General features: G+C 36.5%; 1 protein-coding gene across 1 annotated transcript; it reads left to right on the forward strand.

Annotated features, from left to right (window-relative positions):
* The first annotated feature begins 45,569 nt into the window (after positions 1-45,569).
* Positions 45,570-47,162, forward strand: LOC145982126 (uncharacterized). The gene has a single exon (XM_083115693.1). It carries the CDS (start codon positions 45,570-45,572, stop codon positions 47,160-47,162), a length of 1,593 nt encoding a protein of 530 aa, XP_082971819.1.
* Positions 47,163-72,089: the final 24,927 nt, after the last annotated feature.

Below are 72,089 nucleotides of genomic sequence, written 5' to 3' on the forward strand. Positions count from 1 at the left end.
CCATAATAGTACCAAAATAAACGACAACTTGAAAACAATGTAAAAAACATGAAAAGAGTAAATTCCATTTACTCTTCATACCAAAACCTCCAATATTAAGGTAATTAAAACCTTGTTAATTAATTAAAGGAGCATCTTCATGGTAACATGAGAAAAACACTAAATATTATTAAGTATTAATTCATGAGTAACAATGGAAGAATAATACTACTGTCTTGTATGTAAATTTGAATTAACGTTTGTATTAAATTGTTGACCGATATTAAATTGATAATGTTGAAGGAGTCAATGAAATTGTGCACGAGTAAGAACGATAAATAATTATAGTGTCTGATAAGTATTTGATTGTTGTATTCCAATTCTTGGTGAAACTTGTTATTGTTCTGTTATTTGCATTTAAATGACACTTACCAGTAAGAAAATAAAATTTTTGAAACTTTCCTGTTGATATGATTTTACCAAAAAATGAACCTAAGTTAAATATCATGGCATATTGCAAACTCAAAGTACGTATTCAAATTAGAGGCGTTTAGATTAGAAGTAGTTGTTGGTAATGTTGATGTGTTTACTATTACTTGCTAGTTTGTAATTGTACATTGATGCTCATATTGAATGATAAAAAAGCAATTTAATTGGAAACCTACTGTTACCATATTAATTAGGTTCTGAGAATTGCACACATGATCGTGATGCACAAAAGCATAGAAGTGACTCTTAACCTAGAGTCAATTACTTCTTAAATCAAACTTGTGCTTGTTATGTGGACATCCTTGCTCACAGCATATAGCACTTCCACTAAATTTACGAGATCCACATACGAGGTGTGGCTAGAAAAACTGGACTATTGCTACAAAATATTTTATTGGTTATATTGTACAATGTGAAAATTATCCCCTTAAAAGTAGCCCCCTGAACTATCGATACCCTGCTCCATATGAATCTTCCATTGCTGGAGGCAGTGCTGGAAATTATTTTCTGAAACCATGTTCATGACCTCCGTCGCTTTTGTTTTTACAGATTCTATGGTCGTAAATCTGGTTCCTGTCAGTGTTGATTTGACCTTTGGGAATAAAAAGAAGTTGCACGGAGTAAGACTTCTCATATGAGCTTCTAAGGTAATGTAGGACAAAGCACCTGCAGCATATTTTGTGTAGCATCCACTAATGTATATTCTATGGACATAAGAGCATTATAAATACTCTCTTGCAAATATCAGAAATGAAAAAAATATCTACTAGAATATTTTAGAGCAGATACCTGATGTTTGGAAATGTCCCATTTGTAAATTGTATCTTCAGGGTTTTGAGGACTTGTCATCTACCAGTGAAAATTCTCACAAAAAAGAATCATTAGGCAACAGGATGAAGTTCCAGGATGCTATTTATGGTCTACTTAATTTTAAATTGTTGGAATATTCCAGGGTAAGCTCATCCTCATCAGTGCTGGATCTACAAATCTTGCCCCCCCCAAATGTTAGCAAAGGTCCCCCTTTGCCTACCTACCTTACAAGGGCCTACAGGGTGATTCAAAAGTTCCTCAACACCCTCTATGAAAAGTAATGGATTTAGGCTGGGTACAATTGGTCATGATAGAAACAGGTTAAACTATTTGGCAATGGGAATGGTTCATTGAAGATCATGAAGACTACAGTATTCCCATGCTTTTCCCTCTATTCTCGCACACATTCATTCATAATATACCATGAGTTTTTCTTAATTCATTGTCGGATTGAAAAAGAAAATACTGAAATAGTAAACGCACAAGCACAAGAAATAGTTCCACACTATTGAATTGTTTTTTTAAGTCCACTTTATGCACAGAAAGGCTAATCGGGACTGGACTTACAGTTTAAAGTATGATCCAAACCACTGTGCCAGGTGCCTCCACCAGGTATCGAACCTGCAACCCCTGGTGACAACGTTACCACTACCCCATCAGAGAGACCTCCATATTATTGATTTTGCCCATTTCAGAGCAGAATCCTGCATAATTTCCGACCTGTTGTGTGCGAAGTTTATGTGTGCAAAAGTTATACATTGGGCCCCTTATAGGTGGGGGCCAAATGAGAAATGGAGGGGCCCTGGCACCCTGCCCCTCCCACCCAAGGTTTCAGCGCCTGTGGTGATGTGATATATATATATGACAATGTTTTTTCACACCTGGAAAATGATACATTTGTTACAATCATGCAGTCATAACTTTTTCCTGATTAAAGGTAGGTTGAAAAAACCTTCACCGCTGCATTTCTCGTAAAATTCTAGCCTGATTTGATTCTAGTCTGACTGCCATGTGGGAGAACCAGAACGGGTGATCTAAGGTCAGAATTTTTCCGGCTTTGTCCCTGCATAAATCGACTCCATGGCCCGACCAGCCTTAAAAAGGCAGCCGGAGTGTAGTGCTGATCACATCACCTACAAGATGTCCTAGATCAAAAATATGTGGGGCCCTACCCCCACATACCCTAAATGTGCTTTCAGCCACGATGTTATATGCACAGGGAACTTTAAATTCACCTTTACCTGTATATATTGTATTCGTTTCTGTACCCCTGAGTAACTACGTTTATTTTTTTACATACACATATACGAAAACACTACTATGTTGATGACTGAGGGCCCCCTAAAAGCTTACTTGTCTCCGGGCCTCCCCCCCTGCACTGTGGCTTGTAGATCTGGCACTGATCCTCATGTAAATAATATTGTTGGGATTTTGTTTTTTCTATTTTTCATATAAATCATGTTCTCTCGAAGAACAAATGTTTACTATGAGTGAAACTACAGAAGTCTCGTTACACATACAACACCAACTTCCAAACAATGATATGTAGCTGTCTGTATTTTATTTTTGGTGGCATTCTGGGATCCCATCATTAAAGTTTGTTCAGTGCTTACCATTCGTCCTCATCATGCACTGTAAGATCTAGGACTCTGCTGGTTAGGTTGAATTTTTCAAATGCATCTGTTACATGTTGTTTATCCTTTCTGCTGTCTCCATAGCGCTCTTCTCTAACAATTAACTCTTGTGATCAACTATGATATTTAACTTATACTTATTGAAAAGTAAGAAAAATTTGTGGAACATGAATATGACATAAACTGATGGTAACTGAAAATGAACTTATACAGAACTTGTGTGTGTTTTTGTGTGTGTGTGTGTAGAATACTTGCTTTGTAGCAAGTTTGTCAATTTTGATATAGTTTTAATTTTCTTGATTACAAATATCCTAATAGCAAGTATCCTAATCGTAATAACTCTGATGCACATGATGCAATACCTAATTTTATTATAAAAATCTGTGTATAATATTTTGTATATCAGCTTACTGACATATGCAATCATTCACTCTAAACCAGTCAATTTCCTGACAAACTGAAAATCAAATTTGGGTTCATTTAATACAAAATAATAAATGGAGCATTGCACTCATTTTATCAAAAATACACAATGCCAGATGTGAAAGCAAATAAATACATGGTACCTTGTTAGATATCACAAATAAATAAATTAATAAATAAACAATCTACATATGAATAATAGAAATTGCAAATGTCTGTTTCAAATCTTATCTTACACACTCAGTAAAATCCAGCCAAAACAAATACCAAAGAGTACCTGCAGTGCTCTATATTAGGACGTATACTGTTTCTCATGTATATAAAAACTGTTCTGGGCCATATGAAACTGGCAGGCATGAAATGTACAGTATGAAACCATGAAGAACATAAGAAGAATCAAATGAATATCAATAATTCCACTCAAAGAATAAAAGCAGGGGCAATCATATCTGCCTACTCTGTAAATTCCTACATTGCAATGAGTATATGCATAGACACTCAATATCTCTTCTACATTTTTGTCCACATTCACAAAGTGCATACTAATACAAGTGTGTTAGCTAATTGTCATTGAATTTTATTATCAAGACAAAACTAAAGAAATGGGAGAAACAACATAAAATAATAAGAATACACAAATTTGACAAGAAATACGATTTGAGGAGCCTAATCATATCTAAGAAAAGCACAAAACATAAGGTAAATCCATGCACATAAGGAGCGAAAAAATATAAGTTTAGAGCTTGATGCAAAAATGTACAAGAACTTTTAACCCCTTGGAAAAAAAAAATTGTTTGACCCTTACTCTGGAAACAAGCTTGGGATGGGTCATTTCCCAGACTCTTGAAAAATGTGAAATCGAGGTTCCATCCTTTTGCATTAAACAATTGTAGGTCATTTACCATCAAATTCTTATAAATAATTTCTTCAAAATGTTGTGATTAGGTGGATATTTCATATTAGAAGATGCAAAGATAGCAAAAAAAAAAAAAAGTCTGGAGTCTTTAAAACATGAATAAGGAAAGGAGGAACAAATTATGTGGCTGAATTCTTTATTATAGTCTATAGATTATGGTGAAAAGTAAAAGCAGTGGTAATATCGTCAGAACTGCAAATTATAGGTATTAATCATGGACATTGTCTGGAACTTTTAATTTTAAACTTCGAACGAAAATATACTTCTGAAACTACATATACTTGCTCTTCAATTATGAAATATTCCTTTGCACATTATTTCAGTTACAAGAGCATTATCATGCTGATTACATGATGCTGAGTACATCAACACATACACAAAGTTAAAATACAATATTGAAATATGTGGTACACAACTTTGAATTCCTATTTTAAATCAGCATTTTGAAAATACTAAAAATTGCGGTGGTCCTGTAGATCACAATGGCGATCCACTCATCTATATTTGCATGCTACTGCCGTTTGGTAACAATGTTGACTTTTGCTCACAGTGTACTTCCCTGGAACAGTCCAGCAACTCTGTTTTTTTAGAATTTATTTGAAAAAGATCCATTGCAGGTTTTTTTAGAGAGCTCACATTTCAGTGTATCATAATAGAGATCTGCATGACTATTGACAGGAGCATTTTCGAACACAATATTTGCATGTAGTTCCTAGAGGCATATATGTCTAAAAATCTGTTATACATGTATGAAGTGAGTCTGTTCCAACCATAAGAAACCTGTTTGTGAATCTTACGTTGAAAAAGAATAATGAAAGTAAGATTCCAAGATACATTGTATGTATTTCTTGTATTGTTTCATCACATTCAAATGTAATTTAAAAAATTTAGTAATTCCTTCCTCCTTTAATGTTTTGAGTGAAATATCTTATAATGTCTTGTTAGGTGAACCACAATACCTTAGAAAGGACATTCCCAATATAAAACCAGATAAATGTTGACCAATAATTTATAAAAACTATAATATTCGATGAATCACAAAAATGATGGATTTGGTGTTTTAAGTCCACTTTATGCACAGTAAGGCTAATCGGGACTGGACCTGCAGTTTCAAGTGGGTTCAGAACCACTGGGCAATGTGCCTCCACTGGGTATCGAATCCGGGACCCCTTGATTACAAACCAACGTTGCTACCACTGCAGCATCAAGGAGGCCCTAAATCACAATAATGAACTGCACAACCAAATACATTTCTTTTACTGCATGACCACTCTTAAAATGAAAAACAGTAAAGGATCTTAATCATTATCAACAGTAAAGCCAAGTGGTATGTTAGGATATAATTGTGTGGTCACCTTCAAGTGTTCAATTTTACATGTTTTTAGCATTTATCACTTATATGTGAATATTTTGGAGGTATGTTTGCATACTCCTTCATTTACATCAAAAGAACACTTCATTTTTGTAATAGCATTCTAATAATAACTTTGGTAATTTCTATGTACCAAAAATTTAAATTTGGTATTTACATTCAACAAAGACTAGAGTTCATTGTTTTATTATCATCATTGTTGATTATTTCAAAATACAATGAATGCATGGCAACTAATACTAATAATGCTTGAGTTTTGATTGCTGATTACGTAAATTACAATCTACCATTTACATTAACTAGCCTGAAACGATTGAGTAACATGTGGGAAACATGAATGGAGGATGTGGTATGTTTAGTTTGACTTCTTCTGAATGTTATTTTGTTCCTGCTTGCTACGGAAGTGGGAAAATAATTATTTTTAGTGTTTGGCATTAGTTTGTGTCTTACTTATCTCATGAAAAGAGTTGTATTTCCTTGTTTCTAATGACATGCTTAAACATAACAACATTGAAAACACAGGATTTTGTACTAAATTTGTTTCTGTAAACTAGAATAGTTGTTTACATGTGAACATTAACAACCATATTTCAGTGGATTTGAATGCCATAATGCAGTGATAATGCTGATTTAATTACGTTGCAGATGTATAAAGTGAAGCATTTTGAGATAGAACCAAGGAAGTGTGAGGAAACATTATTGAGTTTAACACTAGCAGGATGGTGATTTCCTACATACATATTAGGATGAACCAGTCATTTCGACGGGTACGGTTTTTCCATGCAATATTTTTCACTGCTTTTATTCTGAGTGTGAAACGATGCCTGTGTATATCCATTTCTTTTATTTTCACATCATTATAACCATTCGTTACAAATTCTGCCTCCTACAGTGGCTAATGGAGGGGCACATAAGGAAGACATCATCTGGTCAGAAGGACTGTGTTATTCATAGTCAGTTAATCATGGAAGACTTTGAATTAACATTGTCAAAATTAAATTTATATACATGTAAATCACCTGTCAACATAATGTTGTGTATGTGTATTCAAGTATTTATTTCATTTATTCATTTATTTATTTATGACTATTATATTTACTTACTTATGGTGTATTTCTATATATTTTTGAGTTTTTGTGTATATAGGAACATTTTCCTTGCCATTTACATTGCATATGCTATATTCCTTGGTGGGACTTTTGAAAAATATAACTATGTTATTCTATTAAAAAAATTGAATACTGAACACTCACTTGGAAAGGAGGAAACACTGACCCTCGTGGCATAGTCATTAGCACCTCACACTATGATGTCAAGGGTCCCGGTTTGAATCATGGCCTGGAAATGGATGTTTGTGAGTGTCTATTCATCAATTTCATCATGTCATCACTTATCCCCATCTTTGCAATTAGCCAAAAATGGAACAAAAGCGAAGTGAAATTAACAAAATCAATCAATAAAAATTAATAAAGGAAGATACATCAATCTGCGAACCCTGACATATATTGTATTCATTTGGCATGTCTTCATCTGAAGAATAATAGTGGACAAGATCGTAAATTGTATATAATGAACATCTATTCCGACAATGCCATTATCTACTTTTCACTCATCATATTTACAAACATTGTTCTCTCCCTCAGACTCGACATCTGACAAATCATGGAAATAATGAGGTAGCTACATCACGATACAGTAAGCCACGTTCATGCTACATATTGGACACTGCACTGAGTCAAACAAAGCAAGCGAATAGAGGTTGCCAATATTTTACTCTAGATAATTCGTTGACCAATCTGAACTAACATTCAGCTTGAAAATACATCTGTTAGGCGAACAACAATGAACAAATATCAACTAAGGTTCACTCAAACTTAGAACATGCTATTGCTAACAGATATATCTACAAAAGAGCAGTACACGTCAAAATGATGGGTGATAATACTTATAGTAGTAATCCAACATAGCAGCCTTCATGAGTGAGATAGCAGTTTTAACTTTTGACACAAGTGTAGAGCATTAATATTTTCTTTAAAGTCACAGAAAATAAAATCTGTGATATAAAATTAACATTGTCAAAATAAAAATAATAATAGGGTGACCCATCAAAATGATGGGTCCCACCCTTCTAGTTATAATAATAGAAACACCTAAGCAAATACCATAACTGAGTCAGAAAAATAATGAAAACTTGCATAAGACTATTGATCTTAAGAAAATAATAATAATTAATGTCCACATTGAATACCTTAGACAAGGTGTGCTATTCAACAATTTTGAGAATGTTCTCAATTAATGTTCCTTTGCTGCATAAGATTTCATACTAGACTATCATATTAGGCTATTAAATTCTCAAATTATGCAAACAAAATTAAAATTTGAAACATTTTAATTGGTTCCATTATGTTAAGATCCTTGAAAGTGTGTGAAATGACACATTGCATACTTGTGCTAATTCATGAAATATTCACAAATGTCATATCCCAAATTATGGTTTATTGATTGATTTGCTTTATTTTACTTTGCTTTTGTGCCACTTTTGGCTAATTTGCGAAGATGGAGATGAGGGATGACATTGATGAATGGACACTCACAAACATTCATGCCTAGGCTGGGATTCGAACCTGGAACTCCTGGCATAATAGCATTATGTGCTAATGACTCTGCCATGGAGGCCGGCCATAAATTATGGGAACACAAACACTCTCTCTATTCTAATGCCATGGTATATGTTTTCATCTGAAATTATTACCACTGTCTCTGTCACCAAGTAATCTTTTCTCACTGGATATCTCCAAAAAGGTTAAAGAAAGGACACCAGACAAAAACAAGAATGAAAGTTCAGTACATGAGTCAAGAAAAGTGTAGATTATGTCTTCAACATCCAGTATGAAAGTGGGATGTGGCAAATCCTCTCAGGTGGGGGAGAAAGAGTGTCATACAAGATGAAGTGAAGGAGACAGTAAGAAGCAAATCCAGCCAATTCAAAAGGAAGAAAAATAGAAACAAGTAACTTTTCAACAAGAAGTAAGTGAGAATGGATGAAAGGGAGCTTCCAAGGAAAAGAAAAGATGCAAAAGAAACTCACTCTACAATGGAAAATAGTGGATGAAAGAAGTGAGAGGTCAATAGTAAAACTAAGATAGGAGGTAACTAATTATTAAATAAAAAGCAGTAATACCCTATATTTAGAAGAAGATGAAGGAGAATGAAAGTCTTGCAGTGAGTAGTGGGTGAGGTAAAATAAAAAAAGCAGTCAGAAGAAGATAGGATGCAATGGAAGCCAGTATATATTTCAAGTTGGAGATAATAAGAAGAGGCACGTTCTCCTAGGAGATAGCGTATAATGGAGTAGGAGGTCAGGTCTTTCAGAAAATGTAAGGAATATTTGAGGAAGGAGAATGCTCTGAATGTAAGAATTGAGATAAAAGAAACACGTTATTCAAGGAGAAAGAGAGAGATATGGGACCACATATCCCCAAAGGAGATGCCAGGAATGTCTTAGAAATAGAAGTAGGAGAGGTAAGAGAAGCCCACTGCTCCAAAGAGTAGGAAATTAGAGGGGAGGAAATAATTCCTCCAAGGAGACTAGATAGAAAGCAAGTCCCCCTCAAAGACAGGAGAATAAAGAAAAAAAAAGATATAGGAAGGGGCGAGTTCTCCAGGGGAGAAAGTGAATCTACTGAAAAGTAAAGATTACATTGGGGAATATGAATTCTTCAAAGTAAAGGATAGGAAATTAGAAGAGTATTGTTTCGAAATAGAAGCAGTCATTTGCTTGAGCTAGGAGCCATAGAGAAAGAATCAAGCATTCCAAAAGAAGTGAAACAGATAGACACAAGGCTTCAACTGAGAAGGAAGGCAATAGGTGTAGTAGTGCTCTCCAAAGAGAACTAATGGATGAAAGGATGAGGCATGTTTTTCAAGAAAAAGGGAGGAAGATGGGCTGAAGCAGGTCCTTCAAGGAGTGAGGTGAACAATAAAAGGAACAAAGTCCATGGAGGAGGGAGGGGGACAGGTGGAAGATATTCTTCCATGTGAAGGGGGATTTAAGAGGAATCAATCTTCCAAAAAGAAGGGAAACACAAAGAGATATGATCCCACAAAAGAGAAGGAAGAGGAATATCAATGAAGGAAATAGAAGTGATGTATGTAAAGCTGTGTTCAGCAAAGGGAAAGGGTTATTCGTACTTTGGAAAGAACAATCATCAGGTAGATGGAAGGTATTAGATAGTCATGTCCTGCTAGGAGAAGATAGGTCTTTTAGAGCAGAAGAAGGTAGGTTGGAAGAAGCAAGTCCTTGAATGAAAATGGATGCAAATACCTAAAAGTAGAGTAAGAGAGGATACAAAAGGAATCAGGTAAGCAAGTTCTCCAAGGATAGGAAGAATTAAAAGAATTACAATTTCCAAAACAAGAGATGGCATAGGAGGAAACAAAGGGTTAATTATATCCTACAAAGATAGGAATGGAGAGAATAAAGGATTCACATCCTTCAGGTAGAACTGAGGAAGGTAGAAAGTAATACGAGGGTCACTATTTATATTTTGAGCGTTGGCAACACTGATTGAAGTTAGGCGCGATTTGACGTTTGCACGGAATCGTCTGGCATTATTGACCATAACGTACTTCAAATGTTTTGCCAATAGCTTCATTTGTGTTGTTTATGTTGCCTTGGAGATTGCACGGCAACAGTAAAATGGAATTAACTCGTGAACATTTTCGTGCGATGATTTTTTACGATTTTCGATGTGGATTATCAAGACAAGAGTGCATCGATCAACTTACTTCCACATTTGGCGATGAAGCCCTATCCTTTGCCACTGTGAAACGCTGGTATAACGAATTTAATCGTGGCCGCCATTCGCTCACCGACGAGATTCGCGAAGGTCGTCCAAAATCAGTTGTTGTTCAAGAAAACAGTGATGCTGTGCAAAACCTAATACTGCAAGATCGTCATGTGACATACTGTGAGATTGAGGTAACCATAGGCATTAGTTCCTCCAGCATATATAAAATATTACATGATCATTTAGCTGTGAGAAAGGTATGTTCTCGTTGGATCCCACACAATTTGACAAAAAGTCAAAAAGACGCTCGCGTCAATTGGTGCAAACAAATGCTCAATAAATACAATCGTGGTGCTTCAAAAGACGTATATAAGATTGTAACAGGTGACGAATCATGGATATATGCATATGAGCCGGAACGTAAACAGCAGTCGACTGTATGGGTGTTTCAAGATGAACCCAATCCAACAAAAGTTGTTCGCGCTCGAAGCACATCGAAACAAATGGTCGCCTGTTTTTTCGGGAAAACTGGTCATGTGGCAACTGTGCCTTTAGAGGAACGTAGAACGGTCAACTCTGAATGGTACACACCAATTTGTTTGCCAGAGGTCTTCGGTCAAATACAGAAAACAAACAAACGCCGTCGGATCATTCTTCATCAAGACAATGCCAACTGTCACACATCTCGTCTAACAACCGACTTTATGAACAGTCAAAAAATCGAATTGATGGGTCATCCACCATACAGTCCTGATTTGGCACCCAATGACTTCTTCTTGTTCCCGAATGTCAAGAATAAATTGCGAGGACAACGATTTTCGTCGGCGGAAGATGCCGTTGATGCGTTCAAAAACCATATTATGGAGGTGTCTCAAGAAGATTGGAAAAACTGCTTTGACAAATGGTTCGAACAAATGCAAGAGTGTATTGACCATAAAGGAGAATACTTCGAAAAACAATAAAGCAGTTTTCAATGCCAAATTCCTGTTTTTTCATTGTTTGGCTCAAAATATAAATAGTGACCCTCGTAACATTCTTCCAGCTGAAGTGGAGGCCTTAGAAAGAAACAAGGGTGACAGTTGGAGTTAGGTCTTCCAAAAAGAAGGACGGGATGTAGAAGAAGGTCTTTCCTTAGGATAAATGGAGAAAGAATTGAGGAAGCAAGTGCTCCAAGAAAAAAGGGGAATATAGGAGGAAAGAAGCCCTTCTAAATAACATAAAGTATATATTGTAAAAGAAGCATGAGATAAACAAGCAAATTTTCCAATGTAGGAGAGACAAAGGGGAAAACCAATTTTCAATGTAGAAAGGAATATAAAAGAGAGCATGTCCTTTTAGTTAAAGGGAGTGATATAAGAGGAAGTGTTAGGAGGGAGAAAACTCCTCTGAAGGGAAGGTGATAAGATGGGAGGAAGTGATTTCTAAAACAAGCACGAACTGTTATGTGAGGATACTGTTCTAAAAGGAGATGGAAGGGAGGTTAGGCAGAAGTACGTACTCCAAACAAGGGGATTGGATGTAAGGAGAGGGGAAGTGAAGAGATAAGTGAAGGCGAAATCACCTGGCTGATTATATTGCCTAAGAAAAACTCTTCAATATTTGCCACCAGGAAAGCTTGAAGAATTATTTGAGAGGGGGAATTGTTAATAGGGAAAGGTATTTGATAGTAGGCGAGATGTGGAGGGGAATAATTATGGTCATTACTTACCTGAAAATGACCTTCTGGCTCAGTTAATGAAGACTGCCTGCTTCAGCTGTGATACCTTGTTGATCTTGCTTATTCAAATTCTGATGCACAAACTTTCCTCAAGTTTCTCCTCACAGACCACTTAAACTTCTGCAAGAAAGAAAATAATGAATGTTTGAATAAAATATTATGCAGGAAGTTCATCATAAATTACTCTCAAATCAACATGTGCACAATTTTTTATATGCTATTTTTCAATTAAAATATTTGTACCTTAAATATTAGGGAGTTACTGATCAATTGTTTTTAGTCTTGTTGGGACATGTTTTGTAATTTCATTTGTGAATAAAGTTGACTTCAAACAAATTTGGCTTAAAATCAATCTTAAAGGGAATTATATTGTCTACCCTTACAACACCAGAGTACTTGAGAAAGGAGGAGCGTGTTACTTGAAAGAAATTACATTTCCTCATATGCATACTTTGCACACACCATTAGGTGGACATAATGTAAACATACATCAATGTGAAACATAAAATGCAACAACTTATTGTGAATAAATGTTTGGTTACACCAACACATATTTCCAACACTGATTGATTGATAACACTACCCTGCAATATTCGGGTCACTAAAAAGTGCTTGGAATCTGAGGGCTGATTCTTATGTTTTCTGATGCGCTGATTCCAAATATGTCCTCCATTTTTCTCTATCACGTAAGGATTTTCCACAAAAGTGAGTCAAAGATCCAGGGAAAGTGGCAATCTTATGTCAAATAAATGTAATCTAAAGTACAAAACAGCTGCAGAATATTTTTTTTAAAGATTGTCTGTAGGCTATAAAATAATAATTTTATTTATTATTATAATATTACCTAATTATTTATTATCATAATTAAAATATCATTGCCGTCATTTATCATCATTTACAGGTCCTACTGCTGCATTTTTGTGTTTCTGTGGAAACTTCTTCTTTCACTTTGTCCTTGTGGGTGGATTGCAAAAGATCTCTATGAAGCATCTGACATGTTTGTGTTCCACCTACCCTGTTACCTACATTCCATCTCCTTAATATGTTGATGAAATTTCTCCCTCTGCTCATCGCTTACGGGAGGCACTCAGATTCTGTAGTCCAAATGAGAATTCAAAAAGTGCAATTTCAAACTCATGCAACAACCCAAATCTCGGAATTTTGTAACCACCACTACTCGGTGATGGAGTGGGTATCACACCGTGCTAGGATGCAAGAGGTCCTAGGTTTGAATCCTGGCTGGGCATGGATTTTCTTTAAGCATGTCCTTTCATCAATTTCATTACACCAAACTTAATATGAAGTGGAGGAAGCAGGACATTACTAGGATCAACCAGACTTTCTTCTATTACATTTCTACTCCCAGGTTGCAATGAATCACTAGGTAGACACACTTCTTGGAACAAGTCCTAATGGCCCTAATCCAGCTATCTCAGGAGTACTTGGTGTAATCTTCCTTTTGTCCAAGAATTTTGAAATAATTTTTATATCACCACATTTTGCCATCCATGTTTATTGTATTTCAGTTTTGTGAGAATCAAAGATAGGTTCTTGGAGCTTTCCTCCAGATACACAGAATGATCAACTGGAACCGATGCATACATACTACCATTATGGATAAACACTGCTGTGAGACTTCTCTTGGTGGAGTCTATGAATAGTCACCAATTCTTAACCTCATATTGTATTTCAACCTCTCCATCAACCCAGGAGCATTGCAACAGTGTAATAGGCTTCCTCCTTTGGTAAAGTATGGAATGGAATCTGCTTCTCTCTTTCTGAACCGTGAGAAAGAGGTGCTCTGAGCCAATACATTCTTTTCTTTTCCTTTAGACGAAAACCTAGGAATTCTGTAGATTCCTTTGAAAGACTAGTTCCTTGATCGGTTTAGTAGTCATACGAGAGAGGTTGAAGAAAATCATGGAGTGTTTAATGTTGCACACAAATAACATCTTATTTTCTGTTTGGAGTATTTAATTCTGTTAAATACACAGTGTAATATAACGTTGTGTTGTAATTTCATTATTCTTAATTGCATCATTTCTGATTATTTCTACCAGTTTCTCAACCTAATTTAAGAAACTGCAGTGCTGCCAGCTAGTGAGCAGGTTTGTAGAATAGTTGCTTACAGTGCCTGTAGAAAAGGTGAAGGTGATGAACAAAGATGATTTTGTGACAAAGCCTTACATGATGGGACTTTTCTGATACTTTTTCTGAAATCACTACCCAAAACTCTAAAGGAATCAGCTATTAGTTTCATTGCATGGTAGTGTAATGCTTTATTTAATATTTAACACCCATAACCATGCATTTAGTTATTTTTATCAATCACACACAATGATAATTATAATAATAATACTACTAATAATAATGATAATAATAATTATAATAATAATAATAACCCATGGTGTGTTAGCCAATAAGGGCCAGTATCTACAACCAACTGCAGGTCTCTCCCCCACCCACAGTGGTTTCAGAGAGACATGTTGTCAACACAACGAAACCCCAGTTTTGTTGGAGGTTTTTTATGACTGGGTTATGCCTCTCCTTCTTAGATCCCCAATATCCTCATGATGGTGGATGGCCATTAGTCGCATAGTCAGGCTGAAGTATCAGGAGAAAAGTTGTAACATATCCCCCAGGAGACTTTAACCTCCGCACATCCGACATTTGGAGTCCAGAGTTTGCACCTTAGATGGGGTGACCATAATATTTTGACCCAAAACAGGACGCCTCAAGGAAATTAGTTTATTCCATACTGAATAATCGGCAATAATAAAAATATTATTATTATATTAGTTTAAGTATGGACCACATAAATGATACACTATAAGCAACAAATGAAATGTGATCACCCATTATGAAAAGGATAATTGTAAGCTCATCATAACTTACATAGTATTTCTCCTCTCTTCTGATCAGCTTTGATGTTAGGCCTACTATGCTGAAGTTGAAGATGCCAAAATTGTTCATAATCTCCCCCCCTCCTTCCCAACTCTCAGTAAATTGTAGTCTTACCAACAAGATAGACTTCATTGTTGAGACATGTATTTTCATCTGTACACATATTGTTCAGGATTAACCCTAGAACACTACCGTATGTAAAATTTATGTATACTTTGCACTCAAATCCCTCCCCTACATCCCACCTCACACCCACTCACCCCTCCACCTAGCAGTGCCTCAGGCATTCTGTCAGACACAAGGCAGCACCGTGGTAAGGACGGTGCAAGTATTGAACGTCTTTAGTTTGTTTGTTATGTTGGACTCTCTACGTCAATAATATGTAGCGCTAGTAATAGAAGAAATAATTGTGCACGTAATTTTGACGTGCCTCTATTCATAACGCTATTTGTATTCACGTAAGAATTGCATGCCGCTAGTAATACACGTAGTGGAAATGTGTGAAAGACTACTGATAAAATTTACGAACTTTTGGTAAGTTGTGACGAACAAGATCTGGAGGAAGAGAATGAAGAAGATATTTTGGAAGTTGAGGAAACCGACTTCAGTGATTACGATAGCGACAATGACCCAGAGTATGTTCCTGATGAAACTGACTTAGTTCAAGGAATATGTGAAAAGATACAAGAAGCTGAGGTTTGTGAAGAAACATCAAAGACTCAAGGCAGGGTGCACAAGAGGAGGCAGACCTCAGAAGACTAAGCATAGAACATCATCGGCCAAATCAAAATAGAGGAAAATATCTGAGAAAGCTGTCACACCTGATGACGACACAACTCCGGTGAACCCTCTAGTCATTCCTGGTACAGACATTCTAAAAGGCAAATATGACTTTATGTGTACATGTAAGAGTGACTCAAGTCATGGCAAGACTGATGCAAAATATCTTGTACATATTAGACTTGGACCAACCCCACCTGCACGAAATGTCAAATGGCCAGAAGAATGTTTCAAGCTATTTTTTAGTGACAATTTAATGCAAGAATTATTGAGGATCAGGCACATACATGAAGTGTACTACGTAAAATTTTCAGTGAAAAATGCAGGCTCGACCAGGACTTGAACCCGGGTCTCTGGCATACCATGCCCTTGCTCTAACTACTGATCTACCAAGCCAGCCTGGCCTCGCCTGATTCTTCGCTGTCACTGATTTACCTGCATGGAATTGTCTCTGCCAGTTCTACCACAACGGGATCTGTTGCCTTTGAAACACGGTAGACTTTGACGCTGCCTGATTCCTCCCAGCATAGAGATGTTAATTATTGAAGATTAGACACATGCAGGAGATGTACTACATAGAAATTTTCAGCACTGTCGCTGTTTTACCTGCATGGAAACATCTCTGCCAGTGCTACCGCAACGGGATTTGTTGCCTTTGAAACACAGGCCGGCTTTTGATGAGATGTACCAACGAATGAATGCTGGAAAAAAAAACTAAGTGATGGCCCCTCTCATTTTTCTATAACATGATCAACATTGCGGCAATCAATGGATTCATTATTCACGTTCACAACTTCTACAACAATCAGGGCAGCTCAGAAAAGAGACCAGTTCATGCTTCACCTCCATGAGAACTTGACCAAGATCTGGCAGGAGCAAAGGCTAATAATTCCATGACTCTCACAGGGGTTGAGAAAGTCAATTTTGCAAGTGCTGGGGAAGGAAGAGACAAGTAAAATAGCAGCCACGTCACAAGGGAACAGAAAGTATTGTAGTTTCTTCAACTACAAGAAAAGGAGGATGACAACTCCTGTGGGAAGGCAATTTGTGGTGAGCATCAAAAGAAAAAGTGCCCCGACTGTGGATAATTCCAGAAATGCACTATTTTCTTCTAAGGTGTTTTCTTATTCCTTGTTAACAGTGTTATAATTATTAGCATCATTTGTTTTTCATTGCGTACTTTCCCATTAATTCGTAATGTACGTACAAGCTTGTCAACTAGTACATTTTTTTTCATATATTCTGTGTTTAATAAAGCCATGTTTATATATTTTATAAGAATAAAGTCTCCAAAATGTAGAAAATAAACAAAATAATATTAAAAAATATTCATCACTTTGATTTTATAAACTAAAGTTTATGTTGAAAATCATTCGCTCGCTGCATGTACATAATATTTACGTAGTGCTAGTTATACTGTAATATTGGAACACAATTGTGTTCTACGGTTAAGTGGAATGTATTAAGCAGTGAAGAACCACCACTTTCAGAAAAACGTCATAGTTATGTGGTCCACTTCAACTTACTAAAAATCTGTACCCATTTACTCAACAAATAAACCTTATTTTCTTTCCAGGCTTTTTGATGTGTTTCGATTGCTCTTGCAAATTGCCACTAATCGAACAATATTTTTCTGTCTCCTGAACTTGAAAATATATTAGCATTCTATAATTTATTGGGAATTGTCATGTGAGTTTTGTCGAGACACAGGAATTTAAATTCTTGGTGGAAGCTTACTTTGAAACTAAATACTTATAATCTAGAAATAATGTAATCCACGTAAAACAATAACAACCACAATGCGAGCTAACCTAAATAGTAGACTGATGTCTACTCGAATCTTTCGATGACAATGTAGCATTTTGATTGTCTTGCGCAATTAGCCAAAAGTAATGCTAAATAAAAAAAAAAAAATACATGAAGTACTTGAAGTAGTGTAAATAGCTAAAAAAATCCACCAACTTTTTTTTTAACATGAAATGTTCCAAATTTAGATTTAGTTTTAAAATTAACTTCCAGACTTTCATTAAGAGGGACATACTGAGGGTTTTTAAAACATGGATTGAACAACTGAGACACATCTCCTAAATTTGACTGTCTAACACTAACACATACTAACACTATGGAAAGTATTTTATATTCAAGTTTCATTGCTATTCTAAAATAATCTTCATATCTATTAATCTGATGATTCTCATATATATTTTTACTCATTTAATTACAATTCTGCTTGTGTAAATTTCATCGTTAGTGTGAAAATTAATAACTATAGTTTGAAAGGTAACATTATGTAATTCTTGAGTAATCTCCACAATCACGCAAACATGTACACATACAGGGTTCAGCATTAGAAACCAGCCCACCTCATATAACTTGGTCTGAAACAAATCTTTCTCCTAAATTAATGTGCTTCAGAAACAAGAACAGAGGCAGATACAGTGGGAGGACTGATGTCACGTGGCCAGGTGGGAAGATTAGTGGAATGGGATGGGATGGGTGTATGAAGAAGAAATAATAAGGTGGGCTGGTTTCCTTGCCCAACCCTGTATACGGGCAAATTTAGCTACTATGTGCCCTGAGGCAGAAGAAGAATTGGTCTCCCACCTGTTTTGAAATGAGTATAGTACACCATCAATGAACGTATCACTCTTGATAATACTTTTGTGCAATATTATCAATATATGCATATTGAACACACCAAATACTAGTCAGGTAGAGCATGCTTTCTTTCCTGCAATGTTTGTCGATTACATTTTCATAGACCCTGTGTTCGAATCCTGGGGTAGGCAGGGGTGTTCTCTGTGAGTGTCTGTTCATTACTTTTACCTTATCATCACTCATCTTCATCTTCATAATTAGTGAAAAATGGGAGGAAGTGAAGTAAAAAGGAACCAAATCAACAATCAATCAACATTTGCATACTCTAATCTCTATGTAATATTAGCATCCATGGAATGGGCATTAAGACTTGTAACTCGATCTTTCAACAGAGATGATTGTAGATAATTCTTAATAATATAACCCTCTAATACATATCAAACCAGACAAAGTTTGCTCTGTCCATTCTCTAAACAGCACATCTATTTTTGAATTCTTTCTTACCATCTCAGATTTCTTGCATTGTTTTGGCTTCTTGCTAGTTTTTGGGATTGAGAACCACTACTTCTCTTCTTCCAAATATTACTCATTTTTTGATGAATGCAAACCGAAAAAAAACAGAACCACAGAACTGCACTCTTTCAATGTTACAAATTAAACTAAAGATTTCATTGTTGCTTCAACTTTATCAAAACTTCATTGTCAGCAGTAAAGAAGGTCAGGTTCATGTTTACAGTTGCACTGTTGTCCAACAAAGTAAAATATTTGTGATTAAAATTTAAACTGCCCAGTTACTTCCTTCAAAATGTATATGAGTTACTGTTAATGTTACAGTCATTTTAAAGAGTAACTCAGTTACAATTTCTGATAATTCAATTGTAACTGTATGTAACTTAAACAGTTACTTTCTGCTGAAAATTTTGTTGCAAACAAATTGCACACAAGCAATGATCATGAATATATAAGTTACCTTTACTTGAATGATCATATTTCCATTTCATGTTGTAATTCATATTATGTACTATACAATCACAAGAGGTTGCCTGTGCATTAGTGTATTTTGTGCTAGACGCTGTTGGCAGATTGAAAAAACTCCGCTTTCACTAGGCAACAAATTTTACCTTTTGCTCCTGATATGAAAAGTCAATTCTTATAGGTTTTTAGTTGCTGAATGAGAAAATAACAATGAAAATTTTAAATTGACTACAGTTTATGAGGGATATGTAAAGGTTTCTGATATAGTATAGCAAAATATATATGTTGTCCCACCCTCCAGGGAATGCCACCTCAGCTTAGCACTAACCATGTGAGCGGAGGGGTTTGCGTGCTTTGCCAGCAGTAGATTTTCTACCAGCAGGATCACCCATGTGAGCCAGACTAAGGCATCCTGCAGTGACCCATCTTACCTATTATATCCTATCCTAATATTCCTACCCAGTCCCAAACGCCGGTAGCGAGTACGAACTCAGTTGAAGACAGTCCTATCTCAGGGAGTAGCACCCTTGCCGACATGAGCTACAGATCCTCCTGACCCAGGAGTTAGCACCTGGCAAGGGTCCCTTCTTCAGACTTATGAGGGGGATGGAGCTAATCCCTCAGCCATAGTGAAGGCAACCGTTCTAAGGGAACAAACCTGATACAAACCCTGGTCCTCCAGGTTGGAGGTTTTGCGTGAGGCCAGCTCCCTAGCTCCCTCACCAAGAAAAAATTACACATGCTAAAAATGCTCAACAAAGGAATGCCGGACTGATGTCCCTATGACAACCAAGGCGAGTTAAAAGGAATAAAAGAGATATCATTAAAATTGGAACCTGGAACATACTTACGATGCTGAAACCAAGTAAAATGCAAGAAATTGCTGAAGAAATATTTAAGTCTACACTCCAAATTGTACCCATTCAAAAAATTAGATGGAAAGGCTATGGGCACAAAAAGAAGAAATACTATTTTGTATACTATAGCTGCAATAGTTAAAAAAAAATAGGCCACCTAGGAACTGGATTTATGGTACAAAAGGAAATCTGGAAAAAATGTATTAAGCTTCACACCTCACAACAACAGGATCTGTAAACTTAGAGTATTTCTTTATTATGTGTTCACACCCCTACGGAAGGCCCATCTGATGAAGATAAAAGTTAATTCTATGAAAACTTACAATTGATACAAGATCAGACACCCAGACATGATATAACAATAATACTAGGAGATATGAATGCAAAGTAGGATGTGAAAATGCTCAATTATTAATAAAAGGCAACCACTCTCTACACAATGAATGTAATAAGAATGGTGACTTATCATGTGAATATTTAGATACTAATAACATGATGATAATGAGCACAAAATTTCAACATAACATGTCAATTAAGGAACCTAGATCTCACCCTACACGAAGACTTTGAACCAGATAGATCATGTGTTTGTTAATTCAACCAAGAGTAGTACATTCCAAGATGTTAGGACTAGACACAGATTCAATTGTGATTCGGACCATTTCTTAGTCCACCTGGAAATAAAACAAAAACTAATAACAATTAAACAATAGCAGATTCAACTACTAAAATGGAACAGGAACAATCTATGTGACTCTAAAATACAAAAACTATACAGACAGTGTTTGCAAGGAAAACTAGAAGATAATGTTGAGTCACAGGATACTAACATAGAATGGTAAAACATTAAGGAATCAATACTTGAAGCAGCTAATGAAGTATTCCAACCCCAAGAAAAGAGAACATTTAATGAATGGTGGGACAAAGAATGTAGATTAGCTACAGATGAGAAGAATAAAGCAAGAATGAAATGCTTAAACAGAACAAGAGGAAACCAAGAAGATTACTTACAAAAAAGGAAAAATGCCATAAAGATCTGTAAAAGAAAAAAAATAAAGAATGGATAAATAATAAAATTAAAGAAATTGAAGAATGAAGTAGGAAAAATGAAAGTAGGAAATTCTATAAAGAAATGATTTTTTTAACAAAGAAGAAATTTTAATTATCCCACTATGTAAAGATAAACAAGGAAAATAAATTTCAGAAAATAAATTAGTATTGGAAAGATGGAAACAATATTTTAGCGATATTTTAAACAATGAAGCAACACGTGACAATACCTACCTAAGAAATGTAAATCAGATAAATTACGAAGAGGTCGATGTCTGAACATTTACTGAAATTAATACCATAATAAATAAGCTAGAGAATAATAAAGCTACAGACCCAGATAATATCTCAGCAGAACTAATTAAATTTGGTGGACGAACCTTAAAGAAGAAAAAATATGATCTTATACTTACAATATGAAAAAGTGAGCAGATCCCAAATGATAGTCTGGAAGGAATAATTTGTCCTGTATTTAAGAAAGGTAATCATATGGACTGTAATAATTATAGACCAATAACACTGTTATATGTAATGTATAAAATTTATGCTATATTTTTGTACAACAGACGAAATGAGTTTGTAGAACATCAAATTGGTGAATATCAAATGGGCTTTATATCTAACCAATCAACCATAGACAATATTTACATGATACGACAGATATATGAAAAATGTCATGAATTTAATATCGAGCTACATATTGTGTTCATAGATTATACCCATGCATTTCATTCTATTAATCTATTAAAGATCATTAATCCCTGAATGCCTATTAAACTTTAACATTCCAGTAAAACTAGTAAACCTGATCCAGATTACATTGCAGAATACTAGAGCCAAAGTGAAAATTAATAATGATCTTACAGATAAGTTTGAAGTAAAATCCGGAGTGAAACAAGGTTACCCTTTATCAGCACTTCTATTCAGCTTCATAATGGATGTGATAATCACCAAACTTGAAATAAGAGGTAGTCTCTCTACCAGATTAAAACAGCTATCTGCCTATGCTGATGGTATATTGATAATGGCAAGAACAAAGCAGTCCATGTTAGATACATTCATGATGTTGAAAAATGAGGCATTAAAAATATGGTCTAATAGTAAATTAAAGTAAAACAAAATATATGAAATGAGGGAGGAAACCAAATAAAGAAAATAAACTACGTAATAACAGACACAAGAAGTCTTGATACTGTTGAATCTTTTAAATACTTAGGATCAATTTTGAATACCAATAATTCAATAGAAGAAGAAATAAGAGAAAGAATTATAGCAGGAAACAAAGCTTTTTATGCAAATAACAAATTAATACAAAATAATCTTCTCTCAAAAAAATCAAAACTTAAGTTATATTGGACAAGTATTAGACCAGTGACAATATATGCCTGTAAAACATTGGTCCTGAAAGATAGCCTAATACAAAAACTACTAATATTTGAAAGTAGAATATTAAGAAAAATATTTGGCCCCTATAAAATGAGCAATGGCTCTTCAAGAATAAAAACAAATGATGAGCTAGACAAGTTGATTAAGCATAAGAATATAATAGGATTCATAAAAGCCCAAAGACTAAGCTGGTAGGGCATACTGAACGATTGCCAAATGAGAGAATAGTCAAAAATATATGTAAATCGAAACCATTTGTGAAGAGGCCCTTAGGAAGACCTAAAGTTAGATGGGAAAATGATGTTAGAAACGATATTAGAATAATGAAGATCTCAAATTGGAAGAAGGATGCCCAGGATAGAATTAAATGGAAGAAAATTGTTGAGCAGGCCAAAACTCATAAAGAGTTGTTGCGCCAAGTAAGAAGAAGAAGAAGATGAATGGTTGTTGTCTACTTCTATTCCTGCTATCACTTTGCCTGTTGCTTGTGTGCTGCTGAGTATTTTCCCTAGGTATCATCCAACAGTAGTCCACCAACATGGAAGTGGTACACTTTCCCTGGTACATTTTCTTCATCGATTCGATTGCCTGATGCAAATATTCCCCATGCTCATCAATAACATTGCCAGAGTGATTGGGTAAGATATCTAAGTGGAAATGGATCATGTGTATCTTTTTGGACCAATCAGTTCTTTCTAGTTTTCTGCCAGTAAAATCATCTGTAGAGCTGAGTTTTGTCCATGTATGTGCCCCTTTATAGACTCAGCTTTCACCTGGCTAAGGAGATTTTAGTCCTTAGAGACAGATATTGATTTTAGCTCCTGTAAGGGGCAGGACCCCATATAATTTGAACAGGGCAAATAGCCTAAGTCTCTCAAAGCATCAACCATTCACAGTAGTGGATACTGTGTAGTTTAACTATGGCGAGAAACATATTATGCAGTAAGTACAGAAGTTCTTCTGAAATATGAGGGTGCATTCATAATTATGTCAGCATTTCTTAAGATTTTTCCAAAATAACTTTTGTTCTTATTGATATATTTTTTACATTCTACAGGCAACACTCCAGAAATGTGCCCAGTATCTAATTTAGAAGAAATACCTTCTACTTCAGGTATGTTGTTAGTTTTGAAAAAGTATAATACCGTATTCCATGAAAGCTCAATTTTACATTTCTTAGGGATAAAGGTGAAAAAAATAATACTGCAGGAAAATATAAAATCTGTAAAAAATTTATGTCAATTGCTTAATTGTGACCATGTGGATTAAATGTGTCGTGCTTGAAATTGTAAAATCTGGGAATGCCAGTTGGGGGTTCCACTGTACACCAGTGTTCTGAAACTCAGACCATTGGATGAGCATCTTTCTAATTTTGAAAGTTAAGGGGCCATGTGAATAAGAATAAGTTCATTACGGGTAAGTGCCAACTTCATGAATTACATTTGTCTGTACGGTTTCTAATTATCATGGTAATAGTATAAACGAAAGTGTCCCACACGGTGGCTGTGCAGTCTGAGGTGTCATGCTCTGGGCTCCGGCCACGTAACGTGCACAGGTTCGAGTCTCCTGGGGGAAGCGTAAAAACTTTTCTCTTGAGATTTTGGCCAGTGTATGGGTCTGGTGGCCACCCACCATTTTGAGGAAATTGGGGAACTGCAAATGAGTAGCGTAACCTAGTCACGGAAACCTGCAACAACAATTGGGGACTTGTTGTGCTGACCACACGTCACCACGTAACTGGTGTGGATAATCTCCCACCTTGGGTGAGAAATTGAGTAGGATCAGGTGGGAGTGAGGCCGGCTGTTACATACTGTGTTTCTGTAACAAGTTTTTGTTTGGATGTTTTCTGTATGGTTTGGACCATGGCGACACAATTGCAATCAAACAACATTTTAGTCAGTATCTCAGCTACCACACTGGATAAGGCAACTGGTTTCAACCAGAGATCCAGCTAATATAAATCAGCTAGCAAACTTCCTAGGCAGGTATGAAGCATCCGAAATCCGTTGAAAGCTGGAAGAATGATGGGAAGATAAGCGTCAGGATTCTCCAAAGGTTAGGTACACAAGCTTTGTCAAACCTTCTCCAGACAAGAAGGAAATTTGGAACTTCCAATACCCTAAGAATCGTGTGTTCCAGAATGAAAGACGAAACAACTGGAGGGATCACAGACCAGCAAGAAATATCTGGTACAGAAACCGAACTATGCCTTATAAAGATGAGTGGAGAGGAAATCGTAAAGCCACTAGCGTGAAAGAGTGTGCAGTGCAAACCGATGCTTCACCCACAGATGTGAGAAGCCAGGACCTGGCAACATTTAACAAACTGATAGATTTATCAACAAGCAAGAAATACCATAGCAACGGGAGAATAGTGGTAAAAAATGCTGAGAATAATTGTAACATGTGGTTTAATGTTTATAAATTGTTGTTAAGAGCTCTTATCTAAAAATAATCCTTTCTCTAAGGTGAAATAGTAAGTTTTGTTTCCATGCTTGGTGATTACAAGAGTCTTTTGGCAATGACTTGAGGAGCGAAGGGTACTTTCCTCAACTGACTGAAAAGTACGTAACAATGCAGTGTTTTAAATGCCATTTTTAACTGTATATTCAGATGTTCAGCCTATCTGAGCCTAGAGTTCACTTAATACAACACACAAACAACTATTTTTTTTTAAATATTACAAAACATTTGAAATGTGAGAGTTATTTGGAAATCAACAGTGCCAGAGGTAATTAAATGAGAATCTGAAATAGATTCAGTACTGGCCAATAATGCATTACTTTATCCCAATGATTTAGGCATAGTGCCTCATTCTTTTGTCACACTGTGAATGTTTCAGCATGTGTACAGGAAGATTTAAAGGCTGTTCTTTTGCAAGCTGAAGGCTATAGCATTGCAAAAGTTCATCACAGCCTAAACTTTATAACAGTCATTATAAGGAGCTTCACAGAAATGTCACAATGGATGAAAAGATATACATGGTGAGAAGGTTGACTGATAAAATTATAATGGTTGTATCTGCACTGAGGTTATTTACACCCCTCCACTAATATGAGAACATGAGCCCCTTGTCAAGAATAAGAACTAAGGGAGCAAATAAAAAACAAATACTTTGTCTAAATCAAATATCATGAGATGAACTCATGACCTAAAATATTAAAAACCATCTAAGAACTAAATTACTACACCATCGACAAAAGACAAGATTTAATATCTATCAACACATATGGGTGAGGAGTAGGACAACACACAATGTCAGGGTGTACTACATGAAAAAAGGTTGACATTTTAGCTCCTTCCTAGAAGGACACCCTTGCACTCTGATTTGTGAGATCGGGACTTGTCTGTCATCTCTAGTGACTATTATATTGTGCAAAGCAGCACTGCACATTAATGAAGTTGGATTAAGCATTGCCAGTTAATGATCACCCATCCTACATCCTAGGCATCACATCAAGTGAGTTTCATCATTTTGCATGGATAGAATTGATTGATTTGGTTTATTTTACTCCTCATTTCTGCCACCTTTGACCAATCCTGAATCACATGGGTAAATTGATTGATTGATTGGAGTTTTAAGTTCACTTTATGCACAGTAAACCTAATCGGGACTGGACCTACAGTTTAAAGTGGGAACCAAACCACTATGTGCCTCCACCAGGTATCGAACCCAGGACCCCTTGATTACAAAGCAGCAACACTACCACTTCACCACATGGGTAAATGACTGACTGTGCACCAACATAAGCAAAAATATAATAGCATCAAAAATTGATTTAGCTACCTGGTGGCAGCTTGTTATGATGATGGGATGAAGACACTCAAATTGACTTGCAATAAGTGTATCATTACAGAGGTTAATTATGTCAAGAAACAGCCTAGGCGATTAGCTAACTTGGGCATTATTCTATCCTTAGCACTATTTGAATGATTACATAGAAGGAATAAATTCTTACCTCTACTGTGTGATATTAACATAGACAACTGCATTTTATCTGTTTTTCAAGTGAAGATTCCCCAACATACAAGTATTTTACATATAAAGCTATTGAAACATTACTATATTCAATGAGAAAGAGATGGTTGCTATAGAAACCATCAACAAATAAAAGATGTTCTTTGTTGTCTTATTAATTGTTTCAAAAATACTTACATCTAAATAATTCTTAGTTATTTTTAATAATCAACTAAAAAGCAATACACTACCTGGAATAACATGTCCTTCGTCTTCTGGAACACAAGGATTCTTATCTGGTGACACATCTGAAATGGTTAAAAAGTATATGTTATTAAAAACAATAAATCCTATTTGTATTATGCATGCTTGATGTATTGGTGAAACATGAACAATGTCAATCTTCAGAGAAAATAAAGCCAACATGTCTGGAATTATAGGAGATCCTTCTCCTGAATAAATAAGATATATTCCAGGAATTTCATGTAGAATATCTGGAGGAACTAAGATGTTGATGATTAGAGACGCAAATGAATCTCCCTTTGACATTTTCAGAAAATACTTTTTTGATATATCCAACATAATCGTATCAACGTCTGTAGAGTATAATATAACACATCTACAATAGATTAAGTTTACTGAGTCAAAAATACTCAACCCATGTATGCATGCTTGTTCAATGTTCAAACGTTTCTGTACTTCTGAGATTCTAAGAGATTCCCACATTTTTCAAGTGCAAATAGATAGTACAATAGTGGTGACTTTGTACAAGTAGATAAATAACACACATGATCATCTATCTGTAAAGCAGTGTAGAAACATGGTAAAATTTTAATTATTAAGGCCGACCCAATACCACTTTGAATCCATATTGATGCCAATATTCTTATTAAATGCATGGCCATAAAATTAGGCAGGTGGCAGAAGTTCACGAGTTTTTCTATAACTACATGTAAGCTTTGCCCCAGCGAAATAAATGGAAATGATTTTAAGCCAGAATTATATGCATATTCAGTGTGGACTTGAAGTGGGTATCGATGTCTCAGAAGCAACCTTAATAGTCATAGAGAATGCTTAGTTAATTTGTGTTCCATGAAATGTGGCAATTCATCTAAATACTTTAATTCTGCTGTTGCCACGTCAGAGCACAACTCTGTGTGTTTGGAGGTTTAAGAGAATGAAAGATCTCTTGTAGAACTGGTCTTTGTAATCCATGTGATACAAAAAAGGTAAAGGTAAAGTGCTCCCCTGTGCTTAGCACCATGCCATGAAGGCGTATAGGGGGTGTGGGGGTAACGCCATGTGATACAAACTGGCAGTATTTTCTCGAAACTTTATGCCCCAGAGATATCGGTCTGATGCTCAAAATAATCACTGATGGGACTGGGTAAGGATTATTAGCGAACATTGACAAAATTTCCATAGCTACTAGATGCAAAACTGTGTTACATTATCGTTGTTCTTATCAATATACAAACAAAATGCATTGGTAACACAATTAAGCTTTGTTTCCATTACAGATAACTACATATGCTGACCACGGCAGTCTAAATTTCAGTAAAAAAAAAAGACAACAATATGATGTTTCAACTGTCCATTAGGGTCTTCCTCAGACTTGAAACCAAAGTAAAAAAACAAAATTCATTATTTTGTAAAATAAATTTGTAAATACACAATTTACTTTTCAATAATGAAATTAATCCACATGTGAGCAGCTGGTGCTACCTACTTTTCAGCCTGCATGAATGATTTCAAATTAGAAATTACCAGTTTTTAAGTGTAATACTACATATATTAAATATGACATAGACATAGCAATGCTTAGCAATGTGATTCTCTTTGTCATCAATGTATATATTTATGAAGAATGTAAATTAAGTATGCATATTTTACCAAATGACAAGCACATCTACATTAAAAACCCAGCTGCACAAGTTTCAGTTTTTGTTTATGTCCACTTCATGCATAGATATACTAATCAGGACTTCAACAACAGATTTAAAGTGGGATCTGAACCACTTTGTGCTTACACCAGACATCAAATGCAGGATCCCTTGATTACATGGCAGGAGCATTACCACTATGCCATTGGGAGAGATCCCAGCTGCATGAGTTCAGCTTATGTTTGGAACAAAATTATAAGGGGATTCTTGTATTCAAGAACGAATCAAGTCAAATTTCTAATGCCCACTTTCAAAAAGCGAATCTTCAAAATTCCAAATATCGATAAGTTAATGAGAGAGTTTCACTGGTTGTAGAAAATGTAATATTTTCTATGTTGCATCCAGGAGGCAAAACATGATCATTTTAGGATGTAACTGAAAGTAATGATTATATTGTGTTACAAATAGAGCTAATGGACAAGCATTTTATTTAATCATGATTAGAAACAAAATATTATTGCAAATAATAACCCATGGTACAACAGCCCATTTAGAGCCTGGGTCTACCTACCAACTGCCGGCCTCACTCCCACCTGATCCTACTCAATTTCTCACCCAAGGTGGGAGATTATCCACACCAGTTACGTGGTGACGTGTGGTCAGCACAACAAGTCCCCAATTGTTGTTGCAGGTTTCCGTGACTAGGTTACGCTACTCATTTGCAGTTCCCCAATTTCCTCAAAATGGTGGGTGGCCACCAGACCCATACACTGGCCAAAATCTCAAGAGAAAAGTTTTTACGCTTCCCCCAGGAGACTCGAACCTGTGCACGTTACGTGGCCGGAGCCCAGAGCATGACACCTCAGACTGCACAGCCACCGTGTGGGACACTTTCGTTTATACTATTACCATGATAATTAGAAACCGTACAGACAAATGTAATTCATGAAGTTGGCACTTACCCGTAATGAACTTATTCTTATTCACATGGCCCCTTAACTTTCAAAATTAGAAAGATGCTCATCCAATGGTCTGAGTTTCAGAACACTGGTGTACAGTGGAACCCCCAACTGGCATTCCCAGATTTTACAATTTCAAGCACGACACATTTAATCCACATGGTCACAATTAAGCAATTGACATAAATTTTTTACAGATTTTATATTTTCCTGCAGTATTATTTTTTTCACCTTTATCCCTAAGAAATGTAAAATTGAGCTTTCATGGAATACGGTATTATACTTTTTCAAAACTAACAACATACCTGAAGTAGAAGGTATTTCTTCTAAATTAGATACTGGGCACATTTCTGGAGTGTTGCCTGTAGAATGTAAAAAATATATCAATAAGAACAAAAGTTATTTTGGAAAAATCTTAAGAAATGCTGACATAATTATGAATGCACCCTCATATTTCAGAAGAACTTCTGTACTTACTGCATAATATGTTTCTCGCCATAGTTAAACTACACAGTATCCACTACTGTGAATGGTTGATGCTTTGAGAGACTTAGGCTATTTGCCCCGTTCAAATTATATGGGGTCCAGCCCCTTACAGGAGCTTAAATCAATATCTGTCTCTAAGGACTAAAATCTCCTAAGCCAGGTGAAACCTGAGTCTATAAAGGGGCACATACATGGACAAAACTCAGCTCTACAGATGATTTTACTGGCTGTAGGTCTAGGTGCCAGATTGACATTTTGGTGCCTTCTCACATTTCACTCTAATTCTACCAATGCATTGCTGTTATTAAAATTCCAGCGATCGTATGCTCATCAGAACCTTATCCATGGTCAATTTATAATCTTGAAAATACATTTACAAGCTGCTATTAATATAATGGAATCAAATACTTACTTGATTTGTGGTAATACTTATTGATAAAAAAAAGTAAAAGGTAAAGTGCTCCCCTGTGCTTAGCACCACGCCATGAAGGCATATAGGGAGTCTGGGGGTAACGCCCCACATTTTCTTGATCCAGTCGTGAGTGGGGGTGATGTGATCAGCATCACACCCCTGACCGCCTTTACCCCCCAGGGTTTGCCCCAGGTACCCATGTCATTCGACGCTGGGTGGGCACCGGAGCCGCTTCCAATGTTAGAAAAGTTCCCGGATTTGAACCGAGCGGGGATCAAACCCGGGACCTTGAGCATGGTAGTCAGACGCGTTACCGACATAGTTCGATTAATTTCAATGGCTACTTAATTTCAGGGACATGTTATGTGTATACTGAAAGTATACTGTGTATACGGTGTATACTGAAAGTCCTCTCTTTTCCCTTCCCAAGTGATAAAGCAATAAGTTAACAAGTGAATGGTGTCAGTGGCCAATAAAATCAATAGACACCTCTACAAATACTTTTACAGAGAGTGTAAGTACATTTGATTCCCATATATTAGTTTACCTCAATATTCTTTGTTCTCTGATACTAAAACAATTTTGATAGAATTTCATATTGAAGACGTACAGTAATATACCTGAAGTCGGGAGTAGATTTTCACACTCACAAACATTGATCCCACCCAGCCCAGGATTTGAACCCCTAGACCCCTGGCGTGTAGCATGATGTTGTTGTTGTTGAGTTAAAATTTATGGGTGCGTCGGCACTTAAGGACATTTCACACCCTTCTATGTATGCGGGAAAATATCCCTTATCTAAAATTCTGACTGAGAACTTAAAAAAGGGGTGTAAAGAGCCCCTTGGGAAAAACTAAAAGTGCAAGGTTGTAAAAAGACCTGCACGAGACAAACACAACACATTAAAAAGTCAGAATAAACTAAAAACCTCCTTACAGATGGTGGAAGAGTCCAGCTCTTCGCAAAAAACTAAAAACATGGGATAAAATACTGCTATCACCCAAGAGGGATGACAAACAGCCGGAAAGGTTAAAAGTCTGCCGGAGGTAAGCAAGATCGACACATTCAACGAGAATGTGTCGGATGCTTAAAATAACATTACAGGTACGACACAACGGAGGGTCCAGCCCTTGCAGTAGGTGACCATGCGTGAGACGGCTGTGTCCTATACGCATGCGGGTAAGAATAACGTCTTCTCGCCGAGAGGGATGAGACGAGGAACGCCAAACACCTATGGTGGGCTTAACAGCGTGAAGCTTGTTCCCCGTTTCCACATCCCACTCGGTCTGCCAAGTGTCAAGAAGGCAAGAACGGAACACATTCTGCAGGTCGCTAGCTGGCAAAAGGTGGACGAGAACGTCGCCATCTGCATCAGCAGACTTGGCGGCAGCATCAGCTGCTTCGTTCCCCAGGATGCCCACGTGGCTAGGGACCCAACAGAAGTGTACATCCGCACTGGCAGATAAGGACACAGGCCGTCTGAATATGCGTTGCGCTACTGGATGCCGGGAATACGGCGAATCCAGAGACTGCAACACGCTGGTCGAATCACAGCACACAAGGACCTTCTTCAGACCGTTGACATCTGCAAAATCCAGTGCCTTTAGAATGGCGTACAACTCTGCCGTATAAATGGAACAGGCAGGATGTAGCAAGTAACTGGAACTTTGAGAGTCTAGGACGAAGGCGCAACCAACTGATTCGACTGTCTTGGACCCATCCGTGTAAAACACATTAAAATTGGGGTGCTTCGCACGAAGTTCTAAAAACCTTTGCTGGTATACAACCATTGCTGTCTCTGACTTTGGAAGGGCAGTCAGAGATAAATCGATAGAAGGTGCAGGAAACTCCCAGCTAGGGAGGGGCGGAATGAGTGGATAGACATGCCACGAAAATCACTGTCAACACCAAGTGCTGACAGGATCTCGTCTGCACGAACACCAAATGGTGTTGTGGCACTAGGGCGGAGCCGATACTCTGGCAGCCTATTTACGTCTGAGATGGTGTGAAATGAGGGATGTGAAGGCATCGAGCGAAGATGGAGGAAGTAGTTCACTACCAACCGCTGTCTTCGCAGAGACAGCAACGGCTCAGATGCCTCTACATATAAACTGGCGACTGGACTGGTCCGAAAGGCACCAGAGCACACACGTATACCAGCATGGTGGACGGTGTCTAGGATGCGAAGTCTAGATGAGCGGGCAGAAGAATACACAACACATCCATAATCAAGCTTCGACCTGATGAGTGCTCGATACAATCGAAGCAGTACCGTCCTATCAGCACCCCAGGAAGTATGGGATAAAACACGTAAAAAGTTGAGAACTCGAAGACAAGAGAACTTTAAGTGGAGAAGGTGAGGTAGCCATGTTAATTTCTTATCGAAAATGAGGCCCAGGAAGCGGACCTCATTCACGAAGCACAGGGGAGATTTCCTTATGTACAGGTCAGGATCGAAATGACATGTACGCTGACGACAAAAGTGAACACACACGGATTTCTCGGATGAGAAGGTGAAACCTGTTTGGGAGGACCACTCAACCAAACGGTTTATCGTCAGTTGGAGTTGACGAGAAGCTGACACGAGATTCCGTGAGCGACAAAAGATCGTGAGGTCGTCTACATACAGAAGACCATGTACAGGGGCAACAATGCTCGCCATAACACTGTTCACTGCTATGGCAAACAGAGTCACACTTAATACGCTGCCCTGCGGGACACCGTTCTCTTGTTCGTGAAGATCCGAAAAGGAGTTCCCAACACGTACGCGGAAAAAACGATCAGATAAAAAGTTTTTAATAAAGTACGCCATATGGCCACGCACGCCCCAAGAATGGAGCTGCTTTAGGATGCCAAAACGCTACGTTGTGTCATATGCTTTTTGGAGGTCAAAGAAAACTGCAACTAAATGTTCCTTGTTGAGGAATGCATCCTGAATGTGTGTTTCCAGCTGAACCAGATGGTCCAGTGTGGAACGGTTGGAGCGAAAACCACATTGAAAATTACTTATCAATGAGTTTTCCTCCAAAAACCAGGTGAGACGCTTGTTGATCATGCGTTCCATCAACTTGCACACACAGCTAGTTAAGGCTATAGGCCTGTAACTCGAGGCTGCGGTGCGTTGTTTACCTGGTTTCAGGATGTGTAGCGTGATGTGCTAACCCCTCTGCAATGGGGACCGGCTCTAGAACCTATGGAACCTCTAAGTTTGGGTCCATTCCAGAGAAATGACAGCTGAGATTCAGCTATCTGACTCAGCATGCAAGTTAACCTACAGAGAAGGCCAACCTGGTGAAAGGTTTAAGGAACATAACTGGCAAAGTAATTGAGTATTTCTCTCAAGCCAATTTCACACCAAAATGATAAGCAACATGTTGTCGGGCATCTGAGTGGCATGTCACTTAGGAAACAACCCTTAAGAAACCAATGCAATCTCTCATATCAGAGTGATATGACACACTGTACATGTCATTTGTTTCAAAATTTAAATACATTGGTTTTTAGCTTCAGCACTTCGTTTTGAGCTGTTGTTGGCAGTACCTTTCAAATCATGTAAATGGACTATGTTTTCACCATGTAGTATGTGATTGCTTGCGTCTGCTTTGAGGCACTACATTGATTGATTGATTTGCTTTTTATACTTAACTTTTTCTCCAACTTTTGGCTAATCGCAAAGATTGTGATGAGTGATGATATGATGAAATTGATGAAGCAAATACCGGTAACACCCATGCCCTGGCTGAGATTCAAACTCAGAACCCCTGCCACTGTAGTGTGCTATGCTAACCACTCTGCCATGGAGATCAGCTCTAGGCACTAGAGTCAATGGGAATGCATATTAGGGCCACTTTATTAATTACATCCTTCAATATATTCAGGATGTTGCTTGTGATTTTTGTGTGAATCCCCCATGCTGCATGCCAGTTCAGTGTGAAGGCTTACCCATGATACGTGTGATAAAATTGTAAATGGGATCCTATATATTCATTTAAGTAATTGTAACTATCCTACTCCTACCAAATGATCACTAACCAGTTTACTGCAAGGACAGAGGGTGAAATCTGGGAATAGCAACTACTGGAGGCGAACAATAGAAATTTCCCTGAACAGATAAGACATATGTCTGTAACAAATTAACCACATACTGGAAAAACAGAAAAAAATACTTTGTACACAAACTTCTGACATTCAATTTAGAATATAAGACACATAAAATACTTTAATTTGGTAAAAAAGGAGAGAAGAGTTTTAAAATTCCACATCACATACCTGGTGCAGTTCGGTTAACTTCAGGGGCCACAGGAGAAGGATAGTCAGCTAAAATACAACATTCTAAAATCCATCTGATAATTATAATGCAGTAAATGCACTTAGAATATCATTGTAGTGTATAAAATTTTCACTTCACTTCAGGCATATATATTTCTTACGAAATTCCTTAAAGGTCTTGACTTTTACCAGGAGCCTTGCTTCTGAAAAAGAAAGCATTTAGGTTTAAAGAATGATATTGTCTGGTTAATATGCACTAAACATGAATCACATTAAGGTTTAAGTGATCTAGTTTATTAAAAAGGCACTAACAGGAAAAATAATTTTAAAAATTGACAAATTGTTCAAATCTCTCATAGTTTTATGAGAGAACAAGAGATCTGAAGAAAGGATACCAACCCAGAGCAGTTTTCTACAAGGATAAAGAAGGAAACCTCATTGGAGACAAAAGAAAGATGATGGAAAGATGGCAGGAGTATTTCTGTGAATTACTTAACGGAACCAATGAGGAGGATAAAGAACAGGGGAAAAGTGATGAAGAGGAAGAAATAAGTGAGGAAGAGGAGGAAGAGATAATACCAACTTTAAAGGAAGTAAAAGATGCAATAAAGTCTCTAAAGAATAATAAAGTGCCAGGAGAAGATGGCATAGAATCGGAGCTGTTGAAATATGGTGGAGAAGGAGTGAAGAAGGCCATATATGAAGTGATAGAAGAAGTTTGGATAAAAGAAGAAATGCCCAGAGACTGGACAGTAGGAATAATATGCCCGATACATAAGAAAGGGGATAAAGCTAAGTGTGAAAACTACCGCGGAATAACACTACTGGATGGAACTTATAAAGTATTTGGTAAACTTTTAGCAACACGATTGGAAGATTGGATGGGATATGGGAGATTACCAAGCAGGATTTAGAAAAAATCGCTCCACGATGGACCAGATATTTTTACTGTGTCAAGTGTTGGAGAAGTTCTATGAGTATAAAAAAGAACTTCACCAACTATATGTCGATTTTAAACAAGCATACGACAGCTTGGAAAGAAATAAGATCTACAGTATAATGAAAGAGTTTGGGATCCCAAGGAAATTGATAAGACTGACAAAAATGACAATGAAAACAACGGAATGTAAAGTCAGAGTAGAACAGGAAATGACAAGCATGTTTAAAGTAGAGAAAGGACTGAGACAGGGAGATTTACTTTCTACAATACTATTTAATTTAGCATTGGAAAAAGTAATCCGACAACTACCAATCAACCCTGGAGGAACAATATTAAATAGACTAACGCAAATAGTAGCATATGCAGATGATGTAGCTTTAATAGCAAGGAATAAGCAAGCTATGGAAGAGAGTTATCAAGTATTAGAAGAGAAAGCTCAAGAACTAGGACTGGAAGTGAACACAAATAAAACAAAATATATGAAGATGGGAAATCCAGAAAGAGGCAGAAGAGAACCTTACGTAAGAATAAATGGAAAAGAATATGAAAGGGTGGAAGCCTTTAAATATTTGGGCTCAATAATAACGGCAGATAACCAGACAGCTACAGAAATACAGGAAAGGATAACAAGTGGAAATCGATGCTACTTTTCTTTGCAAAATGTGTTTAAATCTAAGAATGTTAGTAGGAACGCAAAAATTAAAATATATACAACAATATTAAGACCCATAGTAATGTATGGTTCAGAAAGTTGGGTGATGTCGGTAAGAGAGGAAGATTGGTTGTTAAGGTGGGAAAGGAAAATACTGAGAAGGATATTTGGAGCGGTAAGAGATAAAGAGGGATGGAGAATGAGAACAAATATGGAAGTACAGGAATTATTTAACCAGCCAGATATTGTAGTGAAGATCAAACAGGGTAGAATACGATGGGCTGTGCATGTTCAGAGGATGGAAGAAGCACGGGTTGTCAAGAAAATTGGAAAACCGGAAGGGAGAAGGAGAAGAGGTAGGCCCAGGAAAAGATGGATAGAGGACGTGGAAGAGGACCTAAGAAGATTAGGAGTTAAAGGATGGAGAAGGAAAGCAGAGGATCAAGATGAATGGAGAGAGGTAGTCAGGAAGGCCAAGGACCTACATGGACTGTAGCGCCGACCAGTAAGTAAGTAACATAGTGGTCTGTGGTGACTTAAACGTTGATTTTTTAAAAGACTCCACCCAGAAAACAAGACTAAAACATCTAGTATGTAGCTATGGCTTGACACCTCATTTTGACTTTCCTACAAGAACTACCAAAACCACACAGTCCATGATAGACCAAATTATGTCAAATTATAACCTAAATAAAACGGCATGTAAAAGAAAAACTAAATTTGCTGACCAAGGCAGTAATTTATTTTATTATAAAACATAAACTAACGTAACGTTTCAACCTTCTAGCAAGGTCTTCTTCAGACTCGTTGTATCTGGTTACTTTTGTACTTGATACAGAGTCTGAAGAAGACCTTGCTAGAAGGTTGAAACGTTACGTTAGTTTATGTTTTATAATAAAATAAATTACTGCCTTGGTCAGCAAATTTAGTTTTTCATAATCATGGAAACAAGGCTTAATGGAGTTATAATTGGGCATGTAAAAGAATTGACATTTACTTCTCAGACCATGATGCTCAGCTACTCACAATAGACACATGCTGCAATAAAAATACAAAATATACCAACACTGCAGAAATGCATGATTATAACCCAAACAATGTACTATGTTTTAAACAGAAATTATCAAATAAGAAATGGACAGAAATCCATGAAGCCAACAGCACAAATGAAAAATATAATAACTTTTTTAATATTATTAAATCTCTATATAAAGAAACATTTCCTGAAAAACGTATAAAACTTAAAAATAAAGATTAAATAAAATTGCCTGGATTACAAATGGAATTACTATATCAAGCAAAAATATGAAATCACTTCACAGAGAAAGCAAAACCAATAACACTCCCACCTTCTGGAACGACTATGCAACATACAAAAAAAGTTACAGAAAAGTTCTAAAAGTTGCAAAAGACAGCAGTATGACAAAGAGATAAGCAATAAACAAAAAAAATAACAAATAAAACAAAAACAATGTGGAATATAATAAAGAAAGAAACCAACTCCGCACCAAAGAACCACCAAAACATAAGCCTAAAGCTAAGAAAAAATAACATTCACAACCCCCAAAAAATCTCAAATGTTTTTAATAATCACTTCTTATACCCACAAAAACTCACCCCCCAAAACAAATCATCATCACTGACAATCAACCGGAACCCAAAAACATTTTTTATGAAACCAACAGATGATTCAGAAATTGTTCAAATTATCGGGAAACTAAGAAACAAAAAGACAGCAGGACTTGATGAAATAACAAACCACATTATAAAAGCATGCCATTTGCAAATAGTGCAACCCCTTGTACATATTATAAACCACTACTTTTCAAGTGGAATTTTTCCAGAAGAACTAAAAACAGCCAAAATAATACCAATCTATAAAGAAGGTGAAAAAAATGATGTAAAAAACTACAGGCCAATTGCACTACTGTCAGTGTCTTAAGTAAAGCTTTCGATACCATAGACCATGATATACTCTTTAAAAAACTAGAAAGATATGGGATTAGAGAAATTCCTCTAAGTTGGTTTAAATCTTACATGACAAACAGAAAGCAAATTGTAGAAATATCAATGAAGATAACTATGGCAACATTACCAGGCACATTTTAAATACCAATGCAAATACTCTTGGTGTGCCCCAAGGATGTGTACTAGGTCCCCTGTTGTTTTTGCTATATATAAATGATCTCCCATCTGCTGTGCCTGCATCAACTATACTACTCTATGCAGATGACATCTCCCTAAGTATTGTAGATTGTAAAATGAACTCTCTTCAGCAAAATTCAAGTAACACTTTAAATAAATAAATGGAGGATGGAAGGAAAGCAGACTAATACTAAATCCAACAAAAACTAGCAACATGGTCTTCCACACGACCCAACAGAAAAACAAAGATTGCCCAACACTCGAAATAGACTCAAAAATCATACAATAAACCACAACAATAAAATTTCTAGGCATACATTTTGATGAAAACATGTCTTTTGGTCATCATATTGAAAATCTATGTAAACATCTATTCGCTTTACATTATGCAATTCGGGAAATGAGAAGTATCTCTAACTTAAAAATGGTAAAAATCCTCTATTTTTCAAGTGTAGAATCTAGACTAAGGTATGGCATATTGCTATGGGGGAACTCAACAAAACTGTTGAAGGTTTTCATTCTACAAAAAAGAATCATCAGAACTATGGTCCAAGAGCCTTCACAAACATCTTGTAAAAATCTGTTCACCAAACTTTCAATACTCACAGTACCATCTCTATATACATATATTAGAGTGCCTCCTATTTGTAAATCACAACATCAGAAACCTCAATAAAAATAGTAATATACATAATCATAACACAAGAACAAAGGCAAATACACACATAGACAACCACAGACTGAACCTATACAAAAGGAGTGCCAGAAACACAGGAATACTACTATACAATAAACTTCCATGCGGAATAAAGGAGGAAAGAAATCTTAAGCTATTCAAAAATAAAATAAAAAAAACTATCTCTCAGAAACATCACCCTACAGCATAGAAGAATTTCTACAGCATATCTAAAACTACTTTCTCTGTCTCACCCATGTACGTAATCAATTGGACACAATATATATATCAACATGTATGAAACCTTAATTAATCTGATATGCATCCCGTATATGTAATCTAGTGGATGTAATATATATTTGAAACTCAATTATGCTGATCTATATCCCAAATGTGTGATCAAGGGTATGTAATATATATTTGTAACTCAATTATGCTGATCTGCATCCCATATATGTAATCTAGTGGATTGAGCATAACTCAATTATGCTGATCTACATCCCAAATGTGTTATCAAGGGTATGTAATATATATTTGTAACCATAACTGCTATATGTCATGTATGTAATCAAACCGATATGTATTAATATATTTACTTGTAACTTTAAATATACTGCATCCCAAATAAGTAATCAAGTGGATGTATTTGAAATCATGCTAATGTTACGAAGTGTGGCTAGAAAAAAACCGGACTGTTGCTACAGAATCTTTTATTGGTTATTTTGTACAATACGAACATTATCCCCTTCAAAGTACCCCCTGCACTATCGATACACTGCTCCATACGAATCTTCCATTGCGGGAACCAGTGCTGGAAATCATTTTCTGAAACCATGTTCATGACTTCCGTCACTTTTGTTTTCAGAGGTTCTACGGTCATAAATCTGTTGTTTTTTTCAGTGCTGATATGACCTTTGGGAATAAAAAAAAGATTCGCACGGAGTGATATCCGGTGAATAGGGTGGATGTTCTAACACTGGGATCCCATGCTTGGCCAAAAAAGCCTTGACCCTCAATGCCATGTGGACAGGAGCATTGTCCTGATGAAGAATCCATGACTTGCTTTCCACATATCAGGTCATCATCTTTTTACTCACTCACGAAGGGTCGTCAGAACCGTAATTTAATAATTTTGGTTGTTTTCCAATAGCTTAAATACACAAGCGACGATCTTTTTGAATCAATTCATCAACATTTGCAATGTTTGATTCCATTTTTGATGTGCAAGGCCGTCCAGGATGCGTGTCGTCCGCGATCACTTCTCGTCCCTCTTTAAACCTTTGAAACCACTCAAACACCTGCGTACGTGAAAAACATTTATCTTCGTATTTCCTTCAGCAAACCATAAGTTTCTGTGTCGGATTTTCCGAGTTTCATAAGAAACTTCAAATTGATTAGCTGTTTCACTTACACACTTAACATTTTTTCGGCGGAGCACAGACATATTGTTCACTTCGTCCACAAGCTACAGCAGAACTGAGAGCCACGCACTCTGGAAAATCACACAGTGGATAGGCAGGATAACACGTTATACACTCATGCATCACTTGACCTTGAGTGCTTGTTGTATGTCGACAGCAACGTCAATTCGGTTTTTTTCTAGCCACACCTCGTATATGTAACAAATGACATGTTCTATACTGCTGCAGATAGAAATATCTACAATGTAGTCAACAGAACAAGATTTGATTTGATTTGATTTTAAAATTTTGGGTGCGTCAGCACTATGGCTATTTTGCACCTGTCACACTATACGGGGTCCAGCCCCTTATCTTTACACATAACAACTCTAACGTTGCTTAATTAAAATCATAAAATATTAAAATGTTCTGACTTTCGTTAAAAGCTGAGGCTGCAAAGAACACTCAGCACACATAAGGACAAAAGAACAGGACAATACAAACAAAATTATACTGGCCATAGGGCCAGTCGCCAGAGCCTCGTTAGTCTTAAGTCCAGGGTGTACTAACATGGAAGTGAGGTTGACATTTGGGTGTACTACGTGGAAGGTCACCCCTTACACCCCAACAGAACAAGAATAAAATACAATTAAAATTACAGTCCTTATTCATTATGCAACTTGTAAAATTGTGCGACACAGGTCCATATCTCAACTTTTTTATGCAAAGAAAATAGTGGGTGATACACCATAGTTGAAATCTAATATTTATGTTCAAACATTATTGGTTTCATGTGAACAACTTTAAATGTTAGAATGTTCTAAAATAAGTATCACGAGCAGCAGGAAACAATACAAGTATTGAATATTTGTATAAAGTGTTATCTATTCAGTCTTAGAATTTAAAAGAATGAGTTGTGTTATGAACAAAGTAATATTCTGTGCAAGAGTGCATATGTAATTTCTATCTTTGAGGATGATATCATACTGATAGTTTATAAAAGTATCATTTTTTTTATTTCTAAATGGTCTTTACATTGTAACTCCCTTTCAGTTTTGATAGTAATGCTGTGCATAAGTTTTGTATTCAATTCAGAACAGAAATTTGCACTAGTTCATATTATTTGGCATACATTGTATATGAAATTCTATTTACAGGTGCCTTACCAACTGGTGGGAAACCTACACCAGTAAAGCAACATCCCTTCAGTAAATTCATACTAATATCATATCTATTAACTACAGTAGAATATTGATTTTACGTTTTTCAGGACACCAAGATGAAAATAAGCCAAAAATGAAGGAATGTGTAATATCCAGCATAAACCTTTACTGGAATTCCTTATTCTTTTTATTTATAGCTTGTTTGAAAATTAATCCATATGTACAGAATTGAATGACTTGTGGATATGTGTGAAACAACTCATTAATTAAATTTAAAATTAGTACAATCTTTTTAGTGATTCAACTGATTGATGCATTTCATTATTGCCAGGTAAGGAACCTGTAGTAACTTACTACCCTACTGAAGATCATCCTGGGTTAACAGATGTGCAACCTTTGACTCCAGGTATTAATTTAATGTTTATCTTTGTTGAAAATAATGTTGTAGGATTGTAGGTGACAAACCTATAGGATGATACAGTTTAAAGTGTTGGTGAATTTCAGTGCAGTCAAATACATTAATCCTTTACTACTTTAAATATTATGGCTAAGCCAATATTGGTACCAATGTATCAGTATCAGATGATACCTGTGGTATAGGAGTGTATGTGTTGGAATTTAACCTTTAGTGGATGGAAGGTAGATATTTCTACCATGCAATTATTTTCGTTGAGGACAGATGGTAGATATATCTACAAGCACCACAAGGCAGCAATTAATGTGCCATTTCTTGAAAATTACACACGATATTTCAGTTCTGTCTATTTTATTCATTAGTATATATATGGAGGTGTGACATACTCAAATTACAAAGTAATATATATATTTTTAATATTATTAACAAGTGGTGATTGAAAAATTTATTTGTTACTCTCATGATATTATGGGATAGATTTATAAAAATGACTATGACTCCTAAGCCACTGCATTTCTTTGAAAAAATTGAACTTTACAGGCAATAATGAGTAAAAAAAATACTGTAAGTAATGTGCGACAATTAAGGATCTTGGGGGAGGAGCGATATGGGGGCCATGGACTAGAATTTGAAATTTTTCATAATTACTCAAAATTTCTTAGTCATAATTTCCTTTTTTTTTCTTTTTTTTCTTTCTTTCAAAGTTGAGGCACAGGCATTACATATCCTCAAAGTCATGCTTCCCTCCAAATTTGGCCCATCCAGCGTCCATAGTATGCATTGTTATTATTTTTTAAGCCAAGAAGTATTAGTCTTGTTTTCAATGAAACTTTACATGTTTGTAGGAACTACTACATTTGTCATTCACTTTGGTCTATTGTGAGGGCCATTTGTTAAAATTACAATTGTCTTCTTCTTCCCCTAGCACTATAATGTATAAATTTTACATCCATTAAAAGTCCCGTCTAAGAAAGAGCACAAAACTGATTTCATCTCTCTAGTACAATTGGTTCTTGAGCTATGACTCTTTGAAAAGTGTTCGCATTAAAAAACCATGTCTGCAGAAGCTTTCCATGTGCACGATGCTCTGTCTGCTAAAGGTTTAATCACATCTGATCCAAAATATGGTATATAAATGAGTTCAATGAGTTATATTGGGCCTTTGCTGTACTAATATGAACAGTATTGAGAGATACATATGCTGAAGCATCAAACCAAATGGTTACGTTCCCTATTGTGAATGGGGATCAAGTGGTCACCAGCAGTGGCATTCCAGTAGAAGCCCAAGATCAGCAACACAATAAAAGTTAAATAGAAAGTCCAAGATGCAACAGAATGCCATGGAATATGATGAAGATGTATACTATATTTTGAAACAAAATAAATGATAAGTTCCTTTGACTTATTTTCAAATATGTATCATATTTATACTGTGTGTCAGAACAACACAAATGACACCTTTCTATACCATATTTTGGAACAGGAGATATAGGTATTAACAAAAATTCCATGTCAGTCTATCCATATCTATTATGTAACACTTACACTTACAAAAGTTAAACACTTATGGCATTTTTTAAATTTTCCTTTTCTCTTTATTTCAATTGTCTTCATCAATATATGATGAATTGAGCATTACAAACTTTTTTTATCACTTCACAGGAAAAATGCCTATAAGAGAAGCAAAACTTGCAAATATCACAAATATCAGTAATATTGTATTGCAAGTGTTATATTTATTTTTCAAACATGATTGTAATTAACTAATTATCATTTTAGCTGGAATTGGACACTTTAATTAGTACTTTATTGATATTGGAAAATGCAGACATACCTCGAATTTTACTGGTCCAATATACCTGTAAGTAGACATAATAATAACAAAATTGAAAATTAATAAAAAAAACAGGCATATTCCCCCTGAAAAACTGCTCTACCAATTTCAAATTATCATGTTCCTGCAATGCACTCTCAATAATAATCATATATGACTGTGGCTGAAATAAAATTATATCTGTAAAATTTAAGTACCTTTAGGTTGGCATTCATGTTTCAGGAAGGATTCGGTCCACATTGTCCACCCATTCCAGACGTCCATCATAATACCTGATATTCAGAACATTTGGTCTTCCAGAGCATTGGGTTTTTCAGAATATTTGGTCTTCCAGAACATTAGATCTTGCAGAACATTTGAATTTGAATTTGAATTTAAAATTTTTGGGTGCATCAGCACTAAGGCTATTTTGCACCCGTCACACTATACGGGGTCCAGCCCCTTATCTTTACACATAACTCTAACGTTGCTTAATTAAAATCATAAAATATTAAAATGTTCTGACTTTTGTTAAAAGCTGAGGCTGCAAAGAACACTCAGCACAAATAAGGACAAAACACAGGACAACACAAACAAAATTATACTGGCCATGGGGCCAGTCGCCAGAGCCTCATTAGTCTCTAGTCCAGGGTGTACTAACGTGGAAGTGAGGTTGACAGTTGGGTGTACTACGTGGAAAATCACCCCTTACACCCCCCCAGAACATTTGGTCCTCCAGAATATTTTAATGTAAAGGGTAAAGAAATCTCCTGGAATTTTATTCTTTAAAGTTGGCAAGCCTTTTTCACTCAACATTCCCTGATGCTGAGAACAAGGAATGTGTTCAAAACTTTGGAAATGCATGCCGGAGTATCCTGTGTGGTAACCCAAGAATACATGTTTATTATAATTTGATAATCATTTAATCATAATATCCATCCCCCACCCAGACAGTGTGTTTGTGTAAATAATGCAAATTATGTTTTTTTTTTTTATGAAAGCAACAAGATATTCAGACTCCATGAGACACCTGATGTCTGGAAAAGCATCAACCAGTATCTTTGATTGAATTTCAACTAATACTTTCTGATATCACATCAGTATTGGTTCTGCCATAGCAAGAATACTAGCGAATTGGCTACACTAGAGTTTCTTCATGAATGATAAATATTAGTCTATTAATGTAATATAAGGGACCAACCGAAAAGTTTCAGATAAAATTCAAATAGTAATCCATGTTCTTCGATTATAATATAAATTTCTGTCTCTATAGAAACCGTACTTTTCTTACTGAAATGTATATTGCCAATATTACTTTTAAATATGTTCCTCTTTTTTCTGGAATTATACCACTGGAAACTACTACCATAGCATCTGAACCAGCACGTATCATAATTCCAAGTAAGCAATAAAATAAAATTACTAAATTTTCTTGTAGTTTATCACACAAACATTGTCATTTATATTTAATAGTGCTTTTTTTCTTTTAAATTTAAATACTCTCAGCATGTTATTATTATTTCCGCTGTATAATTTTATGCTCTGCACAAGTGCGTTGGAATGAATTTGGAGAGATGAAAACATCTAGTGGTATGACATTCCTCTATTCAGGTAGACCAAATGAAGATGATGAACATCGTAATGGAGTAGGCATACTCATAAACAAGAAGACTGCTTGAAGTATATTGGACTGGAAGCCTGTATCTGAACGAATAATTATGGTCAGATTACAGGCAAAGGTTAGAAATGTGAGCATCATACAATGCTATGCACCTACAAACCAAGCAGAAATAGAAGAAAAGCAAGAGTTCTACAAAGAATTACAAGACACTATAAATAAGGTTAAGAAGAAAGATGTTATTATTGTAATGGGCGATTTAAATGCTAAAATTGGCTCAGAAAATGTTGGACTGGAGCAAGTGATTGGCAAGCATGGTCTAGGTGATAGAAATGAAAATTGGGAAATGTTTGTAGATTGGTGTGCCTCAAATGAAATGACTATTGGAGGTACACTATTTGCATATAAACATATACATAAGATCCATTGGGTATCCCCAGATCATAGAACTCAAAATCAGATTGATCATATAGCTATAAGTAGGAAATGCAGAACATCTTTATTAGATGTGAGAAGTAAACGTGGAGCAGACATTAGCAGTGATCATCATCTTATGGTAGCCAGTTTTAGGGTAAAAATTATGGCCGCAAAGGAGAAATTTAATAAACAAAGCACAAAGTTCGACATTGGAAAACTACAGAATAATAGTGTAAAACAGGACTTCAAGTTGCAACTTCAAAACAAATATCAAGAACTAGGGGAGCTGGATGGTGATGAGGTGGAACAACACTGGGAAAAGGTGAAAAGTACATTTACAACGGTATCAAAAGAAGTTTTGGGATATAGAAACCCTAAGAAAAAGAACTGGATGTTAGAGGAAACTTGGAGGAAAATAGAAGAAAGGAAACACATTAAGCAGAAGATTAATATGTGTAAAACTAGGAAAAAGAAAGCAGAATTACAAGAAGAATATAGGAAAAAAGATCATGAAGTGAAATATAGTGCGCGAGCTGACCGTAGAAAATGGACCAGTGAGTTAGCCGGGAAGGCAGAAAAAACAGTAAATGAGGGAAATATGAAGGAAGTATACCAAATTACAAAGATCTTGTATCAAAAGAAAACCAAATGGAATCGCCCAGTGAGAAATAGATATGGAGTACTCCTTACGAATAAGGAAAATCAGCTCAATAGATGGAAAGAACATTTTTCAGAAGTATTAAACCAAACCATAGAAGGGACAGAAGATTTGCTTGAAATACCGGAAGAAATGCCAGAATATGAAATAGAAGATGAAATAACTACTAAAGAACCAACAAAAGAAGAAATTAAAAAAGCATTGAGAGAACAAAAGAGTGGTAAAGCACCTGGAATTGATAACATTCCACCAGAAATTCTTAAGGAAGACATGGAGATGACAATAGAAATATTACAACCACTTCTTGCAAAAATATGGAAAACAAAATCAATACCAGAAGATTGGAAAAGAAGTTTACTAGTAAAAATACCTAAGAAGGGAGATATTACTAACTGCAATAACTGGAGAGGCATAACACTACTTTCAGTTCCTAGTAAAGTTCTAAGTAGAATTATTTTAAACCGAATTAAAGGATGTGTTGAGAAAAAGATCCGGAGAGAACAAGCAGGCTTTCGAAGCAACCGTTCCTGTATAGATCAGATAAATACACTGCTTATTATTATAGAACAGAGTATGGAATACTTCTCTAATATGTACACTTTGCAACATCTTATTTGACTGCCCTGAAAAATTTCAAAGTCCGGAATTTGTAAATTTGGCAGCATAGCGCTTCAGAGCCAACTAAGAGTAGCCAACTTTGCAACATTTCTTCTTCCTGAATGAAAACGCTCGTAATTTTTTTTTTCATTCATTCACATTCCATAAAGTAAAGATACCCTAAAGCAGTAATAAAATATATGAGTAGACAAAAAAATGTTAAGGAGAAATATGAATGTTGACAATATTTCAAGTTTCTTCATTCTGAATTTGAAAATAGGAAAATGTATGTGCATTGTGAAACACTGAACAGGTTCTCATCCACCTGGAAAGAATTGCGGTCAGATTTGAATGCAAGAAGGCAAATTTATGATGATTTTATGCGAAATGTTTAGTAAAGATAGCTTGCACAACACCAAACGATTCTGCAAAGTGTGTCTTTTCCTTGGTCCTTGGCGAAAAATGGTTCGAAACTCCGGCACAATGTTGCTTCAACTGAGATTAACGTGTTTTACTGAGCTTTCTGTTAGCAATCTCCTGGAGTAGTTGGTTAGATGACAACATTTTTGTTTTTTTACTGTTTTCGTCAAGATCGAAACATCGTAGGTTCAAATCCCACCCTTTCCTTATTGTTTTTTCCTTTTTATTTACCGAGTACGAAGTGCTGTAATAACGTAATATAATATTATATGATATTACTGTAAATATTTATGCGATGCATGCTCAGTGGCGGCGATTGGGTTTCAAAACTGATGGGGAAAGGTGGGGGAGGGGGGGCAAGGACAGTTTCTTTCCCTTGGTAGATAATGTTTAGCATAGTGCTGGCTCATCTGCCCCTCTACACTCCATAATTGTCGCCACTGTGCATGCTTCAAGTAATGCTTCTACTAATGTTTTTAATCTTTCAGTGATTGGCAGGATTTTAGGAAATACTTTTCCTTTCATTCAGCTGTTATAAGTTAACACATATTAAGAACTTACATGTCAACTTTCTGCATCCGGAAATGCTGGACATAAATCGAATAAATATCAACGGAAATATCCCAGAAACGTAGATAAGCATTCTCGTCCAAAGCCGTTTATTTCTGGAAAAAGATTTTGCAAAGAAGTAGGTTTGAACCCATGACCTTCCATTCCATAAGCAAACGATCACCCTACACCACACGGTTCACGTTATTTTATGCACTCGGTTCGGATCCCACTTTAAACTGTAGGTCCAATCCCGATTAGCCTCACTATGTATAAAGTTGACTTAAAACACCAAATCAACCAATTCATCTCCTTTGATTTTGATTTGATTTGATTTAGTTTATTTTACTTCGCGTTTTGTGCCTCTTGGCTAATTTGCGAAGATGGGGATGAGTGATGAAATGATGAAATTGATGAATGGACATTCACAAACAACCAAGCCCGACCGGGATTCGAACCCGGGACCCTTGGCGTCGCAGCGCGATGTGCTAACCACTCGGCCACAGGGTCGGGCTCATCTCCTTTGAGAGTGGGCCTTCTATGATACTGTAGTCGGCCAGCATCCGAAAATACAGTTCTGCTTCGCGTATACCAGAGTGTAATTGCATTTAATATTGTGACTAATTTTACTTTAAAACTACAGATTAAAGGAATAACAGTGTACAGAAAAAGAACATCAAAGTAGATCTTCAAACAAAGTATTTTAATCCATTGCCAAACATTTCAGTTAAGAATAACATTATGCTTTTCCATTGACCGTATTTTCGATTCATGGTGAATTTGCTAAAAGGACCATGTCAAGAAATCTAAATATGTAAGTTTTACTAGTAAATGCATTTAAAATGCACAAAACAACAGGGGAGGAGAAAAATAAACCTCAAAAATAAGTAAAAATGTAACAAAAACTGTTAAAAATACTGTCAAATAAACTAAAAGCCAAATAAAGACCGAAAAATGCAAAAAAAAAAAAAAAAAATGTAAAATAGAAAGTGTTTTCCGGCTCTAACTGAAGGGAAACGGACATGATATCAGGTTTAGCATTGCTTTTAAGGGTCAGAAGAAATGTTGATTTTTCATCAACTTCCGGACCCTAATTAGTAATTATGACCATTGAAAAAGTTGGAGGTAGCTTACTTAAAATTTTCTTGCTGAGGGATCGTATCGTCCCATACCTCCACTTCATAATATAGAAAAACATCAAGTTCATATTTCAAAAATGACTTGGAGTTTTCCACCACGAAAATATGTTTTTCATAGTTTGAAGTTCGTTAGTATTATCTTTCAAGGTTTCCATTGTTTTAATTTCACACATATTTTATATTTCATACGTTCCTCTCTCTTTTCATACAGTCTTTGGAAAAAAGCTGAAGTTTATTGTCAACCGGGGTCTGGTTCAAATGACTCCTTATTGCTCTCCTGTTCCTACTTTAAACACACAACAAAATACTTTTCAAAACACTGAATTTTTACACAATTTACAAAATTTGACAAAACGACAATAGATATGTTCATCATTTTTCCCTTTCAGCGTTTCTCGATTTTATCTGAATTCGTTTCCTCATCAAAATTACCATGAGGAAATTATTGATATGGCATTATGTGTGAATTGGTTTCTTCTAACTGGTAGCAAATTTTAACATGAGCTACCTGGAGAAGAGGTAGCATGCTTGATTCTTACGAGGGAGGTCGTAGGTTCGATTCTCCAACTAGGCAGGTTTTTTTCTGGAGTATATCGTTGGGTGTAAAGTTTATCCACCGTGCTAAGAAGTTAACATTGGTCTCTGTATTTCAGGAGAGGAAAGGAAATAGTAAGAGAAAGTTATTTCGATGATAGGAGGAAGTCACATGCCATGTGGAATGCGCAGAATGAAGTTACATAGAGCTAAGTCTGTAATGGTGGTTTCGAATATTGCAAATTAGTGTGGAAAGTTTGTTATATCTGATACTCGTACCTTCTGTTCAAAGAAGACAAACATTTTAGATACAAAGCAGTGAGGAATTAACGATCATTACGAGGTTTTTAATATTTTCTTTGTCACTCAATATATAAATACTTATTAGTAGTTTCTTATCGAATCAGCCTTCGTCGCAATAACAATTTATTTATGTTAATTAGCGATTTACTATTAGTTTTAGACGCATGGTAAGATGGTGGTGAGGGGATTGACAACAGTCATTATGACGGAACGGACATAAAATTACCAATCCTAGCAATTTGAACTCATTAAACGCTCTCCTTCCTTACAGTACTGCACTACATCACTACTTAACATAACTCTATATCTTTTTTTAGTACATCGAAAGCAAATAATCAATATTTTAGGTGTCAGTGAAGAACAAACAATACATAACTTAAATAACATTACATTTTTGCATCCTGAATACATATATGTGATTTGTGAATTAATCATGATGTGTGTGTTAACACAACATATGAATAATAACTAAAAAGAAATGTTTTAACTTTAAAACCTGGAGATCTCCAACTTCTAAGGGAAAATATGCGCAGAAGGGACGTCCCTCAAGTGTGCATCGGATTCATTTTTTAAATATTCCAATATCAACGGTATCTGTTCAGCAAACAAAAAAAAAAAAAGAAAAAAACAAAGAGGAGAGGATGGGATTTGAACCCGCGACCTTTAACGCTTGATGAAAAATAAGTATAGCAGTGTCTAACCAACTGCTCTATGTTAACTTAATGACGTTGTAGCCTTAAAAACATGTTGACGTTTATGAAGACTCCCACCTTCCTGTGTTTCAAGCACATTTTCTCGACAAGTCGTGTAAAATGTATGTTTTTGAGAACTGTTCGATATTATGCAAGGTATTGTAAATAAAATGTCGCATAAACTCCTCACAAATTTGCTTCTTTCTGCACAAACTTGATGGCAATTTCCTCCAGGTGGAGAATAACTCTATTCAGTGTTTCAAACACCCCAAATTTCAAGTCGAGCAAGGAGAATCGTAAATATCTTATTCAAGGTTCTTTTTCCAATGTATTATTTCTGTTTGATTGCGTATTATGATAGCTGTTTGTAGTTTCTAAGTTCATGGAAAGTGTTAAATTGAAAACCTATCACCGCACCGTTTTTCGTCTAGTGGAAGGACCTACTCAAAGTTGGCTACTCTCACCTGGAGCTGAAGTGCAATGTTGCTAAGTTTACGATTTCGGGACTTAGATTTCTTTTGGGGCGGTCAAATAAGATGTTGCGAAGTGTACCTTATATTTGTGGACTTCCAGAAAGCATTTGACTCTGTAAATAGAATGAAAATGTGGACAATTGTAAAAGAATATGGCATTCCAGCACATATGATTGATCTTATTAAAAACTCCTATGATGGTTCCACATGCCAAGTTGTGCATTGAGGGAATACTTACGGATCCAATACCAGTTATTTCAGGAGTAAGGCAAGGATGTATTTTGTCACCAACAATATTTCTGATGGTAAATGATAAAGTAATGAAGAGGGTAACGGAAGGAAAAAGGAGAGGTATAAATTGGAGTCTCACCCAACAGCTAGAAGACTTGTGTTTTGCAGATGATGTTTGTCTGCTGTCTCACACATACCGTAATATGGAAAAGAAATTAGGAGATTTGGATAAGGAAGGGAAAAGAGTTGGTTTAAAGATAAATAGTACAAAGACGAAATCATTAAGAACAAATGTAAAAAAGATGAAAAATTTCCACTTGAATGAGGAAAATATTGAAGAGGTTAAGGAGTTTACATATCTGGGGAGTTTGGTGACAAATGCAGGGGGAACAGAAGATGATGTTAGATCAAGAATTAGGAAAGCAATTGTGGCATTTATTCAGCTATATAAAGTTTGGAAAGCCAGAGAAATTTCAATAAGAACTAAGCTGTGAATTTTTAGGACTAATGTGAAGTCAGTTCTCCTTTATGGATGTGAAACTTGGAAAGTAACAAAGAAAATTACTAAAGACCTACAGACATTCATAAACAGATGCCTAAGGAAACTTCTGGGAATATATTGGCCAGATACTATCTCAAATGAAGATCTATGGAAACGTACGCAAGAGGAACCGGTGGCAATACAGATCAAAAGAAGAAAGTGGAAGTGGATTGGCCACACATTGAGGAAAGATCCATCGGCAATAGAGAGACAAGCATTGAGCTGGACTCCACAAGGACAACGTAGGAGAGGAAAGCCAAGAATGAGTTGGAGAAGGACAATAGAGCAAGAAATATGGGAAGCAGGAAAGACCTGGAACGAGATAAGGAAGATGGCTGGAAACAGAGTCCGTTGGCGATGCTTTGTTGAGGCCCTATGCTCCGTAGCGGAGTAACAGGAAATAAGTCAAAGTAAGTCAAGTAGCAAATATGAGATACATTACTTGATAAACAAACAATGAATGTACTTCATAGAATTTTCAGGGAAAAATGCAGGCTCAACCAGGACTCGAAACTGGGTCTCTGGCATACTGTGCCATTGCTCTACCACTCAGCTACCAAGCCAGCCTTGTCTTGCCTGATTTCTTGCCGTCGCTGTTTTACCTGCGTGGACCAGAGACCTGGGTTCAAGTCACTTAGTTAGAAACCCCCTCCCCTATAGCACATTGCTTCCTTTAAGGAGCTTTCCGACTGAAGTAACAAGTAGCATGTGAATACGACATATGAACTAGTGCTGAACGTGTCATTTCCTGTTTGGATCTTCTTGTGCAATGAATGCAATTTTACAGTCTGGAAGTATCTATGTCACTAGTCACATCAGTGTGAACATCCCATGTCGCTCGTCCCATTGGACTGAAATTTTCCTTACACTCATGATGATGGCATCAAAGAAGTTTTATGGGTTTACCCTTGTTGTTTCATGCAATTATCATTATCATCATCACAGCAATTAGTTTGAAGCGGAAGAAAAGAGAGAGTGAATATCAAAAATACAAATGCTTCAGCGTGCATATCTTTAAAAGAAATGATGATGATGATGATTATGATGATGATGATAATAATAATAATAATAATGATGATGATGAACCTGGTTAATACACAAAAAAATATTTACCAAGAGAATTCCATGCGTATATTTTCTCCCGTATTATTAATGAAAGTAACGATAACAGGATGTGCTCGACTGTCTAGAATGTTCGTTAATATATTTGCAACCACTGTACCAAATATGATAGCAATTATCACATTCATAGAAATGCTTGATGTAAAAGAATCTGACATTGCAGTGAAAACTACATTTAATTCCATTATAAGAAGACGAATAGCATGCAGCGGGGCCAACACCAGCACCTCTAGCACTATCATATCTGAGTGGAACCTGCCAGAGAGCCCAGAACACTGCCGTTTTCCACAGTACGTATTCAAGGTGCTGTAGTTATGGTATTTACATAGCAAAAAGTTACACATTTTTACTTACACCTTATTGTCAATAGTTCAAACTCTCTTTGGGTCATTTCTATAAATTAAGCAACATAGAATAGCATATTGTTTATTTAATATTATCCTATAAACCTTGGTATTATTGCAAGTTAAAATAAGAATGTAGATATCACTTTGAAAAACAAAGCTTTATGATATATTTAAAAATAACATTAAAAGTGGACTAGAAAACAAAAAAAATGGTTTTGCTGAAATTTAGACACACAGCTGAAGACTCTGTTAGAGATGACTTTTTTTTTATCAGAACCTCAGTTTAATATGTTAATATTTAATGCTTGTACAAATTTGTATCAATAATTGTACTTGTAGGTACAGCTAAAACTAATTCTAGCCTTCACATTCATAATCTTGGCCATTTGTGGAGGTGATGTCATTAGCACCATACTCTGGCTGCCTCTAAGGTTGCCCCAGGTGCCCATTTATTAGATGCTGCATGAACCCCAGAACCAATTCTTACATGGACGTTGCTGAATAAATCCCCACCTGAAATCATCCACCCAAGTCTCCCAAGTGCAGTCAGACAGAAGTAAATTTCTACTTTATTTATTTTATGCCGCTTTCCTATCTCTCTATGTCAGTGCTTCCCAACCTTTTTCAGTCCGAACCTGCTTTGAAGGGTATTAATTCATGGGAACCCTAATCACGGGCACTGGCAGAATTACTTGAAAGGATGTGCACCCAGTATATAATCATATTTCTCCTAAAACATCTAGTACTTTAAAAAGCCCTCTTTTACGCTTGCATAAACAAATTACAAGTACTTCATTCTAGAAAAATAAAATTATGGAAATTGAAAGACTTATTTAATCTAGTCTAGACACACATGTTGTAATTGAGAGATGCCGGTAAAGAGCAATGGTAGAGTGCAAATAACAGAAATGTAGAGTTTAGACTACGTACAACACGGGTTGAACTGAAATTGTTAAAACAATATATTTCAGAAAATTTAAATGTAATAATAGGTTTTTAACACAAAGTAAATAAATTTTGGAGACTGACTTTGCAAGCCACCAAATGTTACCTTCGGACCTAGCAGTTGGTCGTGCCTCATAGGTTGAGAAACTATGCTCTATGCTAATCATAATGATATAATCATCATCAGATGGAATATAAAGTATGTTAGGACCAATACAATTGCACATTCATTCCTTATTCAAACATTGAATCTTAATTCCCAGTTTTATAGAGCATTATTTAACACTTCAATATATCTGATGTACACAGAAGCCAGTCTAGAAATATGTAATATGAATTGCCTGAAGTGGATCTCAATTATTTTTTGTTATTCTACACTTAAAGTCAATTTTTTAACTCTTCATCTCTTTTTTAAATTTTTAGGTATAAATCCTGAAACATTGTCTGGAATCCTCAGTCAGCCTCAAACATCAGGTATGTTTCTTGTGTAAATTTTTATTTTCAACTGATGTACATATCAGAGAAGAAGTCGTGATTAGAGTTCAATTTTGCTAGTTCCTTCCCCTGTCCTACAAGCATTGTAGGCACTTCTGCTGCTGCCATTATTATTATTATTATTATTATTCACTGAACATTGCTTCCTTTACCAATCTATTTCAGCCATCACTTTCTTTGTCTTCATCCCATATCCTCTAACTCTACACTTTTAGATTTTGAAATAGTGCCTTCTGCCCTGGCTTCCTTTGTTTTCCTTCTCAGTCCTCTTGCTCTTGGCTTTCTTGGCTCTTGCTCTGCCTCCTTCATTTAACTTTCTCCTTTTTCCTCTAACTTGAAGCTTCATCTGACCCCTCCAGCCATCAATTTCCTTTGCCTTCCTCCTCCAGCTATCATTTCCTTTGCCTTTCTATTACAGACATTGCTTCCTTTGTCTTGTTCTTACGGCCATCAGTTCCTTTGCCTTCCTCCTCCAGCTATCATTTTCTTTGTCTTCCTCCTACAACCACCAGTTCCTTTGTTTTCCTCCTCCAGCCATCAGTTCCTTTGTCTTCCTTTTCCAGCCATCAGTTCCTTTGTCTTCCTCCTCCAGCCATCAGTTCCTTTGTCTTCATTCTCCAGCAATCAGTTCATTTGTCTTCTTCATCCAGCCATCAGTTCCTTTGTCTTCCTCTTCCAGTCATCAATTTCCTTTGTCTTTATCCTCCAGCTATCACTTCCTTTATGTTCTTCCTCCAGCCATTACTTACTTTGTGTTCATCCTCCAGCCATGGCTTCCTTTGCATTCCTCCTCCACCCATCAAATCATTTATTTTTTCTCCTGCAACCATCACTTCCTTTGCATTCCTCCTCCAGCCATTGCTTCCCTTGCATTCCTCCTCCAGCCATTGTTTCCTTTGCATTCTTCCTCCAGCCATCGCTTCCTTTGCACTCCTCCTCCAGTCATCATTCCTTTGCACTCCTCCTCCAGCCATCACTTCCTTTGCCTTCCTCCTACAGCCATCACTTCCCTTGTCTTCCTCCTACAGCCATCACTTACTTTGTCTTCCTCATGCAGCCAATCAGTTTCTTTGTCTTCCTCCTCCAGCCATCAGTTTCTTTGCATTCCTCCTCCAGCCATTGCCTCCTTTGCGTTCCTCCTCAAACCATCCATTCCTTTGCATCCTTCCTCCAGCCATCGCTTCCTTTGCATTCCTGCTCCAGCCATCGCTTCCTTTGTATTCCTCCTCGAACCATCGCTTCCTTTGTGTTTCACCTCCAGCCTACACCTCCATTGCGTTCCTTCTCCAGCCATCAATTTTTTTGAGTTTCTCCACCAGCCATCACTTCCTTCATGTTACTCCTCCAGCTGTCACTTCCATTGTGTGCCTCCTCCAGCTGTTACTTCCTTTGTCTTCCTTCTCCATAATGCCATTTACAGCTTCTTAAAAATGTGTCTGCCTCCTTCAGCTATGTATGGTTTTCTTAGTTTTCCTCCTCCAGTCTTTATTTCCTTTGTCTTCCTCCTCTGTTCTATCACTCCTGTTTTCATAAGATACTGTTTCTCCTCTATCCATCCTCTCTCTTTAGGTTTCTTTAAAATTTCCTCTGCCTCCTCCAGCCATGCCTTTCATGATATTTTCCTTCCAGCCATATATTCTAGTCATTAGTTTTTTTTCTCCTCCAATTGTCGACCTCAATGGCAGATTGTTTCACACAGTGCTCTATGACCCAAGAGGTTCCTGATTTGAATCCAAGTGTCCTATTGAGTGTCCCTTCAAAAATTTCATCATATCATCACTCATCCTCATCTTCTCAAATCGCCAAAAGTAGCAGAGGAGCAAAGTAAAATGAACCAATTCTTTTCCAGATGTAGCTACAGCAAATATTTATTTATTTTCCTCCTTCGCCTTCTCTCTCCTATCTTCCTTATATATTCCTCTGCCTCCTCCAGCCATCCTTAAAGTCCTAGCTTCCCTAGAACCTGTACATCCTGAAACCTTGCTTCCTTTTTCTTTCACATTCTTCTTCCTCTCACTCCCAGCTTTCTGAGATTATCCTTGGCCTCATCCAGGCAATGATTTCTTCGTAGACATCTACTCTATAAAAACTCTACATTCCATGTAGTTTACCTAAACCTCTTATCTTCTTTCCTTGTTCTGGTATATGTCAGGGAAAATCCTGCTTTCTCTCTTGAACTTGTATTCTTATTTTTCAATTTCTTTTTCTCTCTTTCTTTCTCCCTTTTTCTAGCCCCCTCCCTCTCTCTCTATTTCTATCTCCTTCTTCCTCTCTCTCTTTTTTTGGAGAGTGAGAGGAGGAGGAGGAAAGGGGGAGATGGATTGGGAAGGAGGAGAGGGATAGAAGGAGGAGGAGAGGGGGAGATGGAGAGGATAGGAGGAGGAGAGGGGGAGATGGAGAGGGAAGGAGGAGAGGAGGAGAGAAAGAGGAGAGAAGAAGGAAGAAAGAAAGGTCTCTTCTTTAGCTCTTTCTCTTCACTTCCTATCTCTTTCTCTCTCTCTCTCCCTCTCACTCTTCTCCTTTTATTTTATTCTCTCTTTCTCTTTCTTTTTCTCTCTTTTCTCTCTCTTTTCTCTCTCTTTCTCTCTCTTTCCTCTTTTCTTTCTCTCGCTTTTTCTCTCTTTCTCTCTCATTCTCTCTCTCTCTCTCTGCATCTCACTCTCTCTCTCACTCTGACTATCTCTCTCTCACAAAAAGAAGGAAAGAGGGAGAGAGAAGGAGGGAGAAGAGGAAGAAGAGAGAGAAAGAAAATGAAACGGAAGAAGAAGGAGCTTTCTTTCCTTCTTTCTTTTTCTTTCTTTCTTCACCTTTCCTTCATTCTTTCCTTCTCTTCTTTCGAGAGATAGAAATAAGAAAAAAGAAAGAATTATATCTTCCCTTCTTTCCTTCTTCTCTTCTCTTTCTCTCTCTCTCTCTTTCTCTCTCTTTCTCACTTCCTCTTTCTCTCTCATCCTCCTTCTCCTTTTACTCTTTCCAAAAGGGTAAATAGGAAGAGAGGCAGGAGAGAGAAAGAGAGAAGAAAGGAGAGAGAAGAAGAAAGAGAAGGAGAGAGAGAGAGAGAAGGAAAGGGAAATTTTGGAAAAGAAAGAGAGAGAGAGAGAGGGAAAGAAGGAGAGAGAGAGAGGCAGAGAGAGAGAGAGAGAAAGAAGAAAAGAAAGAGAGATAGAAAATTCTTTCTTTCCTTCACTCTCTTTCCCTCCTCCTTGGTATTCTCCTCTTATGTTTTCTCCTGTTATGTTTGTATATTTCTTCTATCATATTTGGTCCAGAATATTTTAGTAATTCTGCTGTTATTTCATCTTCTCCTGGTGATTTATTGTTTTTTAGATTTTTTACTATCTTCTCAACTTCTTCTCTTGTTGGTGTTCCTTCTGTATTTTGTTCATCGTTATCTTCTGTTTGTTCTTCTCTTACATTTCTTGTATAGTTGTTCTTGGAAGTGTTCTGTCCATCTTTCTAGTACTCTTTCTTTGTCTCCTATTATCTTCCCGTCTCTCCTTTTACATCCTATCTCTTTGGGTTGATATCCCTTATTTATTCTCTTTATTGCTGCATAGTACTTTCTAATCTCTGACTGTCGACTAAGTTCTTCTATTTCTTGGATGTTCTTTCTTATCCATTCTTTTTCTTTTCTTACATGAATTACTTGCCTGTTGCCTTAGTTCTTTGTATTTGTTACAATTACTTCTTGTTTCTCTTTGCAGCACCTTCATTCTTGCAGCATTTTTTTGGTTAATTATTGGGTGATATTCTTTACCAAACCACTCTTTCTTCCTTGATGTTTTCTATATGCCCATTACTTCTTCTGCAGCTTCTATTAACACTTTTTTTATTTCTTTTCCATTTCCCTTCTATTGTTTCTTCTTGAGTATTTTGTTGTAACTTATTTTTAATTGCTGTTTGGTAATTCTTCTTATTGTCTGGAGTGTCAAGTTTTGTATAGTTTCATTTTGTTCTTCGTACGTTCTGTTTGGTTGGGTTATTGCTTAATCTTGCTCTTAGTTTAATTTTTACAAGAAAATGGTCTGAATCACAATTTGGTCCTCTTTGGCTTCTGACATCTATGATAGTTGAGGAGTGTCTCTTATCTATTAAAACATGATCTATTTGATTTACTGTATTATCGTCTGGTGATTTCCATGTGCCCAAATGTATCTTCTTGTGTGGAAAGTAGGTGCTTTTAATTACCAACCTATTTCTTATTGCGAATTGTGTTAGAAGTAAGCTATTTTCATTACTGCTTTCGTGTAGGGAATGGTTAACAATTATATCTATATCACTACTTCTCACTCCAATTTTTACATTGTAATCACATTCAATTATTATGATATCATATTTTGCTATATTTACTATTGTTCTTCCTAGTTGATCATAGAACTGTTCTTTTTCTACATCTTCTTTTAAATTAGTTGGAGCATGTACTGACAGTATACTAATATTTTGGAATTTACGCTTGATTCTCATTTTACATATCTTTTCATTAATTGGTTCGAATGATAGAACTCTTTCTCATAGTTTTCTGTCATTATAAGCCCTGTTCCACATTGTCCTGTTTTCACTCTGTTGTTCCGCTATAGTATACACTGTAGTCTTTTTTGTCTATTTTACCATTCCCTTGCCATCTGATCTCTTGCAGTGCTACAATATCAATTTTGCATTGTGTGATTACATTGCCAATTTCTTGCATTTTACCTGGTATTAACATTGTTCGAACATTCCATGTTGCTATGGACCAATCATATACCTTGTTCTTGCCTGGTTCATCATCTGTGTTTCCCATCCTTATCCGAGGCTGATGTGCAGGTTTCTTAACAAGTTGCTGTTTTACGAGGTGTGGTTGTCAGTCTAACGCTCAACCATTTAACCCTTGGCGGGATTTTTCTGTTGGTGTTTACTCCCCTAGATGGTCGCCTACCAAGGCTATGGGACCATCTCCACATGTCATTGATTTGGGTTTCCGTCCCTTAGACCAGTTATTTCACCACAGCTCTTGAGCCTGGTCTTCCCTTCTTTTGCTAGTTTTGGTCCACCCTGGTTACCCGGTACCCTCCACATCTGGAGGGCGTTTCCTTATCTGCCACCTAGGGAGGCACCTGATGGGGGCTAGCAACCCAACACAGGAGATACAACAATTGCTTTTTGCAAAATAGTGATACCATTTGTGATGAAGAAAAAAGTTCCCATAAAGTCTTACAAGTCAGACTATTACCATTTAACATTAAACAGTTTAGTCTATGTTCAAGTGTACATGCCTGTTTTAAGATTTCGGAAGAATTGTTTTTGATTCATATCTCTATCAATAAGAGGCATAAATTTCAACATATCATTTTTTTCTCTTATGAAAATAAAATTGTTTCAATTTTAGCACTGTAATCTCAGTAGAGGGGCATTTAATATTCTGAGAAGTACAATTACTGATGAATCATTTTCTTTTCCCGAACTCAGAATTAAATGAAAACTTACACACAACAAAATTTGTTTCTGGTTGTAGAACATAGAGTAGGCGTTTCAGTTGATAAAGGACCTCCACAATATTTGTATAATTTAGGAACAGACTGAAAATCCAAGAAATCAAACTTATGCAATTGTAAAAATATGAAACTTTTTTTTTCTTTTATTGTGTTCATTATGTATTCTAAGCAGAGAAGCCAAGCTCTATATTTCATTTCGAGCCATTTATCTTTCTGGGACACTATGAGCAGAATCTACTTCTTTGAAATTAGAATGTCCTGGTTCTGAAAATTTCTGATGACTCTCCAAAATGGTTGAATTCCTTTCGAAAAAGTACTTTAGAGCAAAACTCATGATAGAGTACTTGTTTTGGGGAGTACAATTGTCAGACCACTGAACAAACCTTTTAATATTTGGATGTTTTCAAGAATCATAGTTAAAACTTTGACAACTGCACTTGCAATATGATTGGCAGATCTCCCACCCATTATTTCATGCCACAAAGCACAATATGTGTTGTCCCCAACAGAACAGGGTGCTGTTACAAGGGTCACTATTTATATTTTGAGCCTTGGCAACACTGATTGAAGTTAGGCGCGATTTGACTTTTGCACGGAATCGTCTGGCATTATTGACCATAACGTACTTCAAATGTTTTGTCAATAGCTTCATTTGTGTTGTTTATGTTGCCTTGGAGATTGCGCGACAACAATAAAATGGAATTAACTCGTGAACATTTTCGTGCGATGATTTTTTACGATTTTCGACGTAGATTATCAAGACAAGAGTGCATCGATCAACTTACTTCCACATTTGGCGATGAAGCCCCATCCTTTGCCACTGTGAAACGCTGGTATAACGAATTTAATCGTGGCCGCCATTCGCTCACCGACGAGATTCGCGAAGGTCGTGCAAAATCAGTTGTTGTTCAAGAAAACAGTGATGCTGTGCAAAACCTAATACTGCAAGATCGTCATGTGACATACTGTGAGATTGAGGTAACCATAGGCATTAGTTCCTCCAGCATATATAAAATATTACATGATCATTTAGCTGTGAGAAAGGTATGTTCTCGTTGGATCCCACACAATTTGACAAAACTCAAAAAGATGCTCGCGTCAATTGGTGCAAACAAATGCTCAATAAATACAATCGTGGTGCTTCAAAAGACATATATAAGATTGTAACAGGTGACGAATCATGGATATATGCATATGAGCCGGAACGTAAACAGCAGTCGACTGTATGGGTGTTTCAAGATGAACCCAATCCAACAAAAGTTGTTCACCCTCGAAGCACATCGAAACAAATGGTCGCCTGTTTTTTTCGGGAAAACTGGTCATGTGGCAACTGTGCCTTTAGAGGAACATAGAACGGTCAACTCTGAATGGTACACAGCAATTTGTTTGGCAGAGGTCTTCGGTCAAATACGGAAAACAAACAAACGCCGTCGGATCATTCTTCATCAAGACAATGCCAACTGTCACACATCTCGTCTAACAACCGACTTTATGAACAGTCAAAAAATCGAATTGATGGGTCATCCGCCGTACAGTCCTGATTTGGCACCCAATGACTTCTTCTTGTTCCCGAATGTCAAGAATAAATTGCGTGGACAACGATTTTCGTCGGCGGAAGACGCCGTTGATGTGTTCAAAAACCATATTATGGAGGTGTCTCAAGAAGACTGGAAAAACTGCTTTGACAAATGGTTCGAACGAATGCAAAAGTGTATTGACCATAAAGGAGAATACTTCGAAAAACAATAAAGCAGTTTTCAATGCCAAATTCCTGTGTTTTCATTGTTAGGCTCAAAATATAAATAGTGACCCTCGTACATGTCACATTTTTCTCCCTCTTTCAATAAAAATTAAACACTGATGCTTGTGGAAGGCCTGTAACATTATGCAAATCAAAAGTAACAAAACATGTTACTCCATTAGAAGATATTTTGACACTCTAATGATGTATATTTTCCCTTTCAATTTAGCCCGATAAATTTCTAGCTTTTTGTTCAGTGAATGCCTACCTTCCTTCCATTTTCTTTAACAACCTTATGTTAATCTCACTGTTGAACATTTTTCTGTAAATACACAACATCAATGAATTTTCTATGTGTTCACAGCAGAAATTAAACATTTTCATCACAGTTAAAAGTTCTTCTAGAGACTGTTGTTTAGTGTCCGAGTGGCAATAATGAGATTCAATACATGGGAATATATTGATGGTTACTTGGTTGCATGAGCCTTCTTGAAAAACGTATCTGTATTCTTTCCTCCATGAATACCTACACTTTTGCATATCCTTCAGAGCTAAAAGATAATTGTGGATTCTTCATTCACTTATGTCTAAAGTTTAAGGGAAAAAATTCTTGCACATTTTCTTTGAATTTGCCACTGAAAGGAAGGAAACAATTGAAAGTCAACTCCTTCTGCTGTTTTCGTTTGCTGTTTGTTTGTGGGATTTCACTTGCCCATTAGAGTACTGATTATAAAATGTCATTATGTTTTTTTAAAAAACAAATACGTATTCTGCTTATGCTAAATGGTATATTGTCATAACTACAAAAACCTTATTTATAATAATATAAAAATTGTTCTATGATTCCACAATGCAACAAAGCTCTGTGTGGATGTCATTGATCAAATGGTAAGGAAATACACCATCAATAGACAAGCCAGCTTATATCCTGTAGATCACTTTTAAAAAGGTAACTAGTTACAGTTAGTTACAGCTACTTGCTTAAAGAAAGTAACAGTTACAGTTACAGTTACTCGTTTTAAAAAGTAACTCAGCTACAGTTACCTGTACTTCAAAAGTAACTGTAAGTTAGTTTTACAGTTACTTTTTGCTGAAAATTTTCTTGCAACCAAATTACACAACTCGATCATTAATTGTAATACCTTATTTTGTGAAGACTAACATGTATTTTACTTATGTTACTGGTACATGATGTAAGTCTTCGTATATTTATATTTGTTACAAAATAAGGTGTTCTCCTGTGCTTTGCGCGATGCCATGATGGCATATAGGAAGTGTGGAGTTAGAGCCTCATACTTTCTTGATCATGGTCGAAGGTGGGGCTGATGAGATCAGCACCACCTCTCTGGCATGCTTTACCCCCCCCCCTCCAGAATTTCCTCCAGATACCCACTTTATACGATGCTGGGTGGGTACTGGAGCCGCTTCAACAGGTGGAAAAATCTCGATTCTCCCCCAGCAAGGATCGAACCCAGGGTCTCTCGCATGGTAGTCAGGCACCCAAACAACTTTTTTTTATTTTTTTAAGGAATACCCTATGCTGTAGTATACCCCGTTGTTCACATCTCAATTTTTACGTATGTCAGTTTTCTGTTTTCTGTATTCTCATTAGAACAAACACAAACATCCATGTCCGAAATGAACTAGAATCCGGGAATCCTGACATATAGTCTGTTGAGCTAACCACTCCGCCACGGAGGTTGATTTGAGCATACTGTGACTTAAACAATTGTATTTATTATCATAGTTGTTCTTAAGGTCTATTGGAGTGGGGTAGATTCTACAAACTGTATAGAAAGAGAAAGAGAGAGAGAGAGAGAGAGAGAGAGAGAGAGAGAGATATCACTCACGTAGAATATATTCTAACAAGGGAGGTCTGTTTCGCATAAAGGGCATGTCAGAGAGAAATAAATTTGTTGTATAATTTCAAAGGTTTATGAACCAGAAAATTATAAAAATTATAATGTAGTAGCCAGTGGCGGCGAATGGGTTCCAAATATTGCTTAAATCAATATTGTTTTCAATTTTTCAAAAATTGCATTTAAAAATTTTCTTGCTCGCAATGTGCTTGTTTTCTGTAATGTAATGTATTTAAATAATATGTGTTGTATATTTGTATTGAATAAGCTTTGAATACGTACACAATTTAGTGTTAGCTTGTTGCATATGTATTTTCTTATTTTATGTTGCTCCATGTTGCATATATGTAAAACATATGTACATGAAAGTTACACATATATCTTCGGAATGCATTTATCATTCATTTTCCGCCATTCAAAAATACAGTTTGTGTGCTTGATTTCCATTATTATCTAATGCAAAATTGACGGTGTGGAAAAAAATATTTCAAATCGTTTGTTCAAAACAAATGCTTTAGTACAGACTTCTACCCCCTTTATTCGTAATTTATGAGGATAGCTACTACTACTACTACTCAGTGGTGTGAGGTGCTAAATCAGACAGGGGAACAGGTGACCTGCACTTGCCCCCTCCCCTCCCATATCCGTCGTAATATAATACAGTAGACCAAATAAAATTCAACCCTTATTGAAATGAACTAAATACAAGGTGTCCCCCCAGGGCCAATGGTGCATCCCCTCCAAATCATATAATTTGTGCCCTTAAACCATATTGTAATCCCCACAACGTATTTAATTACGACAGCGTGTCTACTGAAAGTAACTTCTATCTTAGCTTTACTAAACAGGGGTGCCCATCACTCAAGACCACCCCTAAAATCGTTCATCATAATCGAGAATATATCTTGTCTTGTAATGCAGCTATAGTATATAAACTTCACATTCACCTCATTCAAGCTCCAAACACGCATCCTAGTAACATATCATTGTGATCGAAGCGAGCAAGAAAATATTTAAATCCATTCCTTTGCAGGCTTTCAAGAATATTAATTTAATGGGATGTCAATACTTTCTTTAGATCCCAAGATATTTAGTCTTTTCCAGCTTCCCCTTTGGCACGTTCGGGGTCGAAAACGTGTGGATATCATATCGCTAAATGCAGTCTCAAAAATTTAATTTTCAAACTCTCTCTCCCCAAAGATTTCCCCAAAGTTTCCATGAAAATTTTAGACTTACTGTTGATTTTGAAGAGTGGATTATGCCTCCTCCAAAAAAAATAATTCTCAGTCTTCACACCAGAATTTCCACAATAGTCTGTCTAAGACAATAGTAATACACAATAATTGTACAATTGCCCTCAATTTAAGGCTCAATCCCCCTCTAACTAAAATACCCGCAATAATCTAAGACCTAGAGTTGGATACTGTTCCCCCCAAAGTTTAATTCACAATCCCCCCAGAACCCCCGTGTCAATTAAGGTCTAATATGTAAGACTTGGATATTTCTCCACGCCCTCCCCTTCGATAATACCCTTAAAAACTTTGTTTTCTTCATCTAATGGATTAAATATTGTGCATTTAAGGTGTAAAATGTTTACATATATTTTGTAAAAAGATATAAATGTTGAATTTTATATTATTTGAAGGGAACCCCCTCCCCAAATCTGGATAGCGCAACCTGCGCCATAATCCCCCCCTGTTGTCACCCCTCCTGACCAAATAAACATGCGATACATATGTTACAAATTGTCAGAAGTAACATACATGAAGCACGTTAAAATTTGGACAATAACAATATTAAAGCAAATATAATATTATAATGTAAAAATAACATTCAAAACAAAATTGTTGATGCGCAACAAAAAAAATAATAATAAAAGCAATTTATGAGTGATCATAGAGAAAAAATATTTTGTCGAAACCTGTTGCATCTCTCTATTTGTAGATTAAGTTGACTTTTTTGTAGAGTTGAGCATTCTTGTAATTCAAACGTCCTCAATGCAATAATGGCATTCAGATGGCCAAGTTTTTTCATGACGTCTGCTAGATTTGTAGAAATTGTGACAAAAGCCGAACTGTTCCAAACAAACCAACAAGGACAACAATAGTCAACAGCGTTGTAGTAACCTTTTATAAAATGCCTTGTGTACGATTTCGTTTTTGTTTTTAATTTGGTTGGGTAGGTCTTGGTTTGCTGTCTTTTCTGTAAAGTTCAATGAACTAAAAGCTTTCGTCTTCAGCCTGTCGATCATACAACATTCTCAACCCTACGCTCGCAATCACTTTCTTGTCCTGCCTGTGCATGCGCCTGGTCTTGGGGCTGTTGGAACAGGTGAATGTGAGTTGTTCCCTCGGAAGCTATTTCACAGCGTTTAGCCAAGGCATTTAGCAGACGATTAACTGAAAGAAGATATTTCCAGTTCGTTATGAATGTCAGACAAAATTTTGCAATGAGATTAGGAAACTATAGACTTACTACACTCAAAACTATCACTACGACGCAATTAAACTTTAGCACATAGCAAAAACTCGAACGAAAACGAATTCGCTGTCTCTCGTAGGGAACAGCTAGTGAGTTCAGCTTCCGTGGTGGGGGAGGTGGGAAGTGGGAACATGAGGATTGTTTACCTTCGCACGTGGTTGGAAATGCTCAGCGTCAGGCACTAGAGGGTGGAATGACGAGAGTAGGTGAAGTAAACCAAAGTACAGTCACGGTGAAAGTTTTCTTCAGCATGTTGATTTCACGAGGAAGAAGTAGATAATTAAAATAGCTTCAATGGGCGATAAGTAGGAGGGAACAGCCTGTTCCCTCTGTTCCATGGAGGGACTGCCACTGCTGCTGCTACTACTACTAGTGGCAGTAGTAGTAGTAATGTCATTATTATTATTATTATTATTGGTACGTTTTTCCTGGTACTTGCCCCCCCCCAGATAAAAAATTGTGTTTGCACCTCTGGTATTATATTTTTCTGCAAATTTTGTCTGACAAAATAATTTGAGTAATTAATTTGGCATAAACGGGGGGCAAATATTCTACCTTTTGGAGGAACATGTCATGGGCCTTGGGGGAGATGGGCACCTCTGGCGCTAACCACTCTATTAGGAGGACAGCGTATTGTGCTTTCAACACCCATTTGAAATAATCGAATACTTCTCTCTCTTTCTCTCTCTTTCTCTCTATCTCTCTCTCTCTCTCTCTTTGTCTCTCTCTTTCACTCTCTAGCTCTCTCTCTTCCTCTCTCTCATGCTCGTTTTTGAACAATGCAAATTAATTTGTTATTCATTTTTGTGTTATTCTGTTACTGATTTTAAATGTTTCCCCTTTTTCATTGTTGACTATTTCAGCGGAAAATGGCCATCTGTGTATTATCTGGAATTTGCTCAATAAATAAATAAATAGCCTTGTTTTCGCTTTCTCCTTCATTTCTCACCATACATTTCTGACAATACATTAAAAATTGACAACTATAAATTAACAACCTACAAGACAACAATAGGTATAACTCAGACAACAGAGTAAAATGATGCCAGGTGGCAGTCATTGCTTCTTCAATACAATTCAATCTGGCTTGGAAATTCAAAAGTATTCAATGCTTAGAGTACAAAGTGCATGTCCTTTTGCAGGAGCGGTTAAACAATGGACACAACTTGAAGGCCTGAAATATTGTCACTTAGAAATACAACCAACGAAGCATTGCAAAGTGATGGAACTACAAGGTCCAAGAAAGGGTACATTCAGGTAAGTCAATTAAGTATTGCATATGCTCGAAATTATATAACTTAGATTCGAATTAGCAAAATCGAGAATTATAAAATTCTTTTTAATTTTCGGGTTTCAAGTATAAACAGTGATACATATTCGCATATTTATAAATCCAGATAATGTGAAAACAGTGCTTAGGTAAAGGGTAATATGTTTGATGATTTGCAGAAATATTCCGACATGTCCATTCAGGGAAATTGTAACACACTTCTCATATTACATCAGTGTAAGATAGATCTACATTTCTAGCTACTGTGTATCATCAGTATTCTTTACTTTTATGGAAAATAAATAAAACACAAACTGCAAAGTGATATCGAAGTAGTATCACATCATAAGTTAAAATGTTTTCCACATATTTGTAATAATATATAACAGTGCTGGCCATAAACTCTTACTTTTTTCTATTAACTTGCACAATACGTATATCTGGAGAAAATTCGAACTTCAATAGCAGGTTCGGCCATCGGCCTAAAGTTAGGCAACACATATAACACATTTGCAGCGAAGTTAGTATTTCAGGATGTAGATGCTCACTTGTATTGGCGGTGACTGTACAGTGGGATGTATAAGCATTACCAAGCAAATTGTCCATCTCACCATACTTCATCTCATTGTTTTAGTCAATGAGAGCTTCAAGAATTGAAACCAAAAGCAGCTGACAAACTCTGTACCCAACTACGTATGAGACCATGCTTAAAAATGCGTGATCCTGGGTTCAAATCCTGCTCAAGCTTGGTTGTTTGTGAATGTCCGTTCATCAATTTCATCCCCATCTTCGCAAATTAGCCAAGAGGCACAAAACGAGAAGTAAAATAAACTAAATCAATCAATCAAAATTAGAAACGTGAATTATGCACAGGAAAATTTAACGAAAATAGCCATGAAAAAAATGCCTAGAAATACTTGTGCATCACACTGTACATGAACGAAGGCGATGTTCACAAGTCATGGAAGGAATTTCTGATGTCAAATAATTTTTTAAAACAATAAAGCACCATTTGAACTGGTTAAACTTACTATTTCAACAAGGCAACTTGTAATTGTGTATTATATAGATAGTAAGTACAGGGTGGCTCAAAATGACGGGAAAGTTTTGAACGAAGATTAATAAAAGAGAGCACATACCTTTGAAACATTTAGAGAAGCCAGTGAATAGTACAGAGCATGCCATTGTTGAATTTGATACCTTTAAGTTATTTCTTTAAGATAACATCTGACAGGATGACCACCTGCTCAGTCTGTAAGAGACATTTTGCATTGTGAGAGACGTAACATTGCAATAGGAATCCTGGCAATTTCCTCTAGTATTCGTGTCTTAGGGTCTTCTGTCGTAGCACGCTCACTTTTGAGATGATACCACAAGAAGAAATAACATGCTGAGGTCAGGCGATCTTGGTGGCCAGGCAATGTCACCGTTCCTTAAAATATGCTTTGATGGCAAAGGCACGATGCACATCACTACACTGCTCCATGATTACTAAATGAGAAGACATTGTGAGCAGCTTTGTATATGCCTTTCAGTGCTACCAAGGTTGCCAGGATACGATTCAAAATTTCCCATTCTTTTGAGACACCCGGTATAGTTCACGAACGTACTTACAGACTGGCAGAATACAAATAACGTGTTCAGGTGATACTTTAATGTATCCCGCGATCACTTCATCGATCAGTTTTATTTACACGAAGGATGCTCTGCAAACTAAGAAGCATGTCCGACAAGATGGTGCAGTGTGCATGAAAACAAGAATTCCAATCTTCTATTTTTGGAGGAATTCAGCACCGCTAGATGATAAGTTTTGGTTTAAATGTCTTCTCTTCTATTGCCTGACCAGAAAATAACAACGTATATATTGTGTATTTTCTAGTTCTTTGAAATAGCAACTCAGTAATAGATGATATTCAGCAAACGAATTCCCCCACAATTCATTGCACCATATTTTGGGCAAACAGATAAGATCCCACATTGAAAACATGTCTGGTAAGCATTGTGCTTTTTGGTCTTTGTCGAAGTGATTGAAGATATGATTATCGTGATCATATACAGGGTGATTCAAAAGTCTCCTGACATTTTAAACAGAAATAATTTCATTGACAAAATTGATAGTACTGCTGAAAAGTACTCTAAAACAGAAAACAAACTGAGTACATTTCAATGTGGTGGCCCTGTAAGTCTAAGCATAGCACCCACCTCTTTTGCGTAGACCGGAACACATTCTCCAACATATTTTGCGTGATATCCCCTGTTGCTGCAGCTACTCCATGCGTCTATGGTGTTGATCTTTACTTGGTACATCCTAGACTTAATGAAACCCCAGACGAAAAAGTCTAGGGGACTCAGGTCTGAGAGTGAGCTGCCAAAGTCTTGGTGAGCCACGACCGACCCAGCTATCGAGGAGGTAGTCCCGAACGATTCTGGCAAAATGGAGTGGTGCACCATGTTGCTCGTAAAGAATAGTGTCCTTCATCCCATCCTGAACACCATTTATTAGCCATTATGGAAAATATCACGAGAATTTTGAATCACCTTGTACATGTACTTTTTACCTGTTCTGAAGTTCTACAGAAATGGTGAAAAGTGTGTAAAGTGGTCAAAAACAAATTTTCTGGCTGTACTTTTCTTAACACTAAAATCTGTTTGCCGATTTCTTCCCAGAGTACATTGCGTGATGACGTCACGTTGAATATCATCCATTTTAAATGAATTCAGCATTCATTTTCATTCACAGAGAACATCTGTCTCATATTCATGGTAAAGTCACGCGTATTTCTTTGTTTGGTCATCATTTTAATTTAATAATTCATCCTCATTGTCACGATTTGTACAAAGAATTAGAAAAATTTGACACTGAAAAACCGAAAAACAATTAACAAATAACAAAACGTTATTTATTTTCTGATCAGGTATAAAATTTTGGGCTCTGCAGTTCCCGATTTCGTACAGGTATAAAGCGTAAGCGAACTTTATATACATACCAGCAACCACCAACGGCTTTGATTAAGCATTGATTTTTCATAAAATACAGGTAGGAGATAAAATTGTATGTCAGCCGACTATGCTTTTCAAGAATGCAATAAAAGCAGATGGTGAGGAAAGAAAAATCTTATTATTTTTTTTATTATTTACAAAGTTTTGAGCTTTGGAGTGCACGTCCAAAGGATGGAGCGAACATTATTGAGATAATAGGAACGTGTTATAAAATTCATTTGTGGGTTCAGGGCTGTAGTCCAAGGTACACAGCAGTATACGCACTACACCCTCTGCTAGCATGTCTCTTCTGCTACAATGAGTATATCTTCTTCTTTCATCTCGTTGATATTTATGCATGTCACTTGGTCAATACTCCAGTGAGGTTACGATTAGGGAAAGGATTTTAAGGTGCAAAATTATGGTTGGGAAAATGGGAAACAAAGGTTCTGAAAATGTTCTCAAAAAGGTGCAAAAAAAAGAGGTGTTGATAAAATGCTTTTATCCAATTAAGTCTTTTTCTGCGCCTTCTGTATAGGTGGGTTTCACCTACGTCACAAACTGTTGCATTGTGGGATCGAGCAGCCATGATTGCGGCCAGTTCTCGTAAACATACGGAATTCAAGCAGGCGAGCGGAAGATTTCAACCTTGTTTGCGATGGCACTGTGCTGGATTCAGTTGCTTAACAGAAACTCAACGTTCATCCTGGAATTTTCCGAGAAAAAACAGAAGGTGCGCTTCACGGCATGGAAATCGATAATTATTCATCAGAAGATACTGCGTCATCTGGTTGGCGAGAATATATCGTGCCAACATTAATGAACAAAGCAAATATTAGAGTGTGTGCAGTGAATATTTCCTCTCAGCTAAGTTTATATGTGCCACCTTTCTCTGTGACCTTTAGTACAAATGGATCGAACTGGTGTGTTTAATCATAGTTGCAAAAGTGTTTCTTTTTTTTCTTTTTTGTAGAAAGGTGCTGATGCTTCTTATAAGTTTGATGATACGAGGGTCACTATTTATATTTTGAGCCTAACAATGAAAAAACAGGAATTTGGCATTGAAAACTGCTTTATTGTTTATTATTCTTCTTTATGGTCAATACAGATTTGGATTCGTTCGAACCATTTGTCAAAGCTGTTTTTCCAATCTTCTTGAGACACCTCCATAATATGGTTTTTGAACGCATCAACGGCATCTTCCGCCGACGAAAATCGTTGTCCACGCAATTTATTCTTGACATTCGGGAACAAGAAGAAGTCATTGGGTGCCAAATCAGGACTGTACGGTGGATGACCCATCAATTCGATTTTTTGACTGTTCATAAAGTCGGTTCTTAGACGAGATGTGTGACA

The sequence above is a fragment of the Lepisma saccharinum genome (assembly GCF_977018435.1).
Source record: "Lepisma saccharinum chromosome 12 unlocalized genomic scaffold, izLepSacc3.1 SUPER_12_unloc_1, whole genome shotgun sequence".
NCBI lineage: Eukaryota > Metazoa > Arthropoda > Insecta > Zygentoma > Lepismatidae > Lepisma > Lepisma saccharinum.

What these genes read in the sequence shown, in the direction of transcription:
- LOC145982126 (XM_083115693.1), top strand. Translation starts at nt 45,570, where the DNA reads ATGGTCAGATTACAGGCAAAGGTTAGAAATGTGAGCATCATACAATGC.